Source organism: Apium graveolens, chromosome 3, assembly GCF_009905375.1.
Source record: "Apium graveolens cultivar Ventura chromosome 3, ASM990537v1, whole genome shotgun sequence".
Lineage (NCBI taxonomy): Eukaryota > Viridiplantae > Streptophyta > Magnoliopsida > Apiales > Apiaceae > Apium > Apium graveolens.
Genome location: NC_133649.1, coordinates 22,111,006 through 22,183,094, shown reverse-complemented (window position 1 = coordinate 22,183,094; position 72,089 = coordinate 22,111,006).

The window sequence follows — 72,089 nt, the reverse complement described above, 5'->3', positions numbered from 1 at the left end:
AATTAAAATAATAATTTTTAGAATTTTCAGAAATTAAAAACGAAATTTTCTAATAAAAATAAATAGGAAATATGATTTTTAAACATTTTTAAAATAGGAATCCTAAATTTGCAAAGTCTGGAAACTTCAGGGACCTAACTGTATCATCCCCAAAAGTCCAGGGACCAAACTGCAAATTTTACACCCCGTCGCCGGAAAACACAGGGGTGGCCAGAGAACACGTTCCAGCGTCCTCACCCCACCAACACCTCCAGATCACATCTATACTTTACCAGGAACACAACCAGGCCAACAAATCGTTCTAATCATCCCTGAGTTGGCCGGAATTTAGCCGTGAAGTTTGTTAGTTTCCGACGAACTTCGGAAATATTCAAAATACAACTCCCTTCTCTACAGACCTCGTTGATTCATGAAACTTATACGACTAGATTGTAAATTTCACAGAGAACACAATCCACTATATCACAACATCAATCTATTCCAAAATAAGAAACCCCCAAATTCTGTATCATCCCCAAAAGTCCAGGGACCAAACTGCAAATTTTACACCCCGTCGCCGGAAAACACAGGGGTGGCCAGAGAACACGTTCCAGCGTCCTCACCCCACCAACACCTCCAGATCACATCTATACTTTACCAGGAACACAACCAGGCCAACAAATCGTTCTAATCATCCCTGAGTTGGCCGGAATTTAGCCGTGAAGTTTGTTAGTTTCCGACGAACTTCGGAAATATTCAAAATACAACTCCCTTCTCTACAGACCTCGTTGATTCATGAAACTTATACGACTAGATTGTAAATTTCACAGAGAACACAATCCACTATATCACAACATCAATCTATTCCAAAATAAGAAACCCCCAAATTTCAATTAAGAACATTCATACGGGTTATAAACCCTAATTTTAAAATTCGAAAATCAAACTCAAATTTGAACATGTTATTGAACTCCAAATCAGACGTATAATATATCAAAATTATCAGGAAATCAAGCTCTACAACATGCAATCATCAAATCATACAAACAATCATCCGAACAAAAATTCATATTTTTAATCAAAATAATTCGAAAATTTAATAAAAATATATAAAATTAACCTTTAATTCTGCAGTAAAACAGGTTATGGAATCTGATAGAGCTCTTCAAGACCTTCAAATCTGATACTCGATCTTTTCCAACAAAGATCAATAACACCTTCAAAAGTTGGTTTGATTCTTGGAACAGTTTATGAATATATGATTTTTCTCTGTAAAATTATATATTTATCTGTGTGCAAATGATTTTAATACGAAATAAAATACAGTAAAATGTGGCGCCCTCCAAACCCGGGTCAGAAGTTTGGGGTCCACAACACATACACAATATATTAACATGTATAAGAAATATTATTTATAATGACCCTGCTTCATAAATCCACGGATCGCAACAGGTTAAAGTATGAAAACAAGCTACAACCTTAACTTTTATTACAACGTACCAAATCCCAACTAATTTAACTTACAACTGATAATAAAATTAATGTTACAATCTTACTATCTTTCTACTGACTGAGGCTCCTGCTAGCTTGATCCAACTCAACTGGAACCTTAGCCCGCACTTTGGACGGAGGAACTTCACTATCATCCATATTCTTTTCAACTGTAAATTATATAATAGAATCGCAAGGGTGAGCTAACTAGCTCAGCAAGTCTTAATAGGGATAACTAAGAATAAGCAATAATCAAATGAAATGATTTAAAGGAATCAAGTTTCTTTTTAACTAATCATTGGAATTGGATATTCATTTTAAGTTTTAAAAAAAAACCAAGGTTAGGCTGTTGATCAGTCACGCACTAACCTCGAGCAAGCACACAGCACTGCTCTAATTACTGGATCCAAGGCACACATTGGCCTAACTTGACCATTGGTATGGTCTGACCACGAATCTGGTCTACATATATAAAACTATCCAATCCTAAAGTAGTTCAATATGATAAACAATATAATTCGATAAAACAAGATCATAATCAATGATGGTTGAACACTTAAATAAAAACGTAAGGAAACTCATGGATATCTTAAAGGTATATCAGAGTATGTATAGGAAACGATTTTCAGCTTGTAAAATGATCAGGTATTAGACGAATACTGATTTTTCAAGGTATAGTTCTTTGATGTTATAAAGAATGGTTGGAGTATAAAAGTTTTTATGTTTTCAAACAATTTTGTTCAAGTGTTTGGTGTTTGATAGTTATACATTTGGGGAGTAGTGTTATACTTGTGCGATTTGGTATCTGAAAATCAACAAATGATGGTCTACGAAAAATTTAAGGCTTATGGCTCAAGAATCGAGTGAGGTGATTCGGGTTTAAGGTTGTATGATTCAAAATACTTACAGTATAAAACAGAGTTATTTTGAATACTTAACAATATTTCACGAGAGAACTTAGAAACATTTGCATTATATCTTGAAAAAGGTTTTAGAAGTACTTGCCTTACAGGGCTTTACAACTGTTACTGATCAATTCTGAGCCGACTCTGTCGCTCAGGCTCTAACGTCCAACCACTAGACCACATTAGATTCGACTTCGACAATTAGGTTTTCTGTTGAAACTCTATTAAGCTCGTTGACTGACTGCTAAGTCATCTCTAGTCCATCGTCCACTTTCAGGTTCCCGATTATAACCTACAGGGTCGAAATACCCTACGTTAGACGTCTAGGTATGCTTGACATATCCTCAACACCAATTCTACTCAATAATATTCAAACCCGACTCGTAATTATATATATTAGTACAATACAATAACACATCCCACAGTCAGGGTTCACGTTCTCGAGAAATCGGTTCAGTGTTCATTTTCAGAAAATACGTATACTTGTCATTTTACGAAATTAGGGTTATCGAGTTTTGGACAGAATATTTACCACAACATACAATCAAGTTCGTATAAAGTATAAGTATATATATATTCACTCGACGTCCTGATAATTATCAAATACGCCCCCGTATTTCCATAGTTGATTTTCCGGAAATCGGGCAGCGTCTCCTTTATTTATCGGACTACCCGTCGAAACATCAATCGACGTCGAATCCCAAACGTAACCATCGCAACAGTTATCTAATCACATTTCAATTCCACAAATCTCAACCACTAATTTAAACCAACTAATTATTATTTGTGTTTTTACATTTATTTCTTTTAAAATATTAGGACTCAGAATTATATCATCACAGTCCACCGTCGGCTCGCCGAGGCTCATCGCCGACGACGGCGAAATCAGTCGGTGCCCGAATAATTCAGGTGTCCATACCGATTCCACCGATTATTCAGTAATTTTTCAAACAAAATAATTATTTTATTTCATGAAATCCATCAATAATTCTTGCAGAAACCAACAATTTCAATAATTAACAGATTCCCTACACAGGCGCGTGCAAACGCACGCATAACACAGAGTAACCGGGTAACACAGAGACAGCCGGCAACAAGCCGGAAAAACGAGAACACGGAACACAATCCCTACACACATGAATCAATACAGAACAGAACCATAGTACCAAGAACTGAACCAATAACCAACTGCGTAAACAAAAGCCCCCTTTGCAACGATGCCCAAGCGCCACCGCCCTCACCGGAAACGGAGAGGGGCGGCGATAGGGAAACAATAAAAATAACAGCAGCACAGACAGTAAAGTACACACAACACGTACAACTATACACACGTATATACATCTGTGTATATATATATGCATAAACCGGTAAAACCAATCAGAACCACCAGCCTTACCGGACTGAGCGGCGGCGGCGGTGGCGGTACCGGAATACAGGGCCGGAGAAAGAGAAGCAAAAGAGAGGGCTTGCAGGGGAGAGTAACAAGAGAAAAGAGAGGGATTGAGACTGATGTATACCCACCCACAGAAACAGATGATACCCCCCCCCTTTGAACCCAATTACGCTACACGTGTCCAATTTAATGGATACGTGTCGTTCCCTGACTGACTGCACACCGACTTTCATCGATTAATCCATTTTAATGATATAACTTACGAATAAATTTTAATCAAACCATACTAAAATAATCTTAGAATTTTTATAAATATCCCGAATTTAATAAAAACATAAATTTCGTAAATTTTAAAATAATTTCTGAAATGCAATTTATACCCGCTTTTAGCAATTAAACGAATCAACACGACGGTGAAATTAATCCCGAAAATTTCCAAAATAATTTTAAAATTCTCGAAATATTCCAAACTTAAATAAATATGAGTTTCATAATTTTTTTGAAAAATTCTGGAATTAAATACAGATTTTACAAATAAGTGTAATCAGAAAATCATACAGGGTTAAATAATTAATAAAATATTGATTTCTAAATTTTGTAAAATCCCAAAAATAATTATTGAAATTTTAAAATCATAAAACTAATTTTAGAAACAATCCAAATATTTACAGATTTAAAACTGTAATAAAATCACCTTTAAAAATAAAACAGAACAATATAACTCAATTTCTTTTTTAACTACACATTTCAAATCCTTTATACCAATAAATCACAGACAAATAGTATATATTAACACCTGCTGCCAAAATCAAGACACATATTTTATTTAATTAATACTTCCACAATTACATATTTAATAATTCAAAAATACACGAGTCGTTATATCCTTCCCCCCTTAAAAAGATTATGTCCTCAGAATCGGGTCTAACTAAACAAGTGAGTATATTTGTCAAGTATATCTGACTCTAATTTTCAAGTAGACTTTTCTACTCGAGGATTTCAAACAAATTCACTATAGATATACTTATTTTCAAGGACTCGACTTTAATGATTAAGAATTTGGTTCGATCACTATCTGCAAAACAAACTTGGACAAGAGTCCCATTGGCTCTTGATCAATCACTTGATTCATATCAGATACTTATCGCTTTAATATGGATAGGAAAAACACATTATGTGTACACACTGTTGTGACGGTCATATCAACTCATGAACAACTATACCTATATTTATCAATACCTCGAATGGTTCATAAATTTTAGGACTTAACCTGTCCCTTCTACTCACACTTATCTAGTCTCTTTCTAGATGAAACTTGTACTAACACTACTGGTCCTATTTCTATACTCATATTCTCTCTCGATACAATTTCGCCTTCTTTCTTTGTCTACTCCAAGCTGCTTCAATCCATATCATTACGCTCTTGGTGTGCCGATTTAACATAGAATTTGACAACTTTTTTTTTCCATTTTATTTTAATAGAAATGGGGACCTACACTTGCGTTCACATGAAGCTTGGTAAAATGGCATTCCAAAGCTGACATCGCTGATAAATGATCATTCCAGTGTTTCCTTAAAACTCAACCTCTCAACATATCTTACATTTCCTGAATCACTTCCGTCCTTTGACTCTCCGTTTAAGGATGATAGGCGGTGCCCGTTTTCAACTTAGTTTCCAAATATTTAAACATTTCTTACTCTTTTTCATCAGTTAAGGCTGAAAAATAATCTTATATACTCACGTATTATCACCTTTAAGTATTTGAACTTCAGATTCCACTCTTTCCCATTCGTTTGTTAACTCCTCGGTAGTCTTAATTACATCCAATCATTTCTGTCGGTATAAGGCATCTGTTATCATACGGCCTTGCTTAGGTAGTTGTTAATGGATTAATTCAGAATCTTTTGTTAACCTTAGTCAAAATTTCATTCTTGAAGACTCAACGCATAGTTGCTTTCATTCTGATCTTTGAAGAAAAATCCTTGGGCATTCCACGCAAACTTTTTTTTTATTCTTTGAGTAGCTGAGGATGTTATCAATAAATACAGTTTGTTTATCCAAGTACTCCTTATACACCATGATTCCTTAATTTCTTATAATCGTCTGATACACTTGTTATTTCACATAATATCATCCGAGCTTGCAATGCTCTTAACTCACTTCAATCGTAATCTCTGATATGTTCTCAAGTTGGTTCTTAAGTTAATTCCCGAGATATAACATACTTCTTGAATTAGATCTTGTAAGTAATCAATTCTTTACAGGGGTCACTTATTCTTATTCATTATTTCGTTAAAGTCCCAATAATCAGTACATACTCTCATAATTTCATTCATTTTCTCCCTTAACAACACCGATACACTTCACGATTCGCTTTTTATAAAACCACTCCCGGGGTCTGCCTTATCTACTAGGCCTCTAATATTTCGTCTTAATCCTTTGACATGTCCAACACTTCCCAACCCATCTTAAAATTTCCTTCTTATATCCGGTTATCACTATTTTTCTTTAAATTTCCGCATATCTTCGCATTTCTTCAATAAATTAAATACTTTATATTACAAATTCCCTGTGGAATCTCATTTCTTAATCCTTTACTTGTAACATCCAAATGTTGGAAGAAAACCTAGGAATTTCGTGATCGTTCTTCTGGGTACATAATCTTCCTCTTACTAACTGTTAACATCGTGATCTATTATCTTCCCTTGACATTTCTTTATTATTATTATTATTATTATTATTTTTAGCAATTCTGACTGAAAGGTCACACTACCCATCCTTGTTTCCTTGGAATTATATGTCTGACTTCCAACTCCAACTTCTAAAATTTCATAGATAATTCTTCTGGTACAGTTTCTACGTTCATTCTCTCCTTTTTGCTTATCGCCTGCCTCTACATTTGTTTTTCCTCATGAATTCATACTTCAAACTTTTATGGTCCGTATAAATCTTACATATTTCTCCATACCTATCATGTTTTCCCAATCTTTCAAAGCAAATTTTATTATTGCTAGTCCCAAATTATGAGTAGGATACTTCTGCTTATAAGGTTTCGGTTGTCTGGATGCATATACAATAACTTGATTGTGTTGCATCAACACACATCCTATTTTCTTATGAGAAGTATCACTATAAATTATCAAATCTCCTTGATACCTTTAAAGTGATCAGGCAGGTGCTATAACCATTCTTTCATCTAACTCCGCAAGACTTTCTTCACCCTTCTCCATTTCATATAAACTTCTTGCTTTTCCTGGTTAGTTTCGTCCAAGATATTGCAACTTTTAAGAAATCTTGCATAATTTTCCGATAGTAACCGGCCCATGATAAAACTTCTTTATTTTTGTTGGTGTTTCTGGTTTCTTTTTCATTCATAGTAACTTTAATTTCTGCTGAATCTCTTTTAATCTTCTCTACATTGACTATTTATGCTAAGAACTATATTTCATACAACTTCTTTCTTCTCCAACTTCCCAGTTATCATTAAATGCTTTGCATGGTCCTCCGTTGACTTTAAGTATCACAACTACAACTTATCCAGATATTCCTTAAAGGTTCTGTCCATCTAGTTCAAATATTACTGGTATATCGGTTAATCCAAATGACAATACGAGAACAGTACTTAGTTTTGCAAATTATCTTTGATATATCCTATAGGTTTAATCTTCAATTGGTGAAATACCAAGTCTTAAATCGATCTTATAAAAGTACTTTGCTTCCTTCGTTTGATCAAACAAATTATTGGGTCAAGGTAACAGATACTTGCTCTTAATAGTGAACTTGTTGAGCTTTCTCTAGTCGACGCATAATTTCATACTTCCATTTCCTTATCAACAATTAGTACCGGTGCACCTTATGGGATACACTGGGTCTAATCGCTTCTCCTTCTAACATCTTTTGCATCTGCTTTGCTAACCACCTCATTTTAACTGGTGCCATTTTGTGTAAGGCCTTGGTCACTGGCTTCGTCTCAGGTGTTAGGTCAATCGCGAGCTTCATTTCCCTATCTAAAGGAAATGTTGATAACTCATCTGGAAACATATCTTGAAACTCCTTAATTGCTATAAAATCATCAAATTTTGTTTACTTCTGATTTTTATGTATCCCATAATCACCATAATGCTCATATTTTGATCACCGTAATCATCATTAACAAATTGTTTTACCTTCTTTCATCTTTTGAACCTCATCACCTTCTCATTTGGCGTCCTCAGAATTATCTTTTCATCACGACGGTTTGTCTGGACATCACGCCTTAATAGTTAATCCATTCCTTAGAATAATGTCAAAATAATCTTATCTTCCATGATATCAATTATTCACAACTTATTGCCAGAAATCTCAATTCCGCCATTGGTACTCACTTATTTAACAACTACACATTCTTGACTTGCTAGTCCTTTAATCACAATCTTATCAATTCAACAGGGTAATTCATCTTATCAACAAAACCTTGAGAGCTAAAATATCAAGTTGCTCTCACATATTTCAATACTTTAACGTATAAGGTATCCACGATAATCATTCATATCACCACATCCGTATTCTGAATAACATATTTTACAGGAAAATTGCAATTTCTCGTTCTCGGAGACGTATTCCTCATTGGAGTAGATTCCCTTGACTCTTAGTGCATCCCTGACTGGGGCTAGCGATTTGCAATCCTCGCCATATACCCTTGTTTCATTTCCATGTATGAAAGGTAGATGGAACTTCGTCCATTTGGTTTATAATACGTTGATTTACTTGAGAAACTTTTGCAAAGAACGACAGTATAACAAAATAACTAAAAGGATTCATAATTCAATAAACTTGAAGTTAAAAAGAAGGAAGAAATAATGATTTGGATATGAATGAGACAACCACATTGGTACTTAAGATGGCCAGTCTTTCATACCATATGGCATACATCACATGATTAGGTGGCGTCCCACCCGACTCTTCGTCATTCTGACAAAGTGTCTCACCATAACACTGTTTGTCCCAATCAGAAAGCAAAACTTGAGGGAAATAATTAAATTTGAAAGGAATGCAATATCCTCCTTTTCGATATCATATCAAAGAGTTTATTTAAGAAAATAAGTTCATACTTATTTAGGAATCAAAAAGAAATATACGCTGTAATATTGAAGACAAGAACGATACCATTGGGCACCATCCACATTTCACTTGTATTCATCTTTCGAGCTTGTTCGATCATATCTCCATTGTGTCATATAATAACTTTAGAAAGTACGTTGAAATGCCTTCATAAATTAAGCATTATGGTAGATTCTTACTTGTCACGTCTTGCGTCTTTAACATCGCACCTATACGTATAATACTTTAACAATTCAATCATAATGGCGTCCCTAGCAGATAACCTCGAATTGCCACTATTCAATTTAGAATAACCCCGAATCATTCAACAAGGCAATCTTTTTGTTAATAATATTCTTCTTTTAGAAAAATCTAGAAATCTTCTCAATCTCCTTCAGTCATACTCAGGCTTCTGTTAGATCAATGAATTATTTGAACTTGAATAGTCCTAGTAATTGAATGAGTAGTTGCTCCGTACGCCGATTCTGTTGTTAATCTTATCAAACAGTATTCGTACCTTTCTGTTAGGAATGATTAACTTCTTCATAATCGCAGGTTACTTCATTCTCTGAATTAGCAATACTAAGTCTGAAGCAGCATTCTTCCAGGTAATCCGGGTCTTCTAACAAACAAGAAACTCAAGTAGTAACTTGACAACCAATGTTTAAAAATCATTTTATTCAAAAAGGCTTTTAGAAATTTTATAAGGGAAAAATCTTTTTTTTTCTAGAACTTATTAAAAATTTTGAAAATCACAAATCTGATTGTCCTTACTATATGAGTTGGTTGTTGTCCTTCCGACCTATAACAAGGTACCAAATTAAAGAATCGATGACATAAAGGTCCATTCACTTCAATCTACCTTTTCTCCTTTATTGGGTCCATTTGTCTTCCTTAATCGACGAAAATTTCAGTTGTCGTTGCATGTTATCTTCTTCGTAGCTCCACATCAAAGCTTCCATACTGGTAATACTGCCGACATTATCATTGCAGTAGTTAAGTAGAACAGGCTATCCAATTGTCAACAAATCGGCTAATGTTACATCACCTTGTGAAAATATATGTCCCATCATCATAACACCATTATCTAATTTCAAGAAATCTCCAGATCCATAATCTCCTCTAATTCCCTTTTCAATACTCATCTAATCCATCCCACAACTAATCACGGGTGGCCTAATCACTAATAGCTTCTTGTAACCTGATAACAGCTATCCTCCGTAACACTTGAGTCTTTTTCCTAAACTTCTTCTCACCTTTATTTGTATCTCAATACTCACCATTCATTGCAACTCCCGAATCCATACTCATAGGTACAATTACTTCAGAGGACAAGTTCTAAACTGGGGGTATAGAACAGGGTGTAGAGTAAACTGAAGAGATACACTCACAACCGAATGCCCAATAAATAAGAATAAACGAATGGAGGTTCTTAAATAGGTGGTCTCATAACAAGAGGTGGTAGAATAGCGTAGAATAACTTAAAGAGGTGCATTGTCATAACAGAAGGTAGTACCATTAATGCTGGTGGAGGAACAAGGTGCAAATCCAATCTGAGAGAAGATGACGATCCTCGAGCGGGAAGCTCCAAATGATTAAATGACACTGGGAAATCAAGATCTGCCATTGCTGTTGTCTGGAAATCACGTCGCAAGCTGAGAATCCCGAATCGCAACAAGAACCATGCCGGAGACTTACTATATAATCGTACTCATCCTCACGACGTCTTATCTTTCTATTTCCTATTCCTAATCCTAACCCTCTACCCAATCCCGACAATCTAGGCTTGTTTCAGTGACTTATAACCTGTAGCTCTGATACCAACCTGTGGCGCCCTCCAAACCCGGGTCAGAAGTTTGGGGTCCACAACACATACACAATATATTAACATGTATAAGAAATATTATGTATAATGACCCTGCTTCATAAATCCACGGATCGCAACAGGTTAAAGTATGAAAACAAGCTACAACCTTAACTTTTATTACAACGTACCAAATCCCAACTAATTTAACTTACAACTGATAATAAAATTAATGTTACAATCTTACTATCTTTCTACTGACTGAGGCTCCTGCTAGCTTGATCCAACTCAACTGGAACCTTAGCCCGCACTTTGGATGGAGGAACTTCACTATCATTCATATTCTTTTCAACTGTAAATTATATAAAAGAATCGCAAGGGTGAGCTAACTAGCTCAGCAAGTCTTAATAGGGATAACTGAGAATAAGCAATAATCAAATGAAATGATTGAGAGGAATCAAGTTTCTTTTTAACTAATCATTAGAATTGGATATTCATTTTAAGTTTTAAAAAAAACCAAGGTTAGGCTGCTGATCAGTCACGCACTAACCTCGAGCAAGCACACAGCACTGCTCTAATTACTGGATCCAAGGCACACATTGGCCTAACTTGACCATTGGTATGGTCTGACCACGAATCTGGTCTACATATATAAAACTATCCAATCCTAAAGCAGTTCAATATGATAAACAATATAATTCGATAAAACAAGATCATAATCAATGATGGTTGAACACTTAAATAAAAACGTAAGGAAACTCATGGATATCTTAAGGGTATATTAGGGTATGTATAGGAAACGATTTTCAGCTTGTAAAATGATCAGGTATTAGACGAATACTGATTTTTCAAGGTATAGTTCTTTGATGTTATAAAGAATGGTTGGAGTATAAAAGTTTTTATGTTTTCAAACAATTTTGTTCCAGTGTTTGGTGTTTGATAGTTATACATTTGGGGAGTAGTGTTATACTTGTGCGATTTGGTATCTGAAAATCAACAAATGATGGTCTACGAAAAATTTAAGGCTTATGGCTCAAGAATCGAGTGAGGTGATTCGGGTTTAAGGTTGTATGATTCAAAATATTTACAGTATAAAACAGAGCTATTTTGAATACTTAACAATATTTCACGAGAGAACTTAGAAACATTTGCATTATATCTTGAAAAAGGTTTTAGAAGTACTTGCCTTACAGGGCTTTACAACTGTTACTGATCAATTCTGAGCCGACTCTGTCGCTCAGGCTCTAACGTCCAACCACTAGACCACATTAGATTCAACTTCGACACTCAGGTTTTCTGTTGAAACTCTATTAAGCTCGTTGACTGACTACTAAGTCATCTCTAGTCCATCGTCCACTTTCAGGTTCCCGATTATAACCTACAGGGTCGAAATACCCTACGTTAGACGTCTAGGTATGCTTGACATATCCTCAACACCAATTCTACTCAATAATATTCAAACCCGACTCGTAATTATATATATTAGTACAATACAATAACACATCCCACAGTCAGGGTTCACGTTCTCGAGAAATCGGTTCAGTGTTCATTTTCAGAAAATACGTATACTTGTCATTTTACGAAATTAGGGTTATCGAGTTTTGGACAGAATATTTACCACAACATACAATCAAGTTCGTATAAAGTATAAGTATATATATATTCACTCGACGTCCTAATAATTATCGAATACGCCCCCGTATTTCCATAGTTGATTTTCCGGAAATCGGGCAGCGTCTCCTTTATTTATCGGACTACCCGTCGAAACATCAATCGACGTCGAATCCCAAACGTAACCATCGCAACAGTTATCTAATCACATTTCAATTCCACAAATCTCAACCACTAATTTAAACCAACTAATTATTATTTGCGTTTTTACATTTATTTCTTTTAAAATATTAGGACTCAGAATTATATCATCACCGTCCACCGTCGGCTCGCCGAGGCTCATCGCCGACGACGGCGAAATCAGTCGGTGCCCGAATAATTCAGGTGTCCATACCGATTCCACCGATTATTCAGTAATTTTTCAAACAAAATAATTATTTATTTCATGAAATCCATCAATAATTCTTGCAGAAACCAACAATTTCAATAATTAACAGATTCCCAACACAGGCGCGTGCAAACGCACGCATAACACAGAGTAACCGGGTAACGCAGAGACAGCCGGCAACAAGCCGGAAAAATGAGAACACGGAACACAATCCCTACACACATGAATCAATACAGAACAGAACCATAGTACCAAGAACTGAACCAATAACCAACAGCGTAAACAAAAGCCCCCTTTGCAACGATGCCCAAGCGCCACCGCCCTCACCGGAAACGGAGAGGGGCGGCGATAGGGAAATAATAAAAATAACAGCAGCACAGACAGTAAAGTACACACAACACGCACAACTATACACACGTATATACATCTGTGTATATATATATATGCATAAACTGGTAAAACCAATCAGAACCACCAGCCTTATCGGACTGAGCGGCGGCGGCGGTGGCGGTACCGGAATACAGGGCCGGAGAAAGAGAAGCAAAAGAAAGGGCTTGCAGGGGAGAGTAACAAGAGAAAAGAGAGGGATTGAGACTGATGTATACCCACCCACAGAAACAGATGATTCCCCCCCCCTTTGAACCCAATTACGCTACACGTGTCCAATTTAATGGATACGTGTCGTTCCCTTACTGACTGCACACCGACTTTCATCGATTAATCCATTTTAATGATATAACTTACGAATAAATTTTAATCAAACCATACTAAAATAATCTTAGAATTTTTATAAATATCCCGAATTTAATAAAAATATAAATTTCGTAAATTTTAAAATAATTTCTGAAATACAATTTATACCCGCTTTTAGCAATTAAACGAATCAACACGACGGTGAAATTAATCCCGAAAATTTCCAAAATAATTTTAAAATTCTCGAAATATTCCAAACTTAAATAAATATGAGTTTCATAATTTTTTTGAAGAATTCTGGAATTAAATAAAGATTTTACAAATAAGTGTAATCAGAAAATCATACAGGGTTAAATAATTAATAAAATATTGATTTCTAAATTTTGTAAAATCCCAAAAATAATTATTGAAATTTTAAAATCATAAAACTAATTTTAGAAACAATCCAAATATTTACAGATTTAAAACTGTAATAAAATCACCTTTAAAAATAAAACAGAACAATATAACTCAATTTTTTTTAACTACACATTTCAAATCCTTTATACCAATAAATCACAGACAAATAGTATATATTAACACCCTGCTGCCAAAATCAAGACACATATTTTATTTAATTAATACTTCCACAATTACATATTTAATAATTCAAAAATACACGAGTCGTTATATAAAAGGCTATTTATATTTACGGAAGATTAGTATCCCGTTGGATCATTCCGGATATAAAACGGTACGTTTATTTATAAAAACTTATCCAAACGGTATCGGTTTTCGGGATAATTATCCAAATCACTACAATTTATACTGCGGTCTTGGTCTCAGCCCCTTGTTACATGTATTACGAAGTGATAATTGTGATAGTTTAATAAAAAGCTCCCGTTTATCGAAAATACGAGTTTTATTAATTTACCGAAACAAATATTGTATCGAAAATGTTGCGCCGGGACCCGCGCAGGATAAACCGTACGCCGGATCGAAAAACTCGAAACATGGAAAATGCTCGGAATATTACAATTAAGTTAGGAAGGAGTTCTTGGAAGAGTTTCGGGTTCCAAAAACGTAACAACGGGTGACGTTGGTTGGTTCCCGTTTTTTATAAAATAGATTTTAAATACCCTGAAAAAGATTTTATAAATTTCATATGATTCTTATAAATTCATAAATCAACATAAAAATAATTAGGAAGATATGAAAATTATCTATATATTATTTTGGACATATAAAAATTAAAATACTCAATTAATATTATTTTTGAATATCCAAATACATATAACACTTAACAATAAATTCACAGAATAGATACTGGACACGTATAATAATTATTTAATAGCAAAATAATTACACGATATATCCCGGATATTACATGAACTCTGTCTTCCAACTTGGCCAGCCTCTTGTCAGTATCAGATTCTCTCCTCAATCACAGCAACAAATCTTGCATAGTACCATAAGGCATAACTGAATCCAACTTCTCAGAATTGTAGGATTTCAGATCAGCAATATCCTTTTTGAGTTCATCCACACTTAAATTCTGTCTGATATGCTGCAACTGCAAGAGATGCAGAGAGTCTAGATGAGCTTGAAGAATAGCCTTTGTACCAGCATCTGTAGTCTCCTGAAGGGCCTTTTGAATAACCATTACTTGCTTGACCAAAGCTACACCAAACTGTCCTGGTGTAGATTTCTTTGTCCATGCCCATTCAGGTAAATCTGGAACAGAACTTGGGCCTGCATCTCCCCCTAAGTTCATGCTCCCATCCAGAGAAATGGAGTCATCATCATTAGAATTTACTTCAAACTCTTCAGATGGCTCACCAGCTTGAGAAGACATCCTATTAACAGCAACATTATCTCTTTGAAGAGATTCTGAAGTGTGCACAATGTTCAAAGTCTGCTCTGCCTCCACATTGCCCTGAGTAGCCAACAGTTGATAGGCTGAAACAGGATGAGTAAAAGTGTCATCATCCAAGGAAATGTTATCAATCTCAGCTTTGTAATGTTGCTGAAATTGTCTTTCCTTTTCAGCATCATCCATAATTATTGACTCACTAGCAATGGCTGGATCCACCCTTATAGCTTCTGTACCTGCTTTTCTCTCATTTTCTCTATATTCTTACATCAGGGGCTCCCCCTGGCTCACACACACCCTCACCCTCACCTACTAAGGTGGCACTCCCCTCACTTACTTTTGCCATGCTGGAAGAAATAGCATGCATATTTTGACTCTCAACCTCTCCTTTTGCCTGGGAGCAACCCAACCTCTCACTCAAATTATCACTCCCTTCCCTCAATCCTAGAAGTGATTGTACAGTAACCATGTCTTCTATACTTGGAATTGAATCAGTTATATGTGTAGAGACCATCAACGGATAGGGAGTATCCGTTGAAGTGGAAACTGATGATATCAACGGATAACTGCTGTCAAGTTTATCCATTGAAGAACAACCACTTGTAAACGGATGAGAGATATCCGTTGTGTGTCTATTATGAGAGAATGAGGATGTGACTCCACATTTGCTGGAGCCACATCAAGCTGAATTTGAGAAGGCAAAGATACAGGTGGATGTATCTGTGCAGTGTGTGCCCCCTGTGTGGAAACTAGGGTTTTAGCCTTCTTTCTTCTTGAAAAAGCTTTGACGGGTGAATGTGTGGCTTCAGTGTCCCTCCCTCTTTTGTTCTGTGTCCCTGGTTGGGGACTATTTTCAATAGCTGCATCCTTTTGGGAGGATGCAACTAGGGATGTGTTTGACTCCTTTTAAACCACCACAGTCTTTTGAGAAACTGTGGCTTGGCTGGCTAGGGTACCACTCACCTCTCCCACCTTATCCTGGGGGGTTTCTTGATGTTCACCTCTTCCCTCACCACTTACACCCTGTTCACTCCCTTCAGGGTTTTTGGTAGTTGTTACAACTGTTGTCTTTTGAGAAATAACAGAGGTGGTTTTCTTTGACTTGTGTTTTGGAATTTTAGGTTTGGTGGCTTTGGTAGGAATCTGTTGGGACAAAGACATAGATTCTATTGCCACACTAGAAGATAAAGAAACAATGGGGGTGGAAGATGTAGGAGTTGCAGAAGTGTTTACCTCACTTACCTGAGGTGCATTCATTATTGGTAAATATACCAATATCACCTGGCTGTTGAGGTTAATTCTCAAAAGGTCTGCAAGGACCCTTATCTCTTGTGCCCAACATTTGAGTTTATTGCTCTCATTAGTTATGACCAAACCTTCAGCAACATGGTTAGCTAATAACATAAAAAATCTAGCATAGTAGATGTTATGGGGTCTATTAGCTTTGTTACCTAACCTGGAACCTAATTCTAGCATGACATAGTTGCTAAAATTAAAGTACCTATAAGAAACTAACATATAGAGCATATTAACAAGAGATGAAGTTATGGCATCAAAATTGCTAATCTTCCCAGAGAAAACCTTGATAAAGGCATCTCCAAGAAAACTCCATTCTTTCCTAAGACCCTTTCTTCTAATACTCCCTAAACTAGCAGAATCAAAAGAATAGCCTATGGAATCTAACATAGCAGATACATCATTATCAGTGTGTGGTGTCATGGCATTATTCTCAGGTAACTTAAAGCATGACTGTATATCATCATAGTTAATACACTAACCCTTACCTTTGAGAGAGAAAGCAATGGTCATATTTGTGGAGTTGAACTCTGCAGTTGTCCAAATCTCCTCAATTACCTCACAATAGATAGTTGGGGCTTCCAGCATTGCATAGCTTAGTTTGCAGTTCTTGATGAAGTCCATCATCTTGTGATAATCTGAATGGGCTTCATTCTTTTCCACCAAGGCTACGAAATTGTTCTTTTCATAAACAAAGCCAGACTGAGACATAATCTTGACTACTGGTGTCATTGTTGTGAGTAGAGGTTGCAGAGAAAAGATTGAGAGTTTTGGGAGAGAAAGAGAGTAAAAATTGCAAGAAAGCGTAAAGTGAAAATAAGAATTCAATGGGCTTTTATACTTCCTTGAATTAAAACGTAAATAAAATGATTAAATGATACTTTTAAATAAATTACAACCGTTTGTGAATAAAGAAAACTGTAGAAATTCTGAAAACTGCCTTTAATACATACAACAGTGTATATCTGTATCAACGGTTAAGTAAACAAATCAACGGTTGTGACTCACTTAAATTAACTGATGTGACACTTCAACGGATGAGGTAAATAGTTATCCGTTGAAGATTAACACAGTTTTTATCCGTTGAAGGATAAAATTACCAGAAATGTATTTGTCTTTCAACGGATAATGAACATCCGTTGATAGAGCAATTTTGGCTTTTAACGGATAGGGAATATCCATTGATAGAATAATCTTTACTTAAAGCCAACTTTGTTCTTGCCACAAATTCAATTCAGGCTTCAAAGCAGATTGTAACGAGGACAAGAATTTATGAATAATTAAGCATACCTAGCTCACTTACTAATCTTGTAAATGTTGATTCAAGTGGCTTGGTAATTATGTCTGCGATCTGCTTTTCACTTGGAACAAAATGAACTTCCACTGTACCTTTCATCACATGTTCCCTTATAAAGTGGTACTTGATGTCAATGTGTTTGGTTCTTGAGTGCTACACTGGATTTTCAGTAATGGCAATGGCACTTGTGTTGTCACAGAATATAAAAAAATTGTCAACAGTTAGTCCATAATCAAATAATTGATTCTTCATTCACAGTATCTGTGCACAGCAACTACCAGCAACAATGTACTCAGCTTCAGCTGTTGATGTTGAAACAGAATTTTGTTTCTTGCTGAACCATGACACAAGCTTATTTCCTAGAAATTGACAGGTGTCAGTTGTGCTTTTCCTGTCTATTTTGCAACCTGCATAATCTGCATCTGAGTAGCCAATTAGATCAAAGCCAGCCTCTCTAGGGTACCAAATTCCTAGATTTGGAGTCCCTTTGAGATGTCTGAAAATCCTTTTAATAGCCACTAAGTGAGACTCTTTAGGGTCAACTTGAAATCTAGCACAGAGACATGTAGAAAACATTATATCAGGTCTACTTGCAGTTAAATATAAAAGTGAACCAACCATGCCTCTATAACTTGAAATGTCTACAGACTTTTCAGCCTTGTTTAATTCAAGTTTGGTGGCAGTGACCATGAGAGTTTTTGCAGATGAACAATCCATTAAGTCAAACTTCTTTAAAAGATCATAAATATATTTAGTTTGACTAATGAAAATTCCACCACTAACTTGTTTAACTTGTAAACCAAGAAAATAAGTTAGTTCTCCCATCATGCTCATTTCATATTTACTTTGCATTAACTTAGCAAACTTTTTACAAAGCTTATCATCTGTAGATCCAAATATAATATCATCTACATAAATTTGAACAAGTATTGTAGAGCCATTAACTTTTCTAAAGAAAAGTGTTTTGTCAACAGTACCCCTTGTGAAGTGATTATCTAGAAGAAATTTTGACAAAGTCTCATACCAGGCTCTAGGTGCTTGCTTTAGTCCATAGAGTGCTTTTAACAGATAATACACATAGTCTGGAAAATTTGGATCTTCAAATCCTGGAGGTTGGCTTACATAAACTTCTTCCTCCAATTCCCCATTCAGAAATGCACTCTTGACATCCATTTGATAGACCTTGAAATTGGCATGGGCTGCATAGGCTAGAAAGATTTTGATGGCTTCAAGTCTGGCAACTGGAGCAAATGTCTCATCAAAATCTATTCCCTCTTGTTGAGAATAGCCTTTAGCAACCAATCTGGCTTTATTCCTTATGACAATGCCATTTTCATCCATCTTGTTTCTGAATACCCATTTTGTGTCAATAGAACTCTTGTTCTTTAGCTTGGGTACCAGCTTCCATACTTTGTTCCTTTCAAATTGGTTTAGCTCCTCTTGCATTGCTAAAATCCAATCTGGATCCAATAGAGCTTCTTCCACTCTCTTAGGTTCCTCCTGTGATAGAAAGCTACTATACATACATTCATATTGAGTAGCCCTTTTAGTTTGCACTTTAGATGTAGCATCACCAATGATTAGTTTAAAATGGTGATTCTTGGTCCATTTCCTTTGAGGTGGTAGATTAGCTCTAGATGAGGTTGCCTCAGTATTGCCATGTTGTGAGATAGAATGTTGATTGGTTGAAACTCCCCCTGAGTTGCTGATCCTTTGAAAGGAATTGGGAGTTCTATCAACTGATGAAGTGAAATGATTATCCGTTGACAGACTGTGATCAACAGATGCTTCATTATGAACTTCAACGGATGATGCACTTTGTCTTTCAACGGATGCTGCATTGCTTCTATCAACGGAAGCTGATTATGACTTTCAACAGATGCAGCATTCTGTGCATTATCCAAAGGCAGATTTTGAATTCTTTTCGAGGTGCCTTCTCCATCATTCTCATCTTCACTATCATCACAATATATCTCAATGTTGTCAAATTTAAGTCCTTCATGATGTCCCTCATCTGTTAGTCCATCAATCTTTTTATCATCAAACACAACATGCACAGATTCCATGACAATGTTGTTTCTTAGATTGTAGACTCTATATGATTTTCCAGCAGAATAACCAACAAATATTCCTTCATCAGCCTTTGCATCAAACTTCCCTTTGTGATCAGGTTGATTCCTTAGAATGTAACATTTGCAACCAAAGACATGCAGAAAGTTTAAAGTTGGTTTTCTTCTCTTGAACAATTGATAGGGAGTCATGCCTTTTGCCTGATTAATTAGAGAAATATTCTGAGTGTAACATGCACAGTTAACAACCTCATCCCAAAAGTATGTTGGGAGTTTTGACTCTTCAAGCATTGTTCTTGCAGCTTCAATTAGTGATCTGTTCTTCCTTTCCACCACACCATTTTGTTGTGGAGTCCTTGGAGCTGAGAACTCATGCATGATCCCATATTCTTCACAGAACAACTTCATGGTTGTATTCTTGAACTCAGTTCCATTGCCACTCATGATATTCCTTACTTTGAAATCTGGATGATTGTTGACTTGCTTGATATGGTTGATGATGATTTCACTAGCTTCATCCTTTGATCCAAGAAAATAAACCCATGAAAACTTTGAGAAATCATCTACAATCACTAGGAAATATCTTTTCCCTGAAATTGACAATACATTGACTGGTCCAAAAAGATCCATGTGTAGCAGTTTTAATGGTTCATCAATTGCAGATTCAAGCTTCTTACTGAATGATGCTTTCTTTTGCTTTCCTTTCTGACAAGCATCACACAGTCCATCCCTTATGAATTCCACTAGAGGAATTCCTCTAACTAAGTCCTTTTTGACTAGATCATTCATTGTCTTGAAATTCAAATGGGATAGCTTCTTGTGCCATAGCCAACTTTCATCTGGGCTTGCTTTGCTGAGAAGACAAGTGATTGATTCTGAATATGTAGAGTTGAAGTCAGCTAAGTACACATTCCCTTTTCTAACTCCAGTTAGAACCACTTTGTTGTCTTTCTTACTTGTGACAACACAGGGTTCAGAATTGAAGGAAACAGTATTCCCTCTGTCACATAGTTGACTGATGCTCAATAGATTGTGTTTGAGACCATCAACTAATGCAACTTCATCAATGATGACATTCTCTTTTGAAATCAAGCCATATCCCATAGTGAACCCTTTGCTGTCATCTCCAAAGGTTATGCTAGGGCCAGCTCTCTCCTTGAACTATGTGAGCAGGGTGAAATCTCCTGTCATGTGTCTTGAACAGTCACTGTCCAAGTACCATAGATTCCTTCTTTTTCCCTGCACACAACAAAATCAATCAATTTGATTTTGGTACCCAAGTTTCCTTGGGTCCAGCCTTGTTAGTCTTTTTCCTAGACTTCATTCCTCCTGCATCTTTTGACTTGGATAACTTTGGGTAAACCTTGATCTCAGATGTAGTTGGTCGAAGTGTAGGGTTAGTCACATAATCATTTAGCACATTTGATTGAATTTGATAAGGCATGGATTGTGCAAACATATTATTCCACATAGGCATATTGTATGGCATCTGAGGCATACTGAATGCAGTAAAATAAGGATTATTAACATATGGCATGTTTGCAAAATGTTCATGAGGATTCTGATGAGACATAACAGGCATAACATGCAGAGGTGACATCGACATGTTAGGCATGGAGGGATTTGAAGGCATGGGAGCATTCTTAACAGATTTGCAGTTATCAGATAGATGATTAACACTTTTACAATGCACACAGCTTTTTCTAGGAGCATACTTATCAGGTGTGTTATTGTTGTGTTTATTAATCCCTACCTTCCCATTTCTATTAGATTTTCTTGTAGTTTCCTTTTTATCCTTAACCAATTTAAGCCTATTTTTCAGCTGATCTAAAGTCATGTGTCCTATATTCACCTTACTGGCATCTTTGGATGTGTTAGCTTCTTCTTTGACAAAGTTCTTGAAAGTTGAACCATCCTTTTATTGAGATTTTTCTTTTTAGAATCACTTGCCTGTTTTAATTGATGAGCCTTCAACGAATGCTCTTTTTCTTCCTTCAACGGATAACTTTCATCATCCGTTGATTCCACTCCGTTGACAATCCATCAATTAATTCTAACTCCTTTTTGTTTTTCTTCCAGGAATTCTCACAGAATGATTCAATTCCCTGAACCTTGACAATCTGAGCACTAACATCCCTAGATGTTTTCCAAGCCTTGATTACCTCTTGCTCACTTTCTAACTGTTTAGAAAGAATTTCTACTTTCTTAACAGCTTCTTCTAGTTCACTCTCAACAGTCAAGCATTTAATTTTAATCTTTTCAAGCTCAATTACCTGATTCTCTAACACAACATTCCTATCACTTAAAAACAAATTATTCTCTTTGATTCTTGTGTTTTCTTTAGCTAGTGATTTAAGGGAAACACGCAAATGATATAATTCATTGGACATATCATTTATGGCTTCATTGCATTCAATCTTAGAAAGCTGAGAGAGATCAGTAGTAATTACCTGGTTGCTTGATGAACTAGTTTCATTTTCATCAGAATTAGCCATCAGGGCTAGGTTGACATATTCCATATCATCATCTTCATTGGCTCCATCTGCTGCCCAATCATCTTGAGTGAGAAAGGCTCTTTCCTTTTGTTTGAGCAAATCAAAATACTTCTTTTTGTAATCAACTTGCTCAAATTTCTTCTTATCAGAGGTTGGCTTCCTACACTCATTTGCAAAGTGTCCACTAATGCCACAGTTATAACATTTGAACTTGGATTTGTCCACCATGTTTTTGTTTGACTTAGTGAATTTTGTATTTTTCCTGAATTTCATCTTTGCAAACCTCCTGGACAGAAAAGCCAGATGTTCATCAACATCATCAGAGTCATCTTGACTGGAATTGTCTCCATCCTCAGCTACTTGCTCCTTTCCCTTGCTTGATTCTGATTTGCTTGTGCCAATTTTGAGACTTGACATTGTCTTCTCCTCATTCCTGGCTTCAATCTTCTCATTGTCAGCTACAAGTGCAACTGATCCTCCTTTTCTCTTTCCCTTTTCCAACAGCTCATCTTGCTCCATCTCAAGTTCATATGTCTTCAAAATTCCAGATAATCTTTCAAGTGTGAAGTCCTTATAATCTTGAGAATTTCTTAGAGAAACAGTCATAGGCTTCCATTCTTTTGGTAGAGACCTCAGAAATTTTAAATTGGAGTCCTTGACTTGGTACACTCTGCCATACAGCTTCAATCCATTCAACAGTTTCTAAAATCTGTTGAAGGTATCATTCAATGATTCTCCTTCTTCAAAATGAAAATATTCATACTGTTGAATGAGAAGCTGCATTTTATTTTCTCTAACTTGCTCAGTACCTTCACAGATAAGTTGCACAGTATCCCAAATTTCCTTAGCAGTTTGGCTATTAATGATATTGTCAAACATATCTTGATCTAGGCCATTAAACAGAATGTTCATGGCTTTCTTGTCCTTGTGAACCTCTTCAATATCTTCAACAGTCCATTCTGCTTTTGGCTTGGGAATAGACTGTCCAACAGCAACTGTTGCAGTGGAAGCTGTGGCCACCTTGTGAGGGATGTGAGGACCATTTTCAATGCAGTTGATGTAGCTTTCATCTTGAGAGAGAAGATATAAATGCATCTTCACTTTCCAGTGATGATAGTTATCTCTTTCCGGGATTGGAATCTTTACACCAATATCCTTCTTACTCATGATGTTAGCAGAATAGATCTTTAAACTCTTTGTACATTAAGAGCTTGCTCTGATACCAATTGTTATTCCCAGTGAACTAACAATGAGATTTACAGAAGGGGGGTTGAATGTAAATCTCAAAACTTTTTCAAGTTTTGAGCAGTTTCTGGGCTATTGTGTTTTGATGAACAAGTGTGTGTGAATTGCTTTCAGCTAATACAAACAAATATATATTCAAACACAAATGTAAAGAACACAACAGACTTAAAAACTTTTCTGGTGGATTTGTTGTTCCACCAGAGATGTGTTATTTCAGAAAATCCGTGATTCAAAGAATTAAATCACAGCTGCGTCCTAGTACAAACTATATGATTTTCTTTCTGGATTTTTCTAAACAGCTCTTAAAAAGTCACAATCTAATTACTAGCTGCTACTTGGTTTATATATCACCAAGTTTACAAGTGAAGACAAAACTGTAAAATACAATTAAAAGATTCTTCACATGTTTCTTCATCATTTCTCTATCCAATGCAATTTAGGTTTAGTTGTGAATCTTTGAATACTTCCTTGTTTGCACCAGAATGGAAATGCTGCATTTTCTTGATTCCTCCTAGAGGCTGCCACATTCCAGTTTGTCTCTGTCAACCCATGTGCCTCTGTCAGCTTATGAATTGTCACTATCAACTGCTATTTGAACTAAGCATCCATTGAAGCTTTCATCCGTTGATGCTTTATCCGTTGAAGCTTTATCCGTTGATGCATTAGCAGTTGAAGCTTTATCCGTTGAAGCACTCATCCGTTGATGGATGTTATCCGTTGAAGCTTTAGAGACATCCGTTGAAGCTTTGCTTCTCATCCATTGAAGGCCTTTAATATCAGTTGATACAGCTTCATTTATACAAAATTATAAGGCATCAAATATTTACAATTAGCCCTTCTATTTGCATATCCACTAGTAGTCAACATGACTGATAATTTCCCACAACATCTAAGAATTAAAACTTAAATACAGAGAATGAAATGTGCTAAATACTAAACTTATTTCTAAGTAAAGCTACTCCTTCAAAGGATAGCCAAAATGGTCTTATCCGTTGAGGCTACAAACACTAGATTTCTACTTAAGTGTTTTGTTTAACTTATCATCAAACTAATACACATATTCCTAACAGTAATTGATTCTTTGAAAATGAAAATGGCTTATATTGCTTTGAAAGAGTTGATTGTGATATTGTGAAGCTTATAGCTCGTGAACCCTAATTTTTGATTCTATTGATCACATAGTTGATTCCTTATAATGAAAAGATTATTGCTTTCCATTCGAAAGATCATTTGTGATCATGTTAATGATTTATGATGAATGTCGGCTTTCACCCTGCCTTGAGCCTTGTTCCTTGAAAGCCCAAAATTTTCTTCATAACCCCTTTCATAGCCTAAAAAGATAGAAATCTACCACCTAAAATTGATAGCGTAGAATGCCCTGAGATCAGTAAAGTATATTGTGGATTTTATATTGTAGAACTGCTTTTTAGTTACTTGCTGAGTTTTATACTCATATATTTTGTTTTAATCTAACCATGGCAGTTAAGCAAGAAGATGGCCAAGCTTAGGCGCATTACTCGTAAGAGCGTACCTGGTGGTCCCTATCGTGTTGAGGGCTTCCGGTTTCCAGAGCAGGTAGTAAAGTTTTTGAGTGAGCAAGCGCTTAGCCAAAGAGTTGTAAAGATACAATGGGTTATCTGTCGGTTCCAAGTCGGGATCGACTATGTATATTTGGTTTCATTTTTGGGGTTGTAAGCTATATTTTATGATTGGTAGTTGTAATCTTGTCTCATACTTTATCCTGTTTGATCCTGTTAGTAGCTAATCGGGGTTTATGCTTATTTTAATTAGTAGTTTAAAGGTGTGTGGATCCTCATTTCCTAACCCCGAGATTGAGGGCGTCACAAGTTGGTATCAGAGCTACATGATCTAGTCCCTGAGACAAGTTAGCATTAAAAAGGGGTATTTTGGGTATATATCTATATCGCGAGAGAGTTTGACTCATATAGAGTTGAGTTAGACTATTAGGTATAGTCTAAGGAAAAGTGTGTATAAGCTAAAATGGTGGCTAGAGTTAGGGTGTGAGTTAGCTAGAAGCTTTATTTAACCCTAACGCTGTTTCTTGGTTGTTGTTTTGTGTTTTCTCTCAGGATCCCAGTAGTGGTAGTGGTTGTTGTTTTGTTTTTTCTCTCAGGATCCCAGTAGTGGTAGTAATTCCGATTCAAAGACTAGTTTGACCGGTACCCCAATAGACCCCATTCCACCCTCTTCAGAGGAGCCTGTGTATGTTAGTTCAGATCCAGAGGAGGATCCTTTTGAGAGTAGTGAGATCCCTATGCAGATTTCACCCTTGAGGTCAGATTCAAAGACCCATGCCCCTGAGCCAGAGTCTGAGATGCCTAAGATTGTGCCTGTCAGTATTGGTGGCAAGTTAGCCCAGGACCGAGACTTTGTTTTACTCCCGTATTCCTGAGTTGGGAGCTTTGGTAGGTTTATTCGAGACTCTAGGCAGAGGACTTCAGTAGTGATGGAGGAGTGGAGAGCTAGGATTCAGTTGGTGGAGCAGGTTACCCGGAGGAGATTGGACGAGGGACCATCCACTAGTGATGCTGATGCTGAGGCCCGGAGGCTGCATAAGATCATTTGTTGGATGCTGGTTGTGTTGAGAGAGATTCTGGATGATTAGATGTTAGGAGGGACTTTTGGTTGAGCCCGTAGTTGTTGTTTTTCAGTGTCGGTAGGCTTTGTGATACTTGGTCAGATGTCGGGATCCCTTTTTAATTTGTTGTATCGTATTTCAGAACCTTGTAGTAGTAGTTGTTAGAAGTTAGCGGTAGATAGGGGGATATTTTCCAGTTTTTCCTCTGTTTAACCCTGTTATTGTACCTTATTCCTGAACTTGTGATAACCAGATTTTTATTTATGTACCCTTGGTTTGATGAATCCATTATATATCTTATTTTCTATTGTGCACCCTAAAGATCCGCATAAACTGTTCTAAATACCATGTTTTCATACAACCGTGTTTAAATCCCTTAATATCAAAATCTGTGCCATAAGAAAACAACACTGATATGAGAATTATGTAGTAATAGGATTGCATGTGCAATATTGGGTAAAGCTTAAAACCCGTAGAAAGAGATTTCATAATATATGTTTATATATATGCCATGCTATCGTATTGCTAAATAATTGCTCAATCAGGTTTGTAAGAAATGGTCAACTCACTAGAACACCAAGAAGAAGAAATTTAAACCCAAGACCCAGAAGTGAATCCAGAAACCACCATGATGAGCAGACTTGCTCAGCTTTTGCAACAACCCGTAGCCCCTAAAGTTGAAAACTTCAAACACTTTCAATCTGTTCATCCCCCAGAGTTCTTAGGTTTTCCAGATCCGATAAAATCCCAGTCGTGGTTAAGAGAAATGGAAAAAACCATTTGAGTTAGCAGAAGTTAAGGATGGGAAGAAAGCCCAGTATGCGAGTTATTACCTTAAAGATGAAGCGAGCTTCTGGTGGGAATCTTCGAAGGCATTGCTAGAAGGAAAGGACTTATCATGGGAGAAGTTTACTGAAATGTTTCTGGAGAAATATTTGCCAAGTTATATGCAAGATCAGTTGGAGATGTAATTTCTGGACCTTAGACAAGAAGATATGTCGGTAGCGGAGTATGAAGTGGAATTTTCGGAGCTGTCTAGATTCGTACCTGAGTATGTAAATACGGAGGCAAAGAAGGCTAAGAGGTTCCAACAGGGACTTAAGCCATGGATTAAAAGTCAAGTGGCATTGTTGGAGATCAAGAATTATGTCGCCTTGTTGCAGAAGGCAATGATAGTAGAAGGAGAGCGTGAAGCTGCGAAGAGAGAAAATGAAGGAAGGGAAAGGAAGTTTGAAAGCTCGGAGCAAGAGCAAGGAAGTTCAAAGTTTAGAGGGAAATTTGGTAAGAATGGTGGAGGTCAGAACCAAAAAAATTCAGAAGTTTAAACCCGGTAACGGAGCCCAGAAGAACCGTTTCCAGAAAGCAGAACAACCGGGAAGGGATAACAGACCTCAGATTCAAGAATGCAAGGTTTATGGAAAGAGACACCTGGGAAGGTGTAATAAGTTGTATGTGACCTTTTTCAAGTGTAACCAGAAAGGGCATTACTCATCAGAATGTCCAAATGGAGCAAATAAGCCTGACTTGGCTTGTTTCAAATGTGGAAAGGTGGGCCATATGGCCAGTAACTGCAAGGAGCCTGTTCAGAAGGCCAATGTTCTTAGCATTACTGGACCGCCGTCTCTCCCAGCACCGTCAGCTCAACCCAGAGCTAGGACCTTTAATATGATAATAAAAGATGTTGTGCAAGATATGGACATGATGGCAGGTATGCTTGTTATTAACTCAGTAGAAGTAAAAGTATTGATGGATTCTGGAGCTACTAGATCTTTTATCTCTGAAAATATTCTTGATAAGCTAAATTGTGATGCGTACCCTTTGGAACCTAATTTGATTATAGAGGTAGCAAATCAAGAGAAAGTTATTGTTAATAAGATTTTTCCCGATTGTGATGTGGTTATAGAAGGTTGGCACTTTTCTGCTGACTTAATTCCTTTTAAGTTAGGAGAATTCGAGGTTATATTAGGAATGGATTGGTTGTCAAACCACGAGGCACAAATAGAGTGTAAAAGTAAGAAGGTGAAGTTAAGAACTAAGGATGGTAAGGATGTGATATTTAAAGGGAAAAGATAAGAGAAGAAATTTCTAACGGCTATCGAGACGAGAAGATTATTACATCAAGGATGCGAAGTTTATTTGGCTCATATTAAAGACGTAGAAAAAGAATTTGTGAGAATTGAAGAGATTCCGATAGTAAGAGATTTTCCTGATGTATTTTCGGATGAATTGCCTGGACTACCTCCACATAGAGAGATCGAGTTTATGATTGATTTGGCTCCTGGAATGGAACCAGTATCGAAAGCTCCGTATCGTATGGTGCCAGTAGAGATGAAGGAATTGGCAGCATAATTGCAAGAACTGTTGGATAAAGGAGTAGTTCGCCCAAGTGTATCCCCGTGGGGTGCACCGGTTCTGTCTGTAAAGAAAAAAGATGGAAGTATGAGATTTTGCATTGATTATCGCGAATTAAATAAGTTGACGATTAAGAATAAGTACCTTCTACCATGAATCGATGATTTGTTTGATCAGCTAAAAGGAGCTTCATGTTTCTCGAAGATTGATTTAAGATCTGTGTATCATCAATTAAAGATTAAAGCGGAAGATATACCCAATACAACGTTTCAAACGAGATATGGACACTACGAGTTTTTGGTAATGGCATTTGGTTTGACGAATGCGCCAGCCGCATTTATGGATCTTATGAATAGAGTCTTCAAGCAATATTTGGATAAGTTCGTCATAGTGTTTATCGATGATATATTGATATATTCCAAGATGGAAGAAGATCACAAGGAACATTTGAGGATTTCCTTGGAAATTTTGAGAAAAGAAAGGTTGTACACTAAGTTTTCGAAGTGTGAATTTTGGCTAAAGGAAGTAAAATTTCTTAGGCATGTAGTTAATAAAGAGGGAATCAAAGTAGACCCAGCCAAGATAGAAGCTGTGATGAATTGGGAAAGACCCAAGACTCCTACGAAAGTCAGAAGTTTTCTGGGATTAGCCAGATACTATAGAAGGTTTGTGCAAGATTTCTCTAAGATTGTTGTTCCATTAACGAAGTTGACAAGGAAGAACGAGAAGTTTGTGTGGATAAAAAAGTGCGAGAAAAGCTTTCAAGAGCTAAAGAAGAGGTTGGTAACCACCCCAGTGTTGGTGTTACCTGATGAGAAAGGAGAATTTGTGATATTTAGCGATGCTTCGTATAAAGGACTTGGATGTGTGTTAATGTAACATGGAAAGGTAATAGCATATGCGTCAAGGCAATTCAAGCCGCATGAACAAAAGTATCCCACGCATGATTTGGAATTGGCAGCAATTGTGTTTGCCCTTAAGATTTGGAGACGTTATTTATACGGGGAAAGTGCGAGATCTATACAGATCATAAGAGTTTAAAGTATATTTTCACTTAAAAGGAATTGAATATGAGACAAATAAGATGGCCAGAATTGATCAAAGATTATGATTGTGCGATAAACTATCATCCTGGAAAGGCAAATGTGGTAGCAGACGCTCTAAGTCGCAAGGAAAGACTGAATATGTTAACGTCATCGGAGGAATTGATCAAGGATTTCGAAAGGAGGGAAATAGAAGTGCAGACTCCAGAATTTGGAGGTGAAGCAATATATACGATGTCATTTCAACCTAAAATTTTGGAAAAGATTTGATGTTGTCAAGAGCAAGTGATGAATCGCGAAAAGGATAAGTTATCAGGAGAAGAAATCAAAGCTCAAAAGGATGAAAGAGGAATATATTGTGTTAATTCACTTATTTGGATACCTAATATTGTGGAGCTAAAGCACGAGATTTTGCAAGAAGCGCATAACTCGAGATTTTCAATTCACCCTGGAAGTATAAAAATGTACAAGGATTTAAAAGAGAGTTATTGGTGGCCAAATATGAAAAAGGAAACTGAGGAATGGATAAGTAAGTGTTATACGTGTCAAAGGGTAAAAGCGGAACATCAAAGACCAAGTGGATTGCTTCAACCACTAGACATACCAGAATGGAAATGAGAGCATATCGCGATGGATTTCGTGGTAAGATTACCTAAAACAAAGTCTAATCATGATGTGATTTGGGTAGTAATCGATCGATTGACGAAATCATCACATTTCTTTCCGATAAATGAAAGGTTTTCGTTAGAAAAGTTGGTCAAATTATACATGGATGAGATTTTGATGCGTCACGGAGTTCCAGTATCTATCATGTCTGATAGAGATCCGAGGTTTAACTCGAGATTTTGGCGACAGTTTCATGATCATTTGGGGACTAAGCTGCAAATGAGTACGACATATCATTCGCAGACTGACGGACAAAGTGATAGGACAATTCAAACAATCGAGGATATGTTGCGAACCTGTGCAATAGATTTCAAAGGGAATTGGGACGAGCATTTGCCGTTAATTGAGTTTTCCTACAACAACAGTTATCACGTGAGTATTGGCATGCCGCCTTATGAAGCGTTGTATGGAAGAAAATATAGATCCCCTACGTATTGGGACGAAGTTGGTGAGCGCAAATTAACTGGCCCAGAGCTAGTTCAGCAAACGAAAGAAAAGGTGGAAATGATTCGAAAAAGATTAATTGCTGCTCAAGATCGACAAACGAAGTATGCAAATCGAGAACGAAAAGATGTGCAATTCGAACCTGGAGACAAAGTCTTGTTAAAGATATCTCCTTGGAAAGGTTTAACCAGATTTGGAAAGAAAGGGAAATTGAATCCTAGGTATATTGGACCATTCGAAGTTCTGCGACGAGTTGGAAATGTGGCATATGAATTAGCGCTACCTCCGCAAATGCAATATCTTGACAATATATTTCATGTATCTCTTCTAAAGAAGTATAATGCTGATGCTAGCCATGTGATCGAATTGGAACCAGTGGAAATTCAACCAGATTTGTCTTATGTGGAACAACCAGTTCGAATCTTAGACCGAAGGAGAGGACACTTATAAAAAAGTTGTACCTCTAGTAAGAGTGTTATGGAGAAATCCAATAGTGGAAGAATCAACTTGGGAATTAGAAAGTAAAATGCAAGAAAAGTATCCCCATCTATTTGCTTAGACTAGATTCTGGGGACAGAATCCTTTTAAGGAGGGTAGATTGTGACGACTGAGAATTTTTTCGACGTAATTAAGCGAATAAAGTGTGATTTATGTGATGTGATTATTATGTGATTAAGTGATGATTAATTGTATTTATTGTACATTAGTATCTGGGAGCATAAATAGAGGCGTTCAGCTTAGGAGTTAAGCTGTGTTGTCGGGCCATCAGGTAGAACGGAACCCGTCCTAAAAAGGGATTAAAGTATTTAAAATGTGAATTATGTGTTATTATGTGAAATGAATGTTTAAGTAAAGTATTGCGTTCTAGTGACGTGTCGATTGGTAAAGGTGATTGTGAAGCGTAATTAAAATGCTGAGCGTCGGCCGTCAGGCAGAACGTGACCTGGTACGCGTAAAGAAGAATAATAATAATAAAAAGGGAAAAATTTTATGATCAGACATGAGTTCTGATGTGTGAGTATATGTGCTTGCTTGTATGTATGCGTGATTAAATCATGTGTTAATATTTTTACGGATTTAAGGGAATTATTTGATTTAAATAAGGTTTATTTAACCTTTGCACATTTCTATAAAATTATCTGAGTAAGGTAAAGGCATGAGATTTGTTTTGTTACCTTCGAAATAGTCCTAGAGACTTTCTAAAAATGATAGACGGATTTATTTTATGACCGTTGTGTTTTAAAAGGATTTTTATGTGTTAAAATGCTATTTTTAGCGTGAACTTGTAAAAATAATATAAAATCAACCGTACGCTCAAAAGTTTATTATGAGTAATGGTTGGAAAGCTAATTTTGAGATCTACGTCTTAAAATTATCATTCATAATAATTTTCTACTTTCCAAGAGAGATATATTTAATATTCAATTTCTATTTTATTGGAGTAAAAAGATAGAGTAAATCAAACAAAAGAAAATGATTAGTGAATTACCAAACTACCCTTGCCCCCTAATACAAATACAAGCTCATTTCTCCCCCCCCTTCTTTCTTTTCTTTCCCGTGAACACCCCCCTCTCCCTCTCTTTCTTTCTCCCTCTCTCTCTCGATCACTCTTCTCTCTCTCTCGGCTCTCTCTCCATCTCTCTTCTCTCTCTTGCATGCAACAACAAATACTCATCCAAATTCAAAGATTGTATCATCCTTAGTCTTCATTTTCGATATACTACTCAAACACCCTTTGCATGTAAGTGTTTATGTAGTTTCATAGTTCCATCTCCATGGTTATGTTCAAGGAAATACGATTTCTTGATATATGATCATAAGAGAAGATCAAAGTGATTTTGTGGTTTAAAACTCAAGAGGAGACCCGTTATGGGCACTCTTAAGTTCGACCACCACCGGCTATGATCCAAGGAGAGCCGGTGGGATTTTAAGAAAATGATGTGCTAGTTGAAATAATGTGATTTTTGAGCTTTATGTACTTTAAAACTTGTATATAGCCTTTGCATGTCTTGGTTTCTTAAAAAGTTCAAATAGGGTTTTGAATTTCTTTTGAAATTTTAGTGTATTGATTGATAAAAGGATTTTTATGATTGCTTTAAAAGTATTTGGACTTGTGTAGTTGATTGGATGCTTGAGAAATCAAAATTTGAGGGTTGCATGTTGAGGTTTTGGCTCAACTTTTGTACTAATAAAAAAGGGAATTGGATTTTGTGACTTGATCTTGGTGTAGACTAAGTTTAATTAGTAAGAAATGATATTGCATGTTGGTTTAAAAGAAGAATTAGTGATGCATGTCATTGTTTGGTTCTTTAGTTGTGATTTATGGTCATATCCGAATTAAAAAAAAATGGGTCTAAAAGAGATTGGTTTGATACTAAGTGAATGCATGCATGTTTAATTGGAAAATTTGATTAGGGTTTGAGTCACTAAGTGATGTTTTGATGTGTAATTCGAAAATTATGAATAAAATGAATGTTTGATTTAATTAAGAAATGAACTTGAATTGCATGTAAGCATATATGTATGATTTGGTTCGAATTTTGTTAATAAAAAAAAGGGTATTAGTTTAAATGTTGGATTATGCTAGAACTAAAGTTGCATGGTGTAATTTTTGAGAAATTTGATTGTATATATATGGTTATGGTTCGAATTTTTGATGATTAAAAGAAGGGAAAATGATTTTTTAAAGGTTTTTGAATGAGTTATGTGTTTATGTGAACTAAGTGAGTATTTGATTGATTTTGTGGTTCGTATTTGCAATAAGGCCGAATAGGCCATATGAACTTAAAGTCAAAACTTGGTTTTTAATAATCAAAAGAGTGATTGGATGTTTATATGTGAATATCTATGGATTTGTTTATTTGATTGTGGTATGTGGTTCGAATTATGGAATAAAAGAAAAGGGAACTGAGTTGATTGATTTTAAAAGCTATAAGTGATAGTTATGGTCGTAAAGATTTAGTTGTGAATGAATCGTGTACTCGTATGAGTTATACTAGTTTGAATTGAAAAATAGTCGAGATTAAAGCAAGTATAAGTTGATTATTGAGTATATAAAGGTATAAAGGCTATGAGAAAAGAATGTGATATGTGCATGTGTGTATAAACTATACTCGTATAGTTCGAGTCAAGAGTATAATCGAGCTATCGTATTGAGTAAACATTCTGGGAATGAGAGTTGAGAAACTAATTATGGTTTTTATTTTGGATTGTAGATTCAGAGCGTGAGGGCATTCAGGCTAGGAAAGGGAAAGATATACTAGGTGGTAGTAGTTCAACCTTCAGGAAAGCGAATTCAGGCAAGTAACTCTATTTACTTGTGTAAATGGTTATAGAGAGAATATTGTTCATGTCAAGTAGAGTATTGAACTGTTAAAATAATGAACCAGTGTTATTGATTTTGAGATTCCCTGTCATTGATCTTGTGAACTTGTTATTGATAAGCTTATTGATCCAACCCTTGGTAACTTTCTTTTCTTATTCACTTGTTATACCATGAACTGTTATAAACCCTATAAGTACCTTTACGAACCCCTTGTAAGGATGCTTCATTCCTTTCTTACCTTATCCTCTATTGATCCTCGAAATGATTTTGATTTCCCTAACTTGAGTACCATGTTATCATTGATCAAGATCTTTAGAATTGAACTTTGCTTATTCCTGATTCATTCCCTTAACTTTGAATTCTTGAAATTGAACTTAAGAATGAGTTTGGACTTGAAAGAGTCCGAATGATTTTATATTCTTGGTAATGATAAAATGAATTTAGTAAACCTACCTTTGTCCGACTCAAGATTTTCCAAACAAATTCATGATGGATTGGATTGGGACGTAAGAGTTTAAAGTATATCTTTACTCAAAAGGAATTGAATATGAGACAAAGAAGATGGTTAGAGTTGATCAAAGATTATGATTCTGCGATAAACTATCATCCTGGAAAGGCAAATGTGGTAGCAGACGCTCTAAGTCGCAAAGAAAGATTGAATATATTGACGTCTTCGGAGGAATTGATTAAGGATTTTGAAAGGATGGAAATAGAAGTGCAGACTCCAGAATTTGGAGGTGAAGCAATATATGCGATGTCATTTCAACATGAAATTTTGGAAAAGATTCGATGCTGTCAGGAGCAAGTGATGAATCGCGAAAAGGATAAGTTATCAGGAGAAGAAATTAAAGCCCAAAAGGATGAGAAAGGAATATATCGTGTTAACTCACGTCTTTGGATACCTAATGTTGTGGAGCTAAAGCACGAGATTTTGCAAGAAGCGCATAACTCAAGATTTTCAATTCACCCTGGAAGTACGAAAATGTACCAGGATTTAAAAGAGATTTATTGGTGGCCAAACATGAAAAAGGAAATTACGGAATGGATAAGTAAGTGTTATACGTGTCAAAGAGTAAAAGCTGAACATCAAAGGCCAAGTGGATTGCTTCAACCACTGGACATACCAGAATGGAAATGGTGACATATCGTGATGGATTTCATGGTAGGATTACCTAAAACCAAGTCTAATCATGATGCGATTTGGGTAGTAATCGATCGATTGACAAAATCAGCACATTTCTTGCTGATAAATGAAAGGTTTTCGTTGGAAAAATTGGTCAAATTGTATCTGGATGAGATTGTGATGCGTCACGGAGTACCTGTATCTATCATGTCTGATAAAGATCCCAGGTTTAACTTGAGATTTTGGAGATAATTTCATGATCATTTGGGAACTAAGCTGAAAATGAGTACGGCATATCATCCGCAGACTGACAGACAAAGTGAAAGGACAATACAGACAATTAAGGATGTATTGCGAACTTGTGCAATAGATTTCAAAGGAAATTGGGACTATCATTTGCCGTTAATTGAGTTTTCCTACAACAACAGTTATCACGCGAATATTGGCATGCCACCTTATGAAGCGTTGTATGGAAGAAATGTAGATCCCCTACGTATTGGGACGAACTTGGTGAGCGCAAATTAATTGGCCCAGAGCTAGTTCAATAAACAAAAGAAAAGGTGGAATTGATTCGGAAAACATTAATTGCCGCTCAAGATCGACAAACGAAGTATGCAAATCGAGAACGAAAAGATATGCAATTCGAACCTGGAGACAAAGTCTTGTTAAAGATATCTCCTTGGAAAGGTTTAACCAGATTCGGAAAGAAAGGGAAGTTGAGTCCTAGGTATATTGGACCATTCGAAGTATTGCGACGAGTTGGAAAAGTGGCATATGAATTGGCGCTACCTCCGCAAATGCAAAATCTACACAATGTATTTCATGAATCTCTTCTAAAGAAGTATAATGCTTATGCGAGCCATGTGATCGAATTGGAACCAGTGGAAATTCAACCAGATTTGTCTTATGTAGAACAACTAGTTCGAATCTTAGACCGAAAAGAGAGGACACTTAGAAATAAAGTTGTACCTCTAGTTAGAGTATTGTGGATAAATCCATTAATAGAAGAATCAACTTGGGAATTAGAGATTGAAATGCAAGAAAAGTATCCCCATCTATTTGCTTAGACTAGATTTTAGGGACAGAATCCTTTAAGGAGGGTAGATTGTGACGACTGAGAATTTTGTGACGTAATTAAGTCAATAAAGTATGATTTATGTGAAGTGATTATAAAATATGTGATTAAGTGATGATTAATTGTCTTTATTGTATATTAGTATCTGGGAGTGTAGAGAGACGCGTTCCAATTTAAAGAGTCAGCTTAGGAGTTAAGTTGTGTTGTCGGGCCGTCGGGTAGAACGAAACCCGTCATAAAAAAGGATTAAAGTATTTAAAATGTGAAATATTTGTTATTATGTGAAATGAATGTTTAAGTGAAGTATTGCGTTCTAGTGACGTGTCGGTCGATTATGATATTGTAAAGCGTAATTGAAACGCTGAGCGTCGGGCCGTCAGGCAGAACGTGACCCGATACGCGAAAAGAGGAGTAATGATAAAAAGGAAATTTTTTATGATCAGACATGAGTTGTGATGTGTCAGTATATGTGCTTGTTTGTCTGTATGCGTGATTACGTCATCTGTTAATATTTTATGGATTTAAGGGAATTATTTGATTTAAATAAGGTTAATTTAACCTTCGCACATTTTTATAAAATTATCTGAGTAAGGTAAAGGCATGAGACTTGTTTTGTTATCTTCGAAATAGTCCTAGAGACTTTCTAAAAATGATAGACGGATTTATTTTGTGATCTTTGCATTTTAAATTGATTTTTATGTAATAAAATGCTATTATTAGCACAAACTTGTAAAAATCATAGAAAATCAACTGTACGCTCAAAAGTCTATTATGAGTAATGGTCGGAAAGCTAATTTCGAGACCTACGTCTTAAAATTGTCATTCATAAAAATTTCAACTTTCTGTGAGGGATATATTTAATATTCAATTTCTATTTTTTTGGAGTAAAAAGAGAGAGTAAATCGAATCAAGAGGGGAATTAGTAAATGACTAAATTACCCCTGCCCCCTATCATATATAAGCTCATGCCCCCCCTTTTCTTTCTTTCTTTTCCGCGGCTCTCTCTCTCTCTCTCTTTCGTTCTCACTCTCTCTCGATCACTCTCTCTCTTTTTCTCTCTCACTCTTGAAGTCTCTCTCTCTTTTTCCTCTCGGTACATCTCTCTTCTTCACTTGATTTTTATGGATCCTTTCATAGAACTTCATCCTTGTTCCACATATAAGCTTTGATTCACTCGCATGTGTGGTTTGGTACTTGCATGCGGATGTGTGTGTGTGTGTAGGTTCGATTTTGCCGAGTTCTTGTTTCATAGAATCAAGATGATGTGGATTTATGATGATTATGTCTTGCATGTGTTTGTTGTTGTGATTTTTAGAAGTAATCGGGGGTTTTGTGGTTGGACACCCTCGAATGAGGGCACCACCGTGAAGCCACCGCCACCGGTGATGAACTCCGGTGTACCGGTGGTGAGTGATGATATAATTACTGAACTCTAATACACCTAAAACTTATTTTCGATAGTTGCATGTGTTATTTCTTAAAAATTCTGAATGGTTCTTGTTTATTAAGTTGGTTTTATGATAAAAATAAGTTGTTGATTGATTGATTGTAAAGGTTCTTGAATAAATGGGTTGAGATGTAGTTAAGAACTCTAAATGATGCATGCATGTCTTGGTTGTTGGAAATTTCGGGTATTCTTGATTAATCTTGAGGGATTAAAGTCGATTTGTGTGTTTCATTTGAAAAAAATCCGAATGGATCTTATGGTAAAGGAAGATTAAGTGTATTTTGTGAATTTATGTGCTAATTGAATTAGTTACTAACAAGAATCGACATGGAAATTTGGATGCATGTTAAAATATAGCTTTGCATGTAAATGTCAAGTTCAAATAAGTTAAAAAGGGATGAGTGTTGGAGTAATCTCAAGTTTTATGCAATTTTGATGCTTGCATGTCAATAATTGATCCTTGAATTGTGTTTTATGGATATAACCGAATGAAATATAGGAATAAAAGGGATTGATTTGATTTTAAGTGAATGCATCTGTAATTTTTAGAGATTATGTGATCCATGTGAATGTTTGGGTTCGAAATTTGTTAATAAAAAAAAAGGATGTTAGCTTAAATGATGGATGATGCTAGAACTAAAGTTGCATGATATAATTCTTGAGAAATTTGATTGTATATATATGGTTAGGGTTTGAATTTTTGATGTTAAAGAGAGAAAAATGATTCTTTTTAAAGGTTTTTGATTGTGCTATATGTTTATGTGAGCTAAGGTGGAAATTGATTGATTTTATGGTGGATATTTGCAAGAAGGCCGAATAGGCCATATAAACTTAGAATTAAAACTTGATTTATAGTAATCAAAGAATAATTGGGTGTGTATATGTGAATACCTATGGATTTGACCGTTTGATTGTGATATGTGGTTCGAATTAAAAATTAAAAGAAAAGAGAATTAAGTTGATTGATTTTAAAAGCTATAAGTGATAGTTATGGTCGTAAAGATTTAGCTGTGAATGAATCGTGAACTCGTATGAGTTATAATTGTATAGTCGAGATTAAAGCGAGTATAAGTTGATTATTGAGTATATAAATATATAAAGGCTATGAGAAAAGAATGTGTTATGTATTATGTGCATGTGTGTATAAAATATACTCGTATAGTTCAGGTCAAGAGTATAGTCGAGCTATCGTATTGAGTGAACGTTCTGGAAATGAGAGTTGAGAATCTAATTAAGGTTTTGGTTTTGATTGTAGATTCGGAGCGTGAGGGCATTCAGGCTAGGAAAGGGAAAGGTTTACTAGGTGGCAGTAGTTCAACCTTCAGGAAAGCGAATTCAGGCAAGTAACTCTAATTACTTATGTAAATGGTTATAAAGAGGATATTGTTCATGCCATGTAGAGTATTGAACTGTTAAAGTAATGAACCCCTGTTATTGATTTGAGATACCCTGTCTTTGATCTTGTGAAATTGTTATTGATAAGCTTATTGATCCAACCCCTTTGGTAACTCTTTTTCATGTTCTACTTATTTGATATACCATGAACTGTTATAAACCCTATAAGTACCTTTACGAACCCCTTGTAATGATGCTTTATTCCTTTTTACCCTATTCCCTATTGATCCTTAAAACGGTTTTGGTTTACCTAACTTGAGTACCATATTACCATTGATCGAGATCCCTAGAATTGAACCTTGCTTATTCCTGATTCATTCCCTTAACTTTGAATTCTTGAAATTGAATTTAAGAAAAAGTTTCGACTTGAAAGAGTCTGAATGATTTCATATTCTTGGTAATGATAAAATGAATTTAGAAAACCTACCTTTTTCCGACTCAAGGTTTTCCAAACGAATTCCTGATGGATTGGATTGGGACGTAAGAGGCTAGTGGGACTAGTCCAGTCATAGTAAGAGGCTAGCGGGGCTAGTCCAGTTTAAGGCTGAAATTATGCCATTGGTACCTTAAAGACCGGATGGAGGTCGGTACGGGCTGATCACCCGTATTATTATTATGAAATAAAAGATAAAGTAGTTCAATCAAGGGTTCTATATTGATTTTAAAAAGGAATTGAAACTTCCTACTCAGTAATTGATTCTTTGAAAATGAAAGTGTTTTATATTGCTTTGAAATGAGTTGATTGTGATATTGTGAAGCTTTTAGCTCGTGAACCCTGATTTTTTAATCATGTTGATCATATAATTGATTCCTTATAATAAAAAGATTGTTGTTTTCCATTCGAAAGATCATTTGTGATCCTGTTATTGATTTGTGATGAATGTCGGCTTTCACCCTACCTTGAGCCTTGTTCCTTGAAAGCCCAAAAATCTTCTTCATAACCCTTTTTTTCAAAACCTAAAAATAGAAATCTTCCACCTAGGATTGATAAAGTGGAATGCCCTGAGATCAGTAAAGTATATTATGGATTTTTTTCGTAGAACTGCTGCTTAGTTACTTGCTGAGTTTTATACTCATATGTTTTGTTTTTAATCTAACCATGGCAGTTAAGCAAGAAGATGGTCAGGCTTAGGCGCACTGCTCGTAAGAGCGTACCTGATGGTCTTTATCGTGTTGAGGGCTTCCGGTTGCCAGAGCATGTAGTAAAGTTTTTGAGTGAGAAAGCGCTTAGCCAGAGAGTTGTATAGATACAATGGGTTATCTGTCGGTTCCAAGCCGAGATTGACTATGTATATTTGATTTTATTTTGGGGTTGTAAGTTATATTTTATGTTTGGTAGTTGTAATCTTGTCTCATACTTTATCATGTTTGATCCTATTAGTAGTTAATCGGGGTTTATGCTTATTTAATTAGTAGATTAGGGGTATGTGGGTCCTCATTTCCTAACCCCGAGATTGAGGGTGTCACACTGATCACCCGTATTATTATTATGAAATGAAAGATAATGTGGTCCAATCAAGGGTTCCATAATTATTTAAAAAGGAATTGAAATTTCCTACTCAGTAATTGATTCTTTGAAAATGAAAATAGCTTATATTTCTTTGAAAAAGTTGATTGTGATATTGTGAAGCTTATAGCTCGTGAACCCTGATTTTTGATTCTGTTGATCACATAGTTGATTCCTTATAATGAAAAGATTGTCGCTTTCCATTCGAAAGATCATTTGTGATCCTGTTAAGAATTTATGATGAATGTCGGCTTTCACCCTGCCTTGAGCCTTGTTCCTTGAAAGCCCAAAATTTTCTTCATAACCCCTTTCATAGCCTAAAAAGATAGAAATCTGCTACCTAGAATTGATAGCGTAGAATGCCCTGAGATCAGTAAAGTATATTGTGGATTTTATATTGTAGAACTGTTTTTTAGTTACTTGCTGAGTTTTATACTCATATGTTTTGTTTTAATCTAACCATGGCAGTTAAGCAAGAAGATGGTCAGGCTTAGGCGCACTGCTCGTAAGAGCGTACCTGGTGGTCCCTATTGTGTTGAGGGTTTCCGGTTGCCAGAGCAAGTAGTAAAGTTTTTGAGTGAGCAAGCGCTTAGCCAAAGAGTTGTAAAGATACAATGGGTTATCTATCGGTTCCAAGTCGGGATCGACTATGTATATTTGGTTTCATTTTTGGGGTTGTAAGCTATATTTTATGATTGGTAGTTGTAATCTTGTCTCATACTTTATCCTTTTTGATCCTGTTAGTAGCTAATCGGGGTTCATGCTTATTTTAATTAGTAGTTTAAAGCTGTGTGGGTCCTCATTTCCTAACCCCGAGATTAAGGGCATCACAAGTTGGTATCAGAGCTACAGGATCTAGTCCCTAAGACAAGTTAGCATTAAAAAGGGGTATTTTAGGTATATATCTATATGGCGAGAGAGTTTGACTCACATAGAGTTGAGTTAGACTATTAGGTATAGTCTAAGGAAAAGTGTGTATAAGCTAAAATGGTGGTTAGAGTTAGGGTGTGAGTTAGCTAGAAGCTTTATTTAACCCCAACGATGTTTCTTGGTTGTTGTTTTGTGTTTTCTCTCAGGATCCCAGTAGTGGTAGTGATTCTGATTCAAAGACTATTTTGACCGGTACCCCAGTGGACCCCATTCCACCCTCTCTAGAGGAGCATGTGTATGTTAGTTCAGATCCAGAGGAAGATCCTTTTGAGAGTAGTGAGATCCCTGTGCAGATTTCACCCTTGAGGCCAGATTCAGATACCCATGCCCCTGAGCCAGAGTCTGAGATGCCTAAAATTATGCCTGTCAGTATTGGTGGCAAGTTAGCCCAGGACCGAGACTTTGTTTACTCTCATATTCCTATCGTGTTGAGGGCTTCCGGTTGCCAGAGCAGGTAGTAAAGTTTTTGAGTGAGCAAGCGCTTAGCCAAAGAGTTGTAAAGATACAACGGGATATCTGTCGGTTCCAAGTCGGGATCGACTATGTATATTTGGTTTCATTTTTGGGGTTGTAAGCTATATTTTATGATTGGTAGTTATAATCTTGTCTCATACTTTATCCTTTTTGATCCTGTTAGTAGCTAATCGGGGTTTATGCTTATTTTAATTAGTAGTTTAAAGGTGTGTGGGTCCTCATTTCCTAACCCCGAGATTGAGGGCATCACAATGATCATATAAAAATAAAAATATGATTTTTGTGGGCTTTTGACACCCGAAGGGGCCCGGAAAAGCCATTTTTTGCAAAAAAGGTAAATTTGTAAAACGTCTAGATGTTCAGAATATCGATGTGGTATAGGCCATACTTGGAAAAATAGGGCCAATGATTTTGTTTGAAATATGGGCTTTTAAAACACTGTTTGAGCTGTACGGATTTTGATATAAAACATATAACTTTTAATAAAACATTTGATATATATTCAAAACACATTCTGATCAAAACAGACAACACGTAACACATAACAATTAGGGATTTACGACTCAACATACTTAATCAAATAATAATACACATAAATTATCTTTATTAAGATATAATACAAGCATAATTTCTCGGTCGTTACATGGGTATTATTGCATAAGTCTTTTATGGACCTCGCTCATTGCACGATCAAATAAGCATGTTTGTGTTTTTTATGTGTTATCAATAAAAGCATGAATCCTTGTATAACTCTGATAAAATTGTAGTGTTTTCAGTCAATTTGTGTTTATCATTTATTCTGTTTTATAACCTTATAATTGTCTTGACGAGAGGTGAGTTATGATTATTTATCTAGTTTCGAGAGTATATCTGTTAAGCAATTTCACACATGCACATTTTTGGCTTGTGAGTCAATTTGTGAGATTTGATTGAACTTTGTGCGAATAATTGCATTCTTTGAGATTTTGCTCATTAGTTGGTTAACTTATTCTAAGGGGATAGTTGCAATCATGTTAGTTGCATTCATGCATTTTTGTTTTGTCCTTTGAGTCTGTTTATGCTTGATGACATGCATTGATTCAAGTTTGGGGGTGTGATAAGTGAAATTTATATCCACTTAGAACGTTTCGTAAAGGCTCGAATTGGTAATTTGTACTCAAGTTATTTGTGTTTCTGATATATTTTTGTAGTGTTTTGCATTTCAGGGTATATTTGGAAGAAAGAATAGATTTACATTGTTTTTATGCTAAAAGGGTGTTAGGATGGAGCCTCGAGAGTTAGCACGAAAGATACCAGCAATTGAAATCAAGGAAACAAGAAAAATCAGAAATTTCAGAAGGTCAAGGCGGCCACGCTAGTCTTGGGAGCGGCCGTGCCCATTTGTCAGAGAGCGAGCGCGCCCGCGCTGGTATGCGGGGCGGCCGCGCTGGGTCGGGATTGTAGAATCCTGATTGCAATATAATAATGTTTTTTCAGACTCCAGATCATATTGGGATTATATATAAAGCCCTTTGAAGACATTTTTGATAACAACGAGAAGAAGGAGAGAGCAGTAAGAAGACCTATTAGCACAATACAATGAAGGAGACGAAGATCTTATTTTTACTTGTGATTCTTTGCTTAAGTTGTAATGTTGGATGCTTGTTTTCTTATTCGTTTGAACCTTACACTCTTGTTAATGTACTTTTAACTATTATTCAGTTTATAAAGATCTAGTTTTTATACTATGCTTTTATTGGAACCCATGGTGATGATGAGTTCGGTTATGAACTAATCATTATCGTGGAATTCCAACGGATTTACTTATGGATTCCTATAGTTAATTTGTTTCAATATCTTGGTGTGTGGTGATTGATTGATATCCTAGTACTGGTTGTGCTTATTCTTCTTATGTGTGTAGCTAACATATAAGATAGCGGGTTAATCTCTATTGAAGCGAAAGTGAATATAGAGGTTTAGAACTTGTTATGCTAGCATAGGTTCATGTATAATTGTTATGCATGATTCATGGGTAATTTTAACCATCTTAATTGCCATATGTAATCACGATAGATAACTGTTAGGGCTAGAACACACGCTAATATTCACGCAAGTATACGTGATCTCAAGTAATATAGAATTAATTCTAGTTCGTTCCCAAATGGACTGGTTTAGGTTAACTTTAATCAATGTATTTATGCAAAAATAGTATGGTTATTATCCAATTCTAAGACGAATAACAAATTGAGGTTGTTTATAACTAAGATTAACTAAGAAATTATACTTAAGAACATTAACTAAGAGATTAAAAGGGATTGATTACTATATGACATAAACACAGGATTTTAACTTCATTAAATACTTCATTCAATAGCCTTTTCGTTCTTAACCTTAGCATGTAATGGTGATGACACTAATCAGATAACACGAAACTGATAAACGCCAACTTTCGTTGTACGAATACCATACTACCAAATATCCACAAAAGAGATAAAAGCTGAATAGATACCAATTATATTGAGACCCTATATGTCTATAAAATTTGACAACATAACGGTTTAATGCACAAGTTATCTATCGTGATTACATAGGGCAAGTAACATGGTTAAAATTACCTACGAATAATGCAATACATGAACCTATGCTAGCATGGCAAGTTCTAAACCCTTAAATTCACTTTCGCTACATTAAAGATTAACACGCTACTTATAAGTTCGCGACACTCACAAGACAAATAAGCACAACCAATACTAGGATATCATACAATCATCACACACTAAAGCATCGAAACGAATTAACTAAAGAAATCCATAAATAAATCCGTTAGAACCCCACGATAATGATTAGCCCATTATCGGGCTCATCATCAACGTGGGTTCCGATGAAAGCATGGTATAATAAATGTAGTCTTTATACTGAATAAATAATAAACCAAGTATGAAACAAGAGTATAGGTTCACAAGCAAGAAAACTAGCATCCAAAGTTACAACTTAAAACAAAGAATCACAAAAATAAACTGAATCTTCTTCGCCTTGGTTGAATTGTGCTCTACGGTCATCTTACGCCTTCTCCTTAAGCTCTGATACTTCGTGTCTGGAAAATGACCTTAAATTATGTTTATATAGTATCCCATGCAGATTAGAAGTCTCCAGGATCAAAATCGGAGTAGAAACAAGATTCTTTGAATTTGACCTGGCCCGGCCACGCGCTTCACTACCGCGGGCGCGCTGCATTTCTGTACTCCTGGCGTGGCCGCGCGCTACTATAGCGCGGGCGCGCTGACTTTCTGGAAAAATTTCTGCTTTTCTTCTCTTTTTGCTGGATTGAGTTGGCCTTTTCAAGAGCTTTTATTCTAGACACCATCGTAACACCATATTAGCATCAAAATAATGCTAATTCACCTGAATTCCTGTTAAATGCCTGAAATGCAAAAACAATACAAAACACGTTAAAAACACCAACAACTTGAGTACAAAACACCAATTCAAAGCTTTATAGAGCGTTATAATGTGACATAAATGCCACTCAACAATAACTTGCGTATTAAACCGTTATATTTTCATATTCTATAGACATATGGGGTCTAAGCATAATTGGTGTCTACTTAGCTTCTATCTCTTTTATGGATGTCTAGTAGTAGGGTATTCGTGCAACGAAAGTTGGCTTTTACTAATTCCGTGTTATCTGATTAGTTGTCATCACCATTGCATGCTAAGGTTAAGAACAATGACTTTGAATGAAGTATTTAATGAAGTTAGAATCCCATGTTTGTCTAATATAGTTAATTCAATCACTTTTATTCTTAGTTAATTGCATGTTAGTTTAATCTTAGTTATAAACATCTCAAATTGTTACTTGTCTTAGCAGTGAACAATAACCATACATTGTTGCATAGGTGCATTGTAATAACCCCAAAATTTTGAACTTTTTGTAACCCTTATGAATAGTGTTTTAGCTGAATGAGAAAACTTTTCATGTCACACTATGTAGGGGTTCTGTTATGGATATTCTGAGATTTTATTAGTACTCTATATGGTATATAAGTGTATGTAAAGATCGTCAGAATCCAATTCCGAACACTTTGGTTTTTCCCGGAAATCCACTAGATACGGAAAGAATTGAGTAAAAGGTAACAGGATAAAAAGGATTTAAATTAAAGGATTATAAGAGAGGGTCATAAAAGGAATATAATATATTGAGAAAGGTTAAGGGAACCTAAGTAATAAGATCCCGGGTATGATCCCTCAAACGATAAACGAAAATGAAAGTTAAGCGAACCGTATAACAGATCAGCGGTCATTAGGCAAACAATTAGGAAGTTAATCAAAGGGATAAGAGAGGATGGTGTCATCCAACCAATAGAAAGAGGACAAAGGAGGGGTGATGACATCACAAAGTGATGCAAGCATGACATAAGAGGGAAGGAAATGTGGTGGAATATTAACCACACAAAATCAAGGGTAAATGGGTAATTGACCTAAAACAAAACAAAACTAATTCAACCAACCAAGCAAATATTCATTTTTATCAAAACAAAAACACAAAATTCTCCTTCATCCTCCCTTTGCTCTCGGCTTTTTCCATTTTCAAAGAAAACAATTTTCAAAATTCAAGTTCAAGGCTTCCTAAATTGGTAAGATAATTCCCTAGTATTCCTTATGCATAGTTATGGCTATTCTATGAGTTTAGGCCTCCAAATCATTCACAATCTTCTTCAAGAAATCAATGAAGAAGACAATGAATAGTGACTTCAAGAATTTTAACTTGATTTTCTTGTTTTTCCTTTAAGATCCAAGCATCCCCAAGTCATCTCAAGACTTCTTAAGGCTTCCTAGCTACTCACACCACTTCAAGGAAGGTATATCATCTCCAAACCCTAGCTTTACTTTGTTAAATAGGATGATTCTAGTTGTTATGGTGATATAGTAGCTTAATGCTTGTTGGTTTAGAATTTGGGTTGGAGTGGTAGTGAAATGGATGGTGAATCTTGTTGTTTTGGTTAAAAGAACTTAAGTATAGTTAAATTCAAGCTTAAGCATAAGTATAAATGTTAATATTGAATTGATTGGGGCTGTTAGGATGTGGTATGGATGGAGTTTGGATTGGGATGTGATTGTGGCTTGATTATGGGTTGAATTGGAAGGGTATAAAATTTCGCGTAAACATAGCCGTCGTAATGCCTGATTTACCGTAGACTATTTTTGTTCTTAACATCAGAACCCTTGAACTCACTTCTAGGTTTTGACCATTGCCATTTTTAGATAATTCATGTTACGAGCTTCGTTTTGATATGTGGTTCGTTTGATTCCGATGAACGGTTTAGGAGAAACGGCCGTTTTAAGTAACGACATTTCGCGAACGAACCCTTACCCCTCGCCTTACTTTGAAACATAGGTTAAAGACCTTAAAGGACTAATTGAAGTATGAAAAATTTATGTAAGGTGTAATAGGCAGTTGGTAAGACACCCGCGAAGGAATCGCCTTAAAACTCGTAATGGTTAAATTATTAAAAATGGTGGAGCCGAGGGTACTCGAGTGACTTAAGAGAATCAGTAAGCGCAAAGCGAGCGTTAGAGTCTAAGTTGGTTAATGTATAGATTTACAAGTGACTTTGGTTTAATTCCAACTTACTTGTTGTTTATAGGTTACCAGACTCGTCCCGAGCCATTCGTAACCCCCAATCGCTCAGGCAAGTTTTCTATCCGTTATACTGTTGTTGTGATGTATACACTTGTATATGCATTATATTGTAATAGATGCATGACTGTTATATTAGCAAATTCTTGCGATATATTGTAGCATGTGATATGGTACATATGTATGCCTGTTTCGTATTCTTGCCATATATATCTGTTGGTTCAGTTGATAATACCTATGCTAGAGAATAGCGGTAAATTGCATATACCCTTAGTATAGGGACCCAAAGGTGAAAACATTTTCTAAAACCGGGAGTCGAGGATCCCAAGTAGATTTTATATATATATATATATATATTTATATATATATATGGTTATAGTTTTCAAAACTATTAATCGAATAAGGTTTATTCGATAACTTTATTTTATTATTGAATATTATTTCGAATATTCATCCGAGGACTTAGACTCATTTATTTTATTATTGAATATTATTTCGAATATTCATCCGAGGACTTATGACTCCTTTATTTTATTATTGAATATTATTTCGAATATTCATCTGAGGACTTATGACTCCTTTATTTTATTATTGAATATTATTTCGAATATTCATTCGAGGGCTTATGACTCAGCTTAATTTATTTATTGAATATTATTTGAGTATTCATTTGAGGATCTATGACTCCGATTATTTGCTGAGATATATTCTTTATTTTATTAAAGAATAATGTTTCGATAATCAAACTTATTTTCGATTATTCAAATAAAGATAGTACTTTCATATAAGTATATCTTTGGTTATTTAATATCCATTTCAACTATAAGTTTTAAAACTTCTACTTCGATTATTTTTATAAGGATTATCTTTATGAGAATATTATTTAAATAATAATATTCAGATATTTTCTAATATATCGGGACTGATTTATTTTAATAAATCAGCAGTACTCCAAACATTCTTAAAAATATTTTCGAGTCTTCAAAATGATTTTTAAAGTTAGAGTGGACCCCAAAACTCATTTTTTTATATTTAAGATCTTCCTTTCAAAGGGGATTTAAATACTCGCTCAAAACCTAGGGGATCCAGCTCTGTGGTGCATTTTACATTCGCAACGTGGTTGCTGTTTTGAGAAAACAAATAAATTGATTACTTACCCAACGTTCGGGAAGTAAGCCCATCTAATTGAGTAGGCATAAGCGACAGGCCGGGGTACGGTCTATCAAAGTGTAAGTGGCTGGGTGGCAGTCCATCAACGCGTAAGAGGCCGGGTGGCGGTCCAGCACAAGGTCCTTATGTGGCCAGGGTGATGACCGGTGGGGGATTCATCCATCTACTAGTAGAAAAGGTTACTTATTGGTATTTTTGCCTGATCAGCAAGATATCAGGTTTATGCCAAGGTTTTCTCCTTTCCAAATTCATTGGATATTGCAACTCTGTTTATAATTTTCATAACAGAGGTTTTCAAGGAGTGTATGAAATGTATATATATTAGGTGTATATATATATCGGGACTTAATGAAGTATCTCGTAACTTCATTATTTATAATGATGTTCAAAGATTGAATCTATTCAAATCTTGTCTTTTAGTCTCATCTATGTGATGAACTTTTGAAACTAATTATAACTTGAACGGTGGTAGTTCAAGTAGTATTTGGAAAAGATATAAGTATATTGGAGTATCTTGTAACTTCATCTTTTAAACTTATATCCAGCAAATGATTATCTTATGCATGACAAAGATTTTCAGAAAAAACGTTGAGACAAGGTTAGATATATGAGATCACCTTGCAACGGTATTTTTATACAGTTATACACTGGAACTCTGTGTGTATTATGCATGGAAGAGGACTTTCAATATTTTGAAAAGTATATATATATATATATATATATATATACTGAATATTTTGCGACTTCATCGCATTAAGATATCAACTTGGTTCATTTCTTCTTAACCAAGACTTTCTTGAGTACTATGAGAATGCTCATATATTCTAAATTATTATACATATTATTTCGGTGGGCTTGCTGCTCACCCTTACTTTCTTCTTTCATCACACAACAACAGATAGAAAAGATGAACATGACCAAGTTCCCGATTCGCAAGCGATTAGGAAATGTTCTGCAGTTTCCTATAGGCGTTGATGTCGCTGTAGCTGAGGTAGGAACTACCAATAGGCTAGGCTTTCAACTTATGATGTACCAGACTTATGTATAATTATGAATTGTAATAATGGCAAAGAAATGTAAATTTATTCAGAAACCTTTTAAGGTGTATTGACATATAATTGTGGAATAAAACGACTTGTGATTATTTTTGGATATTCATCTCTGAGACTATAACTTGTGGTGTGTGTGTTTATTGTGGGGTCACAGTACAGAGTAGTTGATTGTGTATTAAGATTGGGTGTTATTAAGGGAAATGGAACTCATGACAACCCGGATCCCCGACCCCGGATTTGGGGGTGTTACAGAAGTGGTATCAGAGCTAAGCGTTATAAACCTCAGAGATGATGTGACGTTAAGATAATAACTAAGATAATAAGAACTCTTGCCAAGTTCATAGTCGGGCTACCTAACATAGTACTGACAGTTAAAACCCTTATGGGAACCCTTATAAATATCGTGATAGTAGCGTAGTTCGTTATCGTATATGGTAGCGGGACTCCGAACCCTGAGGTTGAGAAGTGACAGCGCGATGATGTTTTATTACTAATTGGAGATCGGATTGTGGATCTGATAAAGCGTCCTAACGCAGGACCGGATGATGTTCATATTGAGGATGTAATGGTTGAGGATGTTGTCCTAGATGGGATTGTTGCTGAGGAGGATCTAGTGGAAGATCCTAACAAGAATGAATAAAGGACCATTGAGGAATTGATGACTGGTTAGGGAAACTACCAGAGGTAGGATTGGCCGGTCACTACCGGAGGTTCGTTCAAGTTTGTAAAGATAGTAGCCCCTTTAACGCGGCTTACTCGTAAGACTGAGAAGTTTGAATGGACAGAGAAATACGAGAAAAGCTTTTAACAACTTAAGCAAAGGTTGGTGACGGCCCCTATGTTGGCATTGTCGGATGGAAAAAGGAGATTTTGTGATTTGTATTGACGCTTCGCATAAGGAATTAGGGTGCTTCTTATACAGCACAACAAGGTAATCGCGTACGCGTCAAGACAATTATGGGAATTTAAAATTCGATATCCCCACCCATGAGCTTGGGCTCATGGCAATAGTTTTGCCCTAAAGATTGGAGGCACTACTTGTATGGAGAAAAGTGTGAGATTTACACAAGCCATAAGTGTTCTAGTACATTTTCACGCAGAAAGAGCTCAACATGCGCCAAATGAGGTGGTTAGAGCTAATCAAGAATTATGATTGGGAGATTCTTTATCATTCAGGGAAAACCAATGTGGTGGCTGATGCCCTTAGTAAAAAGGAGAGACTCAAGATAATAATGTCTTTGGGAGAGTTTATAAGAGATTTTGAGAAAATGGAAATAGAAGTGAGGGTAACCGGAGTCGGTACCGAAAAGCTGTTTGAAATTGCAATACAGCCCGAATTATTGGAAAAGAACATATTGTGCCAGAAAAAGTGATGAATGAAGGCAGAGAGCCAACAAATAGAGAAGAGATTAATACCGAGAAAGATGATAAGGGAATAATGAGGTATTCCTACAGAATTTGGGTTCCAAACGTTCAAGAGCTTAAGGACGAGATCTTAGATGAAAGCCATAGTTCGAGGAATAAGATTTAGGGCAAACCCTGAATGTGATAGTCAGGGAGGTCGCCATCAAGAAAGAAAGAACCCATAACATAATAGAGTGGAAAACAAGGTTTTTAAGGTATAAGATAACCCCGATTATGGGAGAAGGTTGAAACATTTCATACTAAGGAAACAGAAAGTCGAGTAAGGAAAGGAGACCCGAGATGGTACTCCTATACGACAATTTATGGACCTGTCTAGACAGAACTTAGACTATTATCCCCAACCACCACCCTGAGGAAACAATGCGGTGAGAAATTCTTTCAGGACCTTTAAGTCGCTAAGCTCTCAGAGTTCCAAGGAACAAGCTGACCCAGTCGAGGCAAGAGCCTGGCTAAAGGAAATACAGGAATCATTTGAGATTCTAAATGATTGACAAATCACAAAAGACTATTTTTATCACTTACCCTCCTAAGAGAGAGGCCACCCGCTAGTGAAAGGCCAAGGAAGGCACGGAGCAAGAGATTATAATAAACTGATTTAAGTTCAGACAATTATTTTCGGGAAAGTACTTCCCAAGGTTATGGAGGTAGTGTAAAAGCCTTGGAGCTAGAACAAAAGCGGATAAGTATGATGAATTATGAATCTAAGTGGTAAAAGTTGTCAAGATTCGTTCTGAGGACACGAATCTAGAATGACGGGATGTTTGAAATCAATACTTATGTTGTGTTGGTTCATGAAATAAGGATAAGAGAAAGGAAAATAAAAAGAAACTGAAGTGGAAAGGAATATAAAGGCAATAGAGTTTGAGGTATGAGAAGAGAGTTAGGTATGAGGAAACCCTAAAGACTCGTAGCAATAGAAATAGAAAAGTATGCATTCGTCAGGATGAGGGTGATTCACCATGAGTTAAAATTGATGGTTGAGGGCATAAGAGATACATATATTTTATCCCCTGTAAGTTGGGAAGATTCGAGGAAACCTTGAGATAATTCGAAGGATAAATAATGAGACGCGGATAGACTGAGGAGACAAGAAAGTAAGAAATTAAGAAAATTGGATGAAGGAAGTGACCTTCAAGAATGTGAAGTGTAAGACCGGTGGCTTTATACCCAGAAAGGGAGACGCCAGGTATGAAAGATATCCCAACATTGAGGTGACTGTTGAGATAAAACAACAAAAGTAAATAAGGAATTATTAAGAAGAAGTTCACGTTGAACATGACCAATATCTTCCAGAACATCCTTGTTATCGTTACCAAATTAGGCAAAAAAAGCGGATAACCGTTGTTATCTTATGAAGGCCATATGGGTTGACCTCAGTTTGAATACAGATGTTATTGTGAAATTAGACATGTACTATCGAGGTGGGAATGATTGAATAAGACACCCTTATCAGGGATATATGACTTGATCTATCCATGGAAGGATGCATGTACCTTTTTAAAGGTAGGAATTAAGGATAGAACATCGGTAACTTAAAATGAATCCTGGGGGAATGCATAAAGGTTGGCATTTCACCCTTAATAGGGATAGTATGAGTTTTGATAGTATAGAATGAAGGATTAAGGTAACAACAACCTTTAAGGATCAGTGGAGAAATTTTTCAGAAGTATATAGACTATGATTCTGGTATTAATAAATGGTATCTTGATACGCCCTGTGCCTAGGGTGTACCTGATGAAGGATTTAAGGATAACCTTAGAAGTTTTACAAGGAGAAAGGTAATATTCAAAGTTCTCAAGAACATAAATTTTGATGAAGGAAATATGGCGTAATTATAATAATGCCAAGTGGGGCACGTGTTAAACCACGAGAAAGTATGGATCGAACCAGTAAAGGTCGAAATTAGTCAGGGCAATTAGGACCTAAGATAAAAGATGTTCTAAGTACGATCGAGAGTCAGTCGCGACAGTGATTAACCTCTAAAGACTGAGGCAATAACTTATGGAAAAATGGTGATTTTTTTTTACTCATCAGATTTTAAGGAAAACATCTTCACATAAGCTGTGATTGAAATGGGGTAGAAAATTAGTGAAAGTGGTTAAGATGACATTGATTGTAAGGAAATATTACTATCAGGAAAGGCCAAAGAGGTGGCCGACACTTTAAATGTAAGAGGACAATTACAGGCGCTCGTGCCAGAGGAATACAGTAATAATGGTTGAAGCCGTAAAGGTTGTATTATGGTTTGAAAGATTGACATTCCTTCTGATGATTGTGCAATACCCAACCATAATAGTAGTTGGTAAAGGTTTAATTCGTGTAATCGCCATGAGCAGGCTATCTATCTCAGAAGATACTATCTTGAGATAAGCCAGGACCATGTTTCAAAAAGGACTAGACGAATCTTTGAGTAAGTCTTCTATTTAAGGCATATGATTAAGAATGGTATTAACCTGCTATCGTTGCTTTGATTGAAACTCTTCTGCAATTTTATCTGCTTCATGTCATGTATGTATGTCAGGATCAGGAGTGTTCTTCATGAATCAGGAATGGTGATTATGTTACCTCCTTAGAAGGATTTGATACGACATGTATGGACTCCGTATGGTTAGATATTAAGATTTCATGAAATGTGAATGACGACGGTAGGTCAGTGGTGGACCATAGTAAGGCAGCAATGATTCTGCGAGTAACGAGCTGATTATAACCGTGAGAGTTGTATTGGAATGGATGTTGAGATTGAGTACCACTAAACGGGTCGTGGTAGTGTATAAGTTATCATTGATAGACTAATTAAGTAGAGTATCTACCTATTGAATAATTATTCTTTCTTATCGATAGAGAGTCATATTATTATACGAGGAAGGTTACAGTGCAAGCATAGAATTCAAGTAACGATGATGTCTAGAATGAGATCCCAGGTTCAATTTTCGATATCGAAGGAGTTTCAAAGGTGATTGTGTATAAGCTCGAGGAAGAGCATGGGTCCATAGAATGATGGACGGAATAGCAAAAATATTTAGGCATGTGAAATACGATGCTATAATACTTGATGTTGATATAAATACATATATGTTTTGTTCTCCTATGACAAACCTCTATAGTTCAGAGGTAGATTCCGAGCCAGATATTTTATGGCAATAATTTTTTTTTTTACGAATATACAATTCTCTTCAGTTCGTTCTTTTCTCTTCTTTTCATTTCATGTAAGCTGAGAAGAACAACCCTTCCAGAAGGGGAGGTATTGCCGAATGACTATCTATCTGTGTGATAGAAGCCTAGTAGGATACCATCTATTGTTTAATTACTTGTCAAGTACTAAAGGCTGGCCACCTTCTGTACTAACTATGCGATATAACAAGTGTTCATGATCATAGTGATCTCTCAACAAATTCCTTTACTTCTATATGATTGATCAAACTTTGGGAAATAGAAACAGCTGAAAAAGGAGTAATAAAGTTGTGGTAGTATTCGGAATGGAAACACATTCGTGATACTAAGGTTGACGTGGTTATTAAAAGGTTATAGAACGCTAACGAGCAAAAGTATAACTAGTATAATATTAGGAACGGGAGGTTGTAGCGATTATGAACTGGAAAAGAATGGGTATTGAGAAGCAAAAGCTCTAATGCTAAACGCTATAATGAGAGTCTGTGCAATAGACTTGAAATAATTTGGAATGATCAGTTATCACGGATTGAGTTTTCTTACGATGATAGATCATATGTCAGTATTGAGATATCGCCTTATGGGATCCTTGAGGGAAGATAATGTCGATCTCCCTTATGTTAGGATGAAGTTGTAGAGCGCAAAATGCTCGGACCAGCAGTGGTCCAAAGGACCAAGGATATGATAGATCTAATCAGAGGACGGCTGGTAGTAGCCCAAGATGGACATGATACATATGTTGATTTGACACGAAAGGACAAGGAATAGGAAGTAGGGGACCTAGTGCTGTAATAGGTATTCCCTCGGAAAGGATTGATGAGATTCGGAAAGAAAGGAAAGTTAAGTCCACAATGTGTCGGACCCTTGGATATACTAAAACATATTGGGAGGATAGCATACGAGCTAGCCCTACCCCCGAACCTGTAGCAAGTTCATAACGTGTTTCACGTATCAATGTTAAGAAAGTGTAATTCGGATGCCAGATAAATAGGGGCATATGAGCGCATAGACATGCAACCCGACGTAACCTATATGGAGCAACCAGGAAGGGTTATAGAGTGAAAAGGAACAAGTGCTTATGAGAAGGGTTATTAAACTAGGCAGAGTTTGGTGGTAGGACCACAATGTGGTAAAATTTACTCGAGAGTTAGAAAGTGCAATGCTAAAAGAGTATCCCTATTAATTTTCTATCTGATTCCGGGACGGAATCCTTTTAAGGAGGGGAGACTGTAATAACCCCAAAATTTTGAACTTTTTGTAACCCTTATGAATAGTGTTTTAGCTGAATGAGAAAACTTGTCATGCCACACTATGTAGGGGTTCTGTTATGGATATTCTGAGATTTTATTAGTACTCTATATGGTATATAAGTGTATGTAAAGATCGTCAGAATCCAATTCCGAACACTTTGGTTTTACCCGGAAATCCACTAGATACGGAAAGAATTGAGTAAAAGGTAACAGGATAAAAAGGATTTAAATTAAAGGATTATAAGAGAGGATCATAAAAGGAATATAATATATTGAGAAAGGTTAAGGGAACCTAAGTAATAAGATCCCGGGTATGATCCCTCAAACGATAAACAAAAACGAAAGTTAAGCGAACCGTATAACAGATCAGCGGTCATTAGGCAAACAATTAGGAAGTTAATCAAAGGGATAAGAGAGGATGGTGTCATCCAACCAATAGAAAGAGGACAAAGGAGGGGTGATGACATCACAAAGTGATGCAAGTATGACATAAGAGGGGAGGAAATGTAGTGGAATATTAACCACACAAAATCAAGGGTAAATGGGTAATTGACCTAAAACAAAACAAAACTAATTCAACCAACCAAGCAAATATTCATTTTCATCAAAACAAAAACACAAAATTCTCCTTCATCCTCCCTTTGCTCTCGGCTTTTTCCATTTTCAAAGAAAACAATTTTCAAAATTCAAGTTCAAGGCTTCCTAAATTGGTAAGATAATTCCCTAGTATTCCTTATGCATAGTTATGGCTATTCTATGAGTTTAGGCCTCCAAATCATTCACAATCTTCTTCAAGAAATCAATGAAGAAGACAATGAATAGTGACTTCAAGAATTTTAACTTGATTTTCTTGTTTTTCCTTTAAGATCCAAGCATCCCCAAGTCATCTCAAGACTTCTTAAGGCTTCCTAGCTACTCACACCACTTCAAGGAAGGTATATCATCTCCAAACCCTAGCTTTACTTTGTTAAATAGGATGATTCTAGTTGTTATGGTGATATAGTAGCTTAATGCTTGTTGGTTTAGAATTTGGGTTGGAGTGGTAGTGAAATGGATGGTGAATCTTGTTGTTTTGGTTAAAAGAACTTAAGTATAGTTAAATTCAAGCTTAAGCATAAGTATAAATGTTAATATTGAATTGATTGGGGCTGTTAGGATGTGGTATGGATGGATTTTGGATTGGGATGTGATTGTGGCTTGATTATGGGTTGAATTGGAAGGGTATAAAATTGGGAAATCGCGTAAACATAGCCGCCGTAATGCCCGATTTACGGTAGACTATTTTTGTTCTTAACATCAGAACCCTTGAACTCACTTCTAGGTTTTTACCATTGCCATTTTTAGATAGTTCATGTTACGAGCTTCGTTTTGATATGTGGTTCGTTTGATTCCGATGAACGGTTTAGGAGAAACGGCCATTTTAAGTAACGACGTTTTGCGAACGAACCCTTACCCCTCGCCTTACTTTGAAACATAGGTTAAAGACCTTAAAGACTAATTGAAGTATGAAACATTTATGTAAGGTGTAATAGGCAGTTGGTAAGACACCCGCGAAGAAATCGCCTTAAAACTCGTAATGGTTAAATTATTAAAAATGGTGGAGCCGAGGGTACTCGAGTGACTTAAGAGAATCAGTAAGCGCAAAGCGAGCGTTAGAGTCTAAGTTGGTTAATGTATAGATTTACAAGTGACTTTGGTTTAATTCTAACTTACTTGTTGTTTATAGGTTACCAGACTCGTCCCGAGCCATTCGTAACCCCCAGTCGCTCAGGCAAGTTTTCTATCGGTTATACTGTTGTTGTGATGTATACACTTGTATATGCATTATCTTGTAATATATGCATGACGGTTATATTAGCAAATTCTTGCGATATATTGTAGCATGTGATATGGTACATATGCATGCATGTTTCGTATTCTTGCCATATATATCTGTTGGTTCAGCTGATAATACCTATGCTAGAGAATAGTAGTAAATTGCATATACCCTTAGTATAGGGACCCAAAGGTGAAAACATTTTCTAAAACCGGGAGTCGAGGATCCCAAGTAGATTTTATATATATATATATTTATATATATATATATATGGTTATAGTTTTCAAAACTATTAATCGAATAAGGTTTATTCGATAACTTTATTTTATTATTGAATATTATTTCGAATATTCATCCGAGGACTTATGACTCATTTATTTTATTATTGAATATTATTTCGAATATTCATCCGAGGACTTATGACTCCTTTATTTTATTATTGAATATTATTTCGAATATTCATCCGAGAACTTATGACTCCTTTATTTTATTATTGAATATTATTTCGAATATTCATTCGAGGGCTTATGACTCAGCTTAATTTATTTATTGAATATTATTTGAATATTCATTTGAGGATCTATGACTCCGATTATTTGCTGAGATATATTCTTTATTTTATTAAAGAATAATGTTTCGATAATCAAACTTATTTTCGATTATTCAAATAAAGATAGTACTTTCATATAAGTATATCTTTGGTTATTTAATATCCATTTCAAGTATAAGTTTTAAAACTTCTACTTCGATTATTTTTATAAGGATTATCTTTATGAGAATATTATTTAAATAATAATATTCAGATATTTTCTAATATATCGGGACTGATTTATTTTAATAAATCAGCAGTACTTCAAACATTCTTAAAAATATTTTCAAGTCTTCAAAATGATTTTTAAAGTTAGAGTGGACCCCAAAACTCATTTTTTTATATTTAAGATCTTCCTTTCAAAGGGGATTTAAATACTCGCTCAAAACCTGGGGGATCCAGCTATGTGGTGCATTTTATATTCGCAACGTGGTTGCTGTTTTGAGAAAACAAATGAATTGATTACTTACCCAACGTTCAGGAAGTAAGCCCATCTAATTGAGTAGGCATAAGCGACAGGCCGGGGTACGGTCTATCAAAGTGTAAGTGGCTGGGTGGCAGTCCATCAACGCGTAAGAGGCCGGGTGGCGGTCCAGCACAAGGTCCTTATGTGGCCAGGGTGATGACCGGTGGGGGATTCATCCATCTACTAGTAGAAAAGGTTACTTATTGGTATCTTTGCCTGATCAACAAGATATCAGGTTTATGCCAAGGTTTTCTCCTTTCCAAATTCATTGGATATTGCAACTCTGTTTATAATTTTCATAACAGAGGTTTTCAAGGAGTGTATGAAATGTATATATATATAGGTGTATATATATCGGGACTTAATGAAGTATCTCGTAACTTCATTATTTATAATGATGTTCAAAGATTGAATCTATTCAAATCTTGTCTTTTAGTCTCATCTATGTGATGAACTTTTGAAACTAATTATAACTTGAACGGTGGTAGTTCAAGTAGTATTTGGAAAAGATATAAGTATATTGGAGTATCTTGTAACTTCATCTTTTAAACTTATATCCAGCAAATGATTATCTTATGCATGACAAAGATTTTCAGAAAAACGTTGAGACAAGGTTAGATATATGAGATCACCTTGCAACGGTATTTTTATACAGTTATACACTGGAACTCTGTGTGTATTATGCATGGAAGAGGACTTTCAATATTTTGAAAAGTATATATATATATATATATATATATATACTGAATATTTTGCGACTTCATCGCATTAAGATATCAACTTGGTTCATTTCTTCTTAACCAAGACTTTCTTGAGTACTGTGAGAATGCTCATATATTCTAAATTATTATACATATTATTTCGGTGGGCTTGCTGCTCACCCTTGCTTTCTTCTTTCATCACACAACAACAGATAGAAAAGATGAACAGGACCAAGCTCTCGATTCGCAAGCGATTAGGAAACGTTCCGCAGTTTCCTATAGGCGTTGATGTCGCTGTAGCTGAGGTGAGAACTACCAATAGGCCAGGCTTTCAACTTATGATGTACCAGACTTATGTATAATTATGAATTGTAATAATAGCAAAGAAATATAAATTTATTCAGAAACCTTTTAAGGTGTATTGACATATAATTGTGGAATAAAACAACTTGTGATTATTTTTGGATATTCATCTCTGAGACTATAACTTGTGGTGTGTGTGTTTATTGTGGGGTCACAGTACAGAGTAGTTGATTGTGTATTAAGATTGGGTGTTATTAAGGGAAATGGAACTTGTGACAACCCGGATCCCCAACCCCGGATTTGGGGGTGTTACATGCATATTCTGAACTTAACTTAAACCAGTCTCTGTGGGAACATGTAATATCCGGGATATATCGTGTAATTATTTTTGCTATTATATAATTATTATGTGTGTTCAGTATCTATTCAGTGAGCTAATTGTTAAGTGTTATCTGTACTTGAATATTCAAAAAAAAATATTAATTGAGTATTTTAATTTTTATATGTCCAAAATAAAATATAGATAATTGTCATATCTTCCTAATTATTTTTATGTTGGTTTATGGATTTATAAGAATCATATGAAATTTCTAAAATCTTTTTCCGGGTAATTAAAGTCTATTTTATAAAAACGGGAACCAACCGACGTCACCCGCTGTTACTTTTTTGGAACCCGAAACTCTTTCGAGAACTCCTTCCTAACCTAATTGTAATATTCCGAGCATATTCCATGTTTCGATTTTTTCGATCCGGCGTACGGTTTGTCTTGCGCGGGTCCCGGCGCAACATTTTCGATACAATATTCATTTCGATAAATCAATAAAACCCGTATTTTCGATAAATGGGAGCTTTTTATTAAACTATCACAATTATCACCTCGTAATACGTGTAACCAGGCGCTGAGACCAAGACCGCAGTACAAATTGTACTGATTTGGATAATTATCCCGAAAACCGATACCGTTTGGATCAGTTTTTACAAATAAACGTATCGTTTTATATCCGGAATGATCCAACGGGATACAAATTTTCCGTAATTATAAATAGCCTTTTACCGTATTTTATTTCGTATCAAAATCATTTGCAGATAGTTAATTTTATAATTTTCAGAGAAAAGCCCTAATTTCCTAAAACTGTTCTAAGAATCAAACAGCAAAACGAAGGCGTTACCGATCTCTGTTTTCAAAGCTTGAGTAACCAAAACGAAGGATTTGAAGTGTTCTATCAGATTCTGAGCTTTGTTTCACTGCAGAAATCAAGGTTATTTTTCTAAAAATTTATTTATTTTCGAATTTATTTTATTAAAAATATGAAATTTTGTTCGGATGATTGTTTGTATGATTTGATGATTGCATGTTGTAGAGCTTGTTTTCCTGATGATTTTCATATGTCATACGTCTGATTTGGAGTTCAATAACATGTTCAAATTTGAGTTTGATTTTCGAATTTCAAAATTAGGGTTTATAACCCGTATGAATGTTCTTAATTGAAATTTGGGGGTTTCTTATTCTGTGATAGATTGATGTTGTGTTATAGTGGGTTGTATTCTCTGTAAAATTTGCAATCTAGTCGTATAAGTTTCATGAACCAACGAGGTCTGTAGAGAAGGGAGTTGTGTTTTGAAGTTTTCCGATGTTTGCCGGAAACTGGAAAACTTCACGGCCAAATTCCGGCCAACTCAGGGATTGTTAGGATGAATTGATTGCATGGTTGTGTTCCTGATGTTGTGTAGATGTGATCTGGAGGTGTTGGTGGGGTGAGGACGCCGGGAACGTGTTCTCCGGCGAACCCGACTGTTTTCCGGCGAAGGGCTGGAAAATTACAGTTTAGTACCCCAACTTTTGAAAACGATGCAGTTAGGTCCCTGAAGTTTCCAGACTTTGCAAATTTAGGATTCCTGTTTATAAAATATTTAAAAATCATATTTCCTATTTATTTTTATTATAAAAATTCATTTTTAAATTCTGAAAATTCTAAAAATTATTATTTTAATTCTGAAAATTATTTTTAATTCACAAATAAATCTAAATTAATTAGTTAATTAATTTTAGTTAATTTATAATTGATTAATTGGTCAATTAATTCAAAAATTAATTGATTAATTGATTTAATTAATTATTAATTATTTAATTAATTATTTAATTAGATTTAATTATTTAAAAATGATTTAAAAAAATTCTGAAAAATAGTTTCGAGCTTTAAAATATTATTCTAAATTATTTCCAAGGCTCGATAATTATTCTAAAATTATTTCGGAGCCAGAATGGGTCAACCGAACACTGTTTATTAACCCGAAATTGATCCAACGACCCGTTTTAATTCCGAAAAATGTTTTAAAAATCATTTTAAATACCAGAAAGCCTATTTATGACCCGAGACTTCTTTATAAATAATATATCATTGATTACGTGATGTATTATGTACTATATGTGACTTGTTAATTGACTATCGGTCTATATATTCGGTGTTTACTTGATTATTGCATAATTTTCAATCCGTTAATCGAATTTGGGTAAAATGAAGGGTAGATAGAAGTATGTGTTGAATAGAATTCCATGAGTAAATTATTGATAGATGCTTATGATATGTGAGCAGAAGAGGCAAGACGTAAGAAAGGGAAACATGTAGTTGAGGAGTGAAACGGTTGTGATTGGAAGCGAGTGCAGTGTAGTAAGCTAATACCAGGCAAGTGTTCTGAACTTTCTCGAGATATTGTAGTACTTGATAATCCTGTGATATTGCAAGTGCTTTGAAGCACAGAAACCTAAATCCTGATTTCAGTTATTATTCTTGAGCCATGAATCATACTCTTTCTAATCCATTGATTATTGTATACCCAAACAAGAACCACAAATCTACGATACTACTCCACAAATACATACAAACTAAATACCAAACACTGAAATGAACTATTATATACTCAACCCATGGTATCTTAGACTTTGAAAGACCAAATCCTTGAAACCTTGAAACGTTGATTCCTTTGTTATCCAATTCTTTCATTACCCCGCATCCAAGCTTTTAAATTGCCTTATTGATCCTTCCAAGGATTGAAACCCTTTCATTGTTAAACATTTATTGTTGTTAATGATTTCGGTTATTGTTTATTATTGCATATTCTGTTATTATGTTAGAATTGGATTTTTTTTATAAAATTGTGGACCAGATTCGTGGTCAGACCATATAATGGTCAAGTTAGGCCAATATGTGCCTTGGATCCAGTAGTTAGAGCAATGCTGTGTGCCTTGCTCGGGGTTAGTGCGTGACTGATCAGCAGCCTAACCTTGGTTTTTAAATTAAAAGTATAATATCCAATTCTAAATCAGAATCCATTGTTCACTTGATATCATAACCATATTCATCTGATGATCATTATTCTCAGTTTTGTCATTGTGACTTGCTGAGCTAGTTAGCTCATTTGTGCGATGTTGTTTATATTCTTTCCAGTTAAAAAGGAACCAATTGGTAAAGAGGATCCCCAGTCCAGCGCGAGAGCTAGGGGTTCAGGTTGAGAAAGTGGAGCTAGTAGGTTTCTTTTGGAATAATTTAAGTTTGTAAAAGTTTGTAATAATGTTTAATGCTCAGTTTGAATTTGAAATAGTTGGGATTTGAACGGTTTGTAATATATTAGTGTGTTTGGCTTGTGTGCATACTTTAACCTGTTACGGTCCGTGGTGGTTGGTAAGTAGGGTCACTGCATATATTATTATTATCTTTATTATTGTTATAAGTAGGTTATAATTAAGGTGTGTGTGTGGACCCAAACTTCTGACCCGGGTTTGGAGGGCGCCACAGGTTTGGTATCAGAGCTACAGGTTATAAGTCACTGACACAAGCCTAGGTTGATGGGAATGGGTAGAGGGATAGGATTAGAAGTAAGGTATAGGATGATAGAACGTCGAGAGGTTGAGTGTTATGGTATAACCGGTATTAGTATAGTTTGCGTCGTGGTACGAGATTCTTATATTACGATATGATTTCAGATAGCAGAGATGGCCAACTCTTTTATTCCCATATCAGCTGATCACTCATAGCCTTCAGTTGGAGCACCAGCATCGGATCCACATCCTGTTATTCCACCAGCATTGGCTATTCTACCTCCACCGGTGTTGTAGCCCGTACCATTGCAGGCCATTCCACCTCCAGGCATGAGGCCACCTGTCAGAGGACCCCCACCAGCTGATTCAGATTCCACTGGGCATTCAGTAGCGAGTGCCCCATTCCAGTCTACATTGCCCCTAGTTCCTTATTACCGTTATGAGGCTCTTCTATTGGAGCGTGATTCCTTGTTGGCTCAGATTAGAGAGTTACAGCATATCATTAGGACTATAGATGTTGATCGTGGTGTGAGGGAGCTTCGAGAGGAGATTCATGTGACACTGAGGGTTCTTGAGGCTAGGCTACATGGAGCTACACTACCTGGCAGAGGCCCTGATGCACTGCTGGGCTGGGCTACTGAGGTGATGGAGGACTTTGAGAGGCTGGCAGGACCAGAGTTTCCTTGGAGTTGAGTTAGAGATTCTGAGATGGAGATGCTGAGCAGTGTTGTTATGATTATGTAGTATGGACAGTAGTGTGTAGTGTATATCAGTAGAATTTTGAGTTGTATCTATAGACTAGCGATGCTGACTAGTGAGTAGGTCATTGTACCCTTTTTGCTTCTACTTTCGAAGCGTCTTTACGCTTGTACTACCTAAAACTTTTGATCTATATATCAGTACCTTTTCCTTTCCAACACTGTCATTTACTTTATTGCACCTGTTTTACTTTACCTTATTTATTGTACCAGTGTACCCTGTGATACCATGTACCCAGTTTTCCATAGCTGTTTATATTATGTAAAGAAGCATGCAATTTACTTAGTTGCAACTGTTTTCAAAAAGAGATATTCCTGTTTTACAAAACTTTTCTTTTATACAAAAATTTGATTCAAAAGCTAAATAAATTGATTGATTCTTTACAGAAAATGCCTCCCAGAAGAAATACCCGTCCCAACACCCAGAATGAAGAAACTAATAACAACAACAATAACAACCAAGATGATATAAACCAGAATGTGAACCCAGGACCCATGGACCCAGCAATAACCCAGATTCTTCAAATCTTGGCCCAACAAACAGTTCACCTGGCACAACAACAGCAAAGACAGACCAATCCCCAGGTAACTTTCAAAACTTTTCAGGCAGTAAACCCACTAGAATTCAAGGGTTCCTTAGAGCCAATTGAAGCAAATGTGTGGTTAAAGGAAATAGAGAAGGCATTTGCCTTGGTAAAAGTGAAAGATGAGCAGAAGGTTGAATTTGCAAGTTACTATCTGAAGAATGAGGCCACCTATTGGTAGGAGATGGTGAAGACATTGGAAAGCACAGATGTTATTACTTGGGAAAGGTTTAAGGAATTGTTTTTAGAAAAGTATTTTCCTCAATTTGTTCAGGATCAAATGGAGCTGAAGTTTTTAGAATTAAAGCAAGGAAACATGTCGATAACAGATTATGAGGGGAAGTTTGAGGAATTGTCAAGGTATGTACCGTCGTATGTTGATACTGATAGAAAGAAAGCTAAGAGATTCCAGCAAGGCTTGAAGCCATGGATCAGAGGGAAGGTAGCTATTTTTGAATTGGATACCTGTAAGAACCCTGATTTTTGTAATATTTTAAAACTTCTGTGAATAGTAACTTGAGCTAATTAAGTAATACGTATGGGGATCATCATTAAATGAATAGTGGAATTTTGAGAATCCGAGATCGTATTCTTGTTTATCGAGGAAAATAAGTGAATGTAAAAGCCGACGGAATTCGAAGATTCACAATTATACTATGTGTTTTCGTATCCGTAAAGAATGGCGTAGAACCGGGAATACTACGTGAAATAAATAATATATCAAGGTATTTCTATGATCAAGAGAAGGAATGGAATTGGTTATAGGATTATAAGCGATAAAAGAAATCGCTACGAAACAAGTCGTTATACGTGAAAACTATCGGAATGGAACGACGATTGCATTTACGATAAATAAACGAATGAGAAATTAAATCTCATGCAAGTTGGTCATGCATAACCAAGTCCTAACTAGTAGTTAGGAGTGTAACTAGATGATTAGAAGCTAACTAGAATAGTTAGTGGAATAGTGTTGAATAGTGATGGGAGACAACAAGTACACAAGCCATACTTCTCCCTTTTCTCACTTCATCACACAATCAAACCAACTCATACCTTTGCCAAATTATTGTCAAATCTGCTGCATACATCCCATATATTCATTATACACTCCCACACTTTAGCCACAAAAGAAAACAACCACTTTTCCCTCACTTAAAGCTCTCCCATTTTTCATTCCAGCAGTTCGGATTTTCTGAGCAAGGGAGAAAGAAAAATTCATAACTCAAAATATACTCATTCAAATATCATGAAATTTTTACCATAGCTTTTCTATATCATGGGTAAGCTTCGTACCAAATTTCAGCCTCAACTTATTGTTTTTCAATTTTATAAAAATGTTTGAATGAGGTGCTGAAAGGTAACTCCGAAATTTTAACTTGTTTCTTTGTTTTATTTCTTAAGGATCTAGCCCTTCTAAGTGTTTTCTAAGAAAACCAAGCCTCAATCATCCTAGCACTAACCTTCCTAGTATCCAATAAGGTATAACTTTCAACCTTTTAAGGTTTTATGGTTGAATTTAAGAGTTATGTTTGTTGTAGTGTTAAGATCCAAAGGATTGTGTTTGTTTGAGTTTGTATTGATTATGTTCTTGCTAAAGACTTGAGATGTTGAGTTGTAATCCATGTATGTGGTACTATATAGAGCATATAAGGTTCATGTGGGTGGATCTTGAGAAGTACTTGTGTTTATGATGGTTATAGGTAGTGATTGTGTTAAGATCAAGTAGTAGAAATTGAGTTTGGGCGTTCTTGCACTTGATCTGTTTTCTGCAGGACATTCGGCCATGAAAATTGTTAAAATTTGAAAACCACTGGCCATGAGCAGATAGATCTTGTTTTTTAGTTTCTATACATGTGTAGATCATCATGAGGAGATTTACGGTTTAGGAGTTATGGTCGTTTTAGTGTAAAATATTTCTGCGATTAGCCAACTGCACTTAAGTCCACTTGCATGGTGATTTTGAAGGACTTAAAATAATTTCGAGATTCTGGAAAAATTATGAAAAATGAATATGATAGTAGAGAAGACTGTACAAAAAGAATTTTGAGAAAATATTAATTTTTAGATTTTATAAAAATATTTTGGTAAAGCGAGCGCAAGCGAGAAACGCATAAAAACCTAGTTTTGACGCGCGTTTTCTCACGTTCGAGCTTAAAACTCGAAATGGACTTTCTAAAGCGAACGATCGATTTCAAAACTCGACCATGTTATAAAGTGAGAATATAAGTGTTGAGAATGTGACGATCGGAGATTCATTATACTTGAGTAGTTGCGAAAGTTGCTTAATAAAAGCGAGACGTTAATCGCGTACTAACTTAGACCGTTGGTTCTTGTTTATAGATCGCCAACCAAACACCAGATACCATACCACTTCGATTACTCGAGGCAAGTTTTCGAAACCCTATCTCATACTATCCATGCTATATATATACTGTTGTGATATTGATGCCATGATTTACAGTTCAAATATATATATGCTTGTCTATGATATCAATGCATACGAATTATGCGATTGTTTACGAAAACAAATTTCGTTTTACACGAGTATGAGAAGTTGAAACGTATTTCAAATATAATATATGATAATGGGAGTTGAAGATATTTTAATAACGATTTAATTCCGGAGAGAGCCGGACGCGAAAGATTTCTATTTCGATAAACAAAGTACGTTCGCGTAATATATATATCAAGCGAACGATTGAGATTTTGACTTAAACTTCGAGAAATATTGGTTTATTCATTTAAGGGACACCCTTACTTGATTGATTATTTTATAAAGCGATATTTAAGGGATTATTAAATATCCAGAAAGTATTTAAAAATATACTGAATAGTTTATAAATAATTTCACGTTATTTAATAAAGATTTAACTATTCAAAGAGCAATTATAGGATACCAAATCATGTTTTGATTATTTGATTAAGGTGTCTCCATTCGTTGGACCTTATTCACAAAATATTTTGTATTTAAGGTTTTTATTAATTCATTGAACCTTAATTAGAAATACTTTGTACTTGAGATTTTATCAATTCATTAAATCCCTCTTATATAATTATGAGACCTTAGATATTTAATATCTTCGGACTTCTAAAAACTTATTTAAAAATAGACATAATTCCCAAAGGTACTTTCTAAATTATTCAAAACTCTTGAAAGAGATTAATCATTTGAAACGTATCAAAACCTTAGGGAACTTAGTCTTGAAGCATAAGAGTTTTGCTTCCTCGTTCAATAAAGAACAAGTGAGTAATATACGTGTCACCCTACTACAGATAGGGATTTGAAAATGATTTTAAATTCAAAAATCCGACAACTCCCAAAGATCAATTGAGTTAAAAGTGATGAATAAATCATCTTATTTAAAGGTCAACTTTTAACGACCTATTCCTTCGAAAAAAGATTTTGAGCAAAAGATATAATTGTTTTGGGACTGGAATGTGGCCTGCCCGGTACGGAGTGGTATCAGGCAGTGACCAGGCGCGGAGTGGCGCATTATGCAAGCGCGGAGTGGCGCATTGTACGGTTATATGGTCTATGTGACCATTGACTTTCGGACTTGCACGGCAATGGGCAACCACCGTGTAGTGTCTTGATGAGCCCAAAGGCGGCTAGGTTTGTATTCCTTCTACTAGTAGAGAAAATTTCGTATTCGACTGATCACCGATACGTGGTTTATTCCAGTATAGTCCCTTTCTTCCATTTTGGAAAAACTGTTGTGAAATATACAACAGAGAGCCGATAAGGCTGAGTTTAAAACAAGGATATTGATGAATATATATCAAATCCATTTGAGAAATCTGCCCATAAGGCTGAGTTTTAAATTGGGATGTTGATGAATATATATCACACCCATTTGAGAATCTTGGTTCGAGTAACATCTTAAGATTTTGAAATAAAATGAGTACGAGTATAAAATGATTTTGAGAAAGAGATGGATACAAGTATTCAGTGGATATATTATTGTAGTTGATTTTGAGAATATTATAAATTTGACAAGCATATAAACTTTCAGAACGCTTTGGAGATACAAAGTATAATTATTGGTTTTATTTATCCTTACATACTTAATTATGGGGATTTATACCTTGCTGAGCTATAATGCTCACCCTTGCTTTTATATATCATATCACAACAGACTACCAGCATGGATCAGACCAGGACTGCTGTCCGTAGGCGGGTAAGGAAAGCTCGTGAGTTCTGTAGGCTTTTTGTGCGCTAGCCCCGTCAGGTAGATAAGTGGAGATGATTTATTTGCTACTGTTTCCAAGCGTATAACCTGTGTGTATGTGAGTTTGAATAAAAGGTCGAGTAATATTGTGAAAAGAGAATTATTTAATTAATAAGTGATCGTAACGACCCGAATTCACAACCTTGGATTTGGGGGTGTTACAATACCTATGCAGGGGTTGTACAGAAAGCTATGATCGCAGAGACAGAGAGTGAGATGTTCCAGAAAGAAAAGGAAAGCAAGAAAAGGAAAGTTGAGGGAAGTGAGGGTCAGTCACAAACAGGAAAGTTTCCAAATTTTAAGAAGGGCAAGTTTCAGCCAGGGAGAAATTTTAATTTCAGGAGACAAAATGCAGGAGACGGAGGCCAGGGCAATCGTCCAGCTAATGTGAATCAACCGAATCCGTTGAGATTAACTTTTCCGGATTATCAAGTTTGTGGAAAGAAGCATAGAGGAGTTTGTAATAAGTTGAATGTGGTATGTTTTAAATGCAACCAGAAAGGGCACTACTCGAGGGAGTGCCGAAATCAGCCAGCAAGAGAGCCCACAAATAAGGATCAGCCTATCCGGAATCCAGCAGTGAAAGTTCCAGTCATTGGATTTACATGCTTTAAATGTGGGAAGCCAGGACATATGGCCAGGGATTGCAAGACACCAACCCCAGTCAGTAATACATTAAGGATTATGGGATCTACCCCAACAGTGAATGAGACTCCGAGGGCTAGAGTTTTTGACATGTCGGTGAATGATGCGATCCAGGATATGGATGTCGTGGCAGGTACACTTAATGTGAATTCTTTATGTGCCAAAGTGTTAATAGATTCGGGAGCAACTCGATCGTTTGTTTCACAAGATTTTGTTAGTAAGTTAAATTGTCCAGTTGGGTATTTAAATGAAATAATAACTGTGGAATTAGCAAATCAAGAACGTGTAACTGTTAACCAAGTTTGTGGGAATTGTGAGATTGAGATTTCTGGTAGTAAATTTTGTGTAGATTTGATACCGTTTAAGTTAGGAGAATTTGATGTTATATTAGGGATGGATTGGTTATCTGAGCATGATGCTCAGATAGATTGTCAAAATAAGAAAGTAATGGTGAAAATGCCAGATGAAAGAATAGTAACGTTCAAGGGACAAAAGCAGGTAAAGAAGTTCTTAACGATGATTCAAGCCAAGAAGTTACTACGACAAGGATGTGAGCATTTCGTAGCATATGTGATCGACAGAAGTCAGGAGTCAGCAAAACTTGAAAATATTCCAGTTGTGATGGAATTTCCAGACGTATTTCCCGACGAGTTACCAGGACTTCCTCCAGATAGAGAAATTGAGTTTGCAATCGACTTAGCACCTGGAACCGAACCAGTATCCAAGGCCCCGTATAGAATGGCGCCCGTTGAGATGAAACAATTAGCAAAACAATTGCAAGAGTTGTTAGAGAAAGGAGTAATTAGACTCAGCGTATCCCTGTGGGGTGCACCGGTATTATTTGTTAAGAAGAAGGATGGAAGCATGAGACTGTGCATCGACTATAGGGAGCTGAACAAGTTGACGATTAAGAATAAGTATCTGTTACCCAGAATTGATGATTTGTTTGACCAATTGAAGGGAGCCAAGTATTTCTCCAAAATCGATTTAAGATCGGGATATCATCAACTGAAGATCAAACCAGAAGATATACCAAAGACAGCTTTCAGAACAAGGTATGGACATTATGAATTTTTAGTGATGTCTTTTGGATTGACCAACGCCCCAGCAGCGTTTATGGACCTGATGAACAGAATTTTCAAGGAATATTTGGACAAGTTCGTTATAGTATTTATAGACGATATTTTGATCTATTCAAAGACGGAGGAGGATCATACGGAACATTTAAGGACAACTTTAGAGATTTTATGGAAAAAGAATTTATATGCTAAATTATCGAAGTGTGAGTTTTGGCTACAGGAAGTTCAGTTCTTAGGACACATAGTCAGTAACGAAGGGATCAAAGTGGACCCGGTAAAGATCGAGGCAATTACGAATTGGGAAAGACCGAGAACATCCACTGAGGTAAGAAGTTTATTGAGATTGGCAGGATATTATCGACGATTCGTTCAGAATTTCTCAAGAATTGCAACACCATTGACAAAGCTTACACGAAAGAATGAAAAGTTTATATGGAATGACAAGTGCGAAGAAAGTTTTCAGGAATTGAAGCTGAGATTAATCACAACACCTGTTTTGTCACTTCCAGACGATCAAGGGAATTTCGTAATTTATAGCGATACTTCTTACAAAGGATTAGGATGTGTTCTTATGTAGCACGACAAGGTGATTGCGTATGCGTCAAGGCAATTGAAACCACACGAACAGAAGTACCCTACTCATGATTTGGAGTTAGCAGCTATAGTTTTCGCTTTGAAGATTTGGAGACATTATTTGTATGGAGAAAAGTGTGAGATTTTCACGGATCACAAAAGTTTGAAATATATATTTACCCAGAAGGAACTTAATATGAGACAAAGGAGATGGTTAGAATTGATCAAGAATTATGATTGCTCGATTAATTATCATCCCGGTAAGGCGAACGTTGTAGCAGATGCGTTAAGTCGGAAGGAAAAGTTAAATGTATTATCCGTACCTGAAGAGATATATAAAGAATTTCAAAAATTGGAATTGGAGATTAGAATTTGCAAGCCTGAGGAAGCAAAAGTGTACGGTATGATTTTCCAACCGGAGTTATTGGAGAAAATAAAGAAATGCCAGAAAGAGGTAATGGATCAAGATATAAATAGTTTGGTATATGAGGAATTATGCACGCAACAAGATGATCAAGGTATTCTTAGGTTTTCCTCAAGAATTTGGATTCCACCAGTGACGAAGCTGAAAAATGAAATTTTACAAGAGGCACATAGTTCAAGATATTCCATCCATCCAGGGAGTACCAAAATGTACAGAGATTTAAAGAAAAATTATTGGTGGCCAGATATTAAGAGGGAAATTGCGGAATGGGTTAGCAAATGCTATACCTGTCAGAAAGTTAAAGCAGAGCATCAGAGACCAAGCGGATTGCTACAGCCATTGGAGATTCTAGAGTGGAAGTGGGAACATATTGCCATGGATTTCATAGTTGGATTACCAAGGACAAGGGCTAATCATGATGCCATTTGGGTTATAGTAGATAGAC